Below are 72,089 nucleotides of genomic sequence, written 5' to 3'. Positions count from 1 at the left end.
ATGCATGCATCTGCCAAGCACTTGTTTGTATTGTTTTCAAAAAGTCTCCACTCCAAGATGGTGTTGGATTACTCCATGTGTTCCCAATGTACTCCTGCGCATCTCTTTCATTCTGAAATACACCATGATGCGCTCCTTCAGCTCCATGTGCCTTTTCGCTTTGGCCAAAAGGCTGCTGCGGTATTCTTTTACAACTCTGAGTGGTTTCCTGGTGACCAGCTGGGTATCCGTAGTGTGAGTCTTCTGTGGCTGGTTACAGGAGAGCACCCACCTTGCAGGTGTGGCCAGGGACCTGTAAGAAGGCCCAAGTCTCTCCATAATAGAAGGAGGACACCTGGGGAGCCCCTCTGGCACAGCCTTTACTCCAGGGCTATGCAGAGCACAGCTGATACCAAGCTCACTAACAGAGTGGCACCGTAAAGGCTGCAAGTTCTACCACCCAGGGGTGACTGACAGAAGGAATGCTAAAGGTGGGAAGAGAGGTGTGCCAACTGCAGACTCCAGCAGAGAGCATGTAGGCAAGAGCTGGAAAAAAAATCTCAACCTGGGCAAGGACCGTTTGGCTTTTCGTTGCTTAAGCCACGCTGCTGCCGGATGCTGTGTGTAAAGGGAATGGTCCCTTGTGAAAGTGGGGAAAGGCAGGAGAGGGGGCACAGGCAGAGCCCTGCTGCAGGCCCCCAGGAGAGAGAGCGGGGAGCCCTGGGACCGTCTGCGGGCATGAAGACAGCGTCGGGAAAGAGGGTCCGGCAGCATTTTCGATAAACAGAATGCGAAGAGCTCCGCAGCAGCTTCCTGCAGAAACCCGACACTCGCTGGGCTGCGAGGACCGCGGAGCTCTGGAGCCAAAACCTCAGCCTGGAAGTTTGGAAAGCAAGCTGTGTGACTGCATTTCCTGAGTCCCGCCCCAGTTCGGCTCACAATGTGGAACACATTAGCAGTAAAAAAAGCAAAAAAAGGCCCCTATTACACAGCCTTCTCTTTAAAGTTTCCGAGATTTGGGATTTTATGGCTCCACTGTAGAACCCTTCCGCGGAGTTTCTTCGGCGGCAGAGCTGCTGTCTTCAGACAGTGGACGGGCCAGAAAGAATGTCTCCATTCAGCTCCTTCAGAAAACTCCCCCGAAATCCCAGCGCCGCAGATCTGCCCCTTTCACGAGCCTATTCCCCAAAACACAAAGATATATATAATGCAAAAGTAAAAAAAAAAATCATGTGGGAGTTTTGAAATAGTTTGTCTATCTTTCTCGAGTAATTAGAAATACATTTGGAGTAGGTTGTCACCAGGCATGTAAACTGCTCACCCCTGCCTTATTAAAATAAGCCAACAAGATGAGAGGCCTGGACACTGAAATAAAGCGTTTACATGTAGTACCGAAGTGCAACAAAACTCTGAGCATGAAAGAGAGCAGACACAAACCCCTCGGAGTCTCGGCCCTGTGTTTCACGCTGCTTCTCATGCAGACAGTCAAGCAGGAAGCCGAGAGAACCACTGTTATACTGGGTTTGTTTTGTGTGTGTGTGGGGTATTTTAATGTGTCCCAAACAACAGCTAAATGGCTTCAAAAGAATTAGGTGGCAGGAAGTGCAGTGAGGAAGCACATCTGGGGTGCACAAGTTTTTAGTTTTTCTAATGCTACTCCAGTTCTTCAGGAAGGTGTCATATTTGGCTTCCACCACACAGCCTATAGGGAGAGGTTATTTCTCTATGAATGTAAGCTGGAACAGCAATAGAGAGCAAAAACAGTATACAGTACATACACACGGCCCTGTCATTTTCAAACGCAGACCCTCCGCTAACCCCAACCTACACAAAGCAAGGTCTTCAGTCCTACTCCTCTGAATCAGGCCATGTGTGGCAGACGCACCAGACACCAGACACTGCCAGGAAAACCAGAGCTGGAAAAGGATCGGCATTTACGTCATATCTCATTTTGGTGAATGCATCATCTGGGAAAGGCTGTTAGTAAGACAGACATTCAGGTAGGGCCGGCTTTTGTTTGTAGTGTGCATTCCTGTGGAACAGGCTCTCTAGTGCTCACTAATTAATGGCTCCACTCAGACAGCGATGGGCTTTGCAAACCACTCAAACTGTAGTTGTTATCTGAGCTCTCAAATCTAGCCTAAATCACCCATCTGGCTCCACTGGCCAATGTCAGAAATTCATCAAATGATTATATATATATGTCATATATACAGTATATGCCATATATATGAGCTCAGAACTTTAAAAATGTTTTTGATTATATAATGAAGGCATACAGTATAAATCAGATACTACCAAGCAATACCAGGCCCAGAACAGCAATGCTGTGTGAATGAATCTTGCATTGTGTATCCTACTCTAGTAAGAAGATACAAACCTATCACCCCAGCTGTGTCAGTTTATTGAAGGGCTAATGCTTAACACTGCATTCTTGTGCTTTAAACGGACAATGAGTGTTTCTTTTTATGCTCAGAAAGTAATGGGATCTGTTCTATTAGAATCACCTCCTACTGATGAATCCCAGTCCAGTGAGTTTCATTGGTCACCATTAAATCACCAATTTTTACAGATTCAGAACACTTTAATTGCACGGTAACCAAATTCATTTGTCAAATTAAGGAATTTAGAGATCAGGTGGAGTAGGTTTTTTGGTATCCTTTAGCCAACAAAGACCAGAGTTTGTTCAGTTAAAAAAACAAACCTCTTTAATTGACGAATAATCAAGAGTTTCCAATCGTTTGGAACAGGAGACTTTGTGTGACCTGTAACACTAACAGCAACCCTTAGGACAACCCAACATACTTTAACACAACTACAAGTGCCACTTGGAGCGCAATGCAGGGCCTTTAGAAACCACAACCAGAACCTAAAGTGCAACCATGTACTTAAAATGCAGCTGGTCACTGACAAACCTCACCCAAGACACTACTGCGAGCCTGATGAGGATGCAAGGACCCAAGGGCACGTAAGGAAATGAAACACCACCACAACAGGAAGTGCATCTTAACTCTAAGTGTGGGAGTCGGGAAGAAAAGAGGCTCAGCCATGATGCTAAAGCTGCGTCTCCGAGGTCCTTCCAGAAAAGGAAGAGCAACGTTCTTGGATCAACAAGCCGGTGAAAACCGCAGCAGGAAGACTTGGAGTGCAACCTGTCCTGTGATTTTAGGAGGCACAATAAATTGTGCGTCGGCTGGAGCTGCTGACGTACGGGAGCAACAGTAGGCCGTTATTTACTCGCTGACAGCTGGCTGGAACGCGGGCTTCTTCCCCGCTGGTCATACACACTGACAACGGATCTGGGCTCTCGGTCGCCGCCTCCACGCTCAAAGCAGACCGTGAGCACAGCTGACACAGATAAAGGAGATGTGGACGCTACGAACGTCTGTAATCACTGTTTAAATATCGTGCGCATGTAAAAAATGTCTTCTCTTAAAGCTGGCACCATGAGGTTAATTTTCCAGGTTAAATTATTTGTTATTAACCTAACCCATGAGATTTAAAACAGAACTTTAAAGGAGACGCAGCTAGTGTTTTTATCCCTGTACATCAACATAGATTGCTTTATACATTTTCAGAACAATTTACTGACATGAAGAATGTAATCTGGAGCATTAACCAAGAAGCTCCTGGGTTTGGAGAAGCTGGATGTATTGTACTGAACATTACATTTCTGATTAGATATGTTATATGTAACCACATTACATTTCAGAATCTGTGCATGAAAAACAATGCAGTGGTACTCACCAATGTTTCACAGGCAGATGTAACACAGTCAAGTCCTAGGGAAAAGAGGTTATAACTATTCAGCGATCACATATCATATTGCTTAGCAGCCATAACACCCTCTAACTCACAACTGACAACCCACTGAAACTAAGCAGGTGCGAGCCTGGTCAGTACCTGGATGGGAGACCTCCTTGGAAAGCTCAGGTTTCTGCTGGAAGAAATGGTAGTGGGGCCAGTAGAAGGCGCTCACCCTGCAGTCTGTGAGGGTCCCAATGCCCCAGTATAGTGACGGGGACACTATACTGTAAAAAGGCGCCGCCCTTTGGGTGAGACTTAAAACCGAGGTCCTGACTCTCTGTGGTCATTAAAAATTTCAGGGCGTTTCTCGAAAAGAGTAGGGGTGTAACCCTGGCGTCCTGGCCAAATTTCCCATTGGCCCTTACCGATCATGGCCTCCTAATAATCCCCATCTCTGAACTGGCTTCATCACTCTGCTCTCCACCCCACTGATAGCTGATGTGTGGTGAGTGTTCTGGCGCACTATGGCTGCCGTCGCATCATCCAGGTGGGGCTGCACACTGGTGGTGGTGGAGGGGAGTCCCCATTACCTGTAAAGCGCTTTGAGTGGAGTGTCCAGAAAAGTGCTATAAAAGTGTAAGCAATTATTATTATTATTACATATACCAGGAAAGAAAACAGGAAATCCCTGGTGATAACCGGGGAGAAAAGACAAGATTCAAGTTATCACTAATATTTAACAAGGCATGATGAAGACTGACCTCTCTGAGATTTGGAACAGATTATTTCCTTTTCAGTAATGTAGCACTGAGGGTTCATCTTTCCTGGGCTATCAATAAGGTCTGATGCAGACCACAGATCTGTCATGGTTTACGGATTAACCTAAAGAGGCTCCAATGTTCAGTGAATTTGTTTCTTTTCTGCCCAGGAGCATTTTAATGTACGGAGAGAAAGGCTATAAATACTGGCTGAACTGAGATACAAAGAGGCTGTGACAAATCTGTGGTTTGGGGCGTCTGTTTATAAATCACTGGATCAGTTCAGCTCACTGCAGGCACACAGATAAAGTTTTCACACAGTCACTGTGACTATCAGCCTTGTTCGAATTAGGATCTAGAACACCACAATCATTTCAGAATCGGGGTGGTTTTGAAACATCCGAATTTCAAAGCATGCCTTGGCTTAGTCCAAGAATGAAGAATGGAAAAAAGACAGTTTCCAAACAAACAAATGACTAATGGCATCCTGTGAAATGACAAACCTTATTACTCTCCTAGTGCAATGGAATCAGAAAATGTCCCAGCATTCAAAGGCTATCCATGTTCTTTTCAGGAATCAGGTGAAATGCTTTTGCCAACAATATATGAGGATGTAACTCTAATCTTTGTTTTGTGAATGGAGACCTGCTGTTGGCAGGGGTTAATTGAGAAAGGAATTCTTTCGTGTGTGTGTTTTTCAGATAAAAACTTGGAAGGATTTCAAACAAAAAAAAAACATAAAAGTATCTTGGCTTGACGTTGCTGAAAGAGAAGACTATATTCATCAAACATTAGTGTTGTAGAGTAATTACAGCTCACAATGACAAATGCTGAGCTTGAAATTTGGAATCAGATGAGGTTTAAATGATTACTTATTAGAGACACGCTATGTTTTAACACGTGTGAGAAGGAATAATTCATTTAAAATGATTGACAACAATCTGGACGTCTTTTTGCAAAGCAAAAGCTATTTGAATTATAAAAGCTGAAAGTTGTAGTTTGCAAACATATGCTTGGGTTATATTTTTGTATACACTGTATGCATTAATATGTATATGTACAGTGCATGCAAACACTATGAACCTGCCACCCTAACTTAAAAAATGAAGAGCCACGATAGTGTTATATGTAATTATGTCATATATATATATAAATCTGTTTAGTTTGCATAAAAAGAGAAATTTGTCATATTTGTATTTTTTTATTTGTATGAGAGTGACATTAAAGAGAAAAATATGTGGTATACTACAGCAGTTACTGCAGGAAACAATCACCCTGTGCTGTGGAAGGATGTCAGAGAGCTTCAGTATCTGGGAAGGAGAGGTTTCGGTGATTAAATTAAGCTCATTGTGCCTCAAGGGGTGTGCAGATCACTGCACAACTGTTCCCTAAATAAGGTAAGCATTTCTCTGGTAATTTGTTATAGAAACAGGTGGCTCTGTGATATGGTGCTCTGCTTTGGTGTCTCACAGCTCTTAGTCCTGGGTTTGATTCTGGTCTGAAGGTCCTTCTGTGTGGAGTTTGCACGTTCTCTCCATGTCCGAGTACGGGTTCAAAGACTGTGCTTTCTAGGTGAATTAGGGTCTCTAAAGTGTTCTTCATGTGCATGAGCACTGAGATGGACTGGTGCCCCATCCGGGGGTTAATCAGCCTTGTGCCCATTGTCTGCTGGGTTCAGCAAACCCCAAACCCATAACTTTACTGGTCAAACCAGTCTACTGAAAATGGATGCATGGGTGAACACTGGGTTACCTTCTCTTATGCGACTGACATGCCTCCATCGCACTCCGCACAAGGCTGATGGAAATGAAGAGGTTCTGTTTACACGAAAAGCCACAGCCTAATGTGAAAGTTACAGGCCAGTCAGCGTCGTGCACCACACACGTGGAAATTTCCCGCACACGGAAAGCAAACATTATCAACGTGTCATTAAAATCAGCGGCCACGTACCAGGGCACAAAGTATAAAGACCTGGTGGTGCGGACAGTAATCGGACGTAAAAAAAATACTCGAAATGAAAAAGTAAAGCGTAGTAAATGCGTAAAAAATGCATTAACGTGAGCACAGCAAAGGAATCTAGGTGAAGAAATCCGTCATGCCGCCTCCGCACGGGGCACTGCGCCTGAGCTGGCAGAGCTGGGCTCTGTCACTGCCGAGCCGCTCTGGTTCGGCGACGCCTGTCCGCGCTGAGCGCCGCCTCACACGGCTCGCGTGTTTACTCTGGGCGGATGTTTTTCTCTGGGGGCTCCGGGCCGCGTGGTTATCAGCTTGAGCTCCGCTTCCACAAACAGGAAGCCAGTCCCCCTGCAGCAGCGCTGAGCCCCCCTGCACTGGGCTGCGATGGATAGTTGGCCCTCATGACGTGAATCGAGTTGGCTTTTAGTCATTCTGATTTGATCTCAGACGAGATGAGATTGTCACACGTACTGCTCAGTCGGCCAGCTCTCACCTTTACTCTGAGAGGATTGAGATGAAGTCCTCAACGTTTCTGAATCAAATACATGGAATCTCGGATTGAATAACCATATTACACGGAAGTGTTACTTTACATCTAATATAGGACCTAAACCCCCATGAAGACCTACAGTATTAATCAGTGGCATGAGGCTTCTGTCCCTGCCTGTTCTGTCCTGGTAAAACTGACATGTCCATGAACTGCAGTCACAAGAAAGGAGTAAACAACACAAGCTTGAAGTGAATCACCCGTTCATTTGTGAAAACTGAAAATAAATAATGGCAACCTGGGAGGCACTTGGTGCTGCTAGAGTTTAGCTAGTTTTAAAGCTCTGCGCTATAATACAAAAAACTGCCTACAATATTTGGGAACTTTTTTAATTTTGCTCACTAGGATCATTGCTTATCATACACAGTAGAGGTGCATTTGAAATGAACTTCAAAAGTCAGCCATCCATAACCTTTTATTCAAAGATCAAGAAAAAATTCACAAGGCATAATACACCCTGGACAGGACAGGACTCCAGTCCAGCACAGGACACACTCACACCTCACCCAGAAACCCATTAGCCTACCAGTATATCTCTGGCCCGTGGCAGGACACTGGAGCACCTGGAGGAACCCAAGTGAACGCAGGATGAACATACAAAGTCCACACTGACAGCACCCCAGGTCTGGAATCAACCCCAGGGCCCCAGCACTGTGAGACAGCAATACTAACCACTGTGCTGCCATGCCAGCCATGTAATGTCATAACATCATCACTTTATTAGCCCTATACAATTTCTTGCATTAGGAATTTGTCTTTTCGCATACCCCCAGCTTGCTCTCCATGAGACACACAGACAGGGAGAGAAGCCTGGGGTCAGAGCGCAGGGTCAGCCATTTATACAGCACCCCAGGAGCAGTTGGGGTTAAGTGCCTTGCTCAGGGACCCAGCGGAGTAGGATTCCTTTGCCAGCTGCAGGATTTGAACCGGCAACCTTCCAGCCACAGGCGCAGATCCTTAGCCACAGAGCCTCAGCCCATATAATATATAATACATTCCAGGTTATAAAGGGTTTCTAAACGGATCTTGCAAACCCTAATCTAGTGTCACGCTCAGCATGAACAGTTTTGTGTAGGGAAGACCTCAACCCTCGAAAGGGCTGACTCCTAGGTGAGAAAACGTTTGGCATGGCAGCAATTTGTACAGGATGGGTTTTCTTTCCCATAGTTGTTTTGCTTGAACATGTTTTCACTGTGCCCCAGTGTAGTACAGCTGTTTGCGATGCTATGCCACAGTCCGCATACATGAAGAGAGTGCCACACAATGCTCAGGAGGGGTTTTATGTGCGTGCCCTGGCCACTCCCCAGCCAGCCAGCTGCGGAGGGGGAACAGACACGGCGAGGACCGGCCAGAGGGGAGGTCGTGCAATACCGTATGTGATCAATTAAGAGCAAAACTCTTGGTGTAAACATCACCCGACCACAGAGACTGACGGGGGGAGGAGCCGGAGAAAGAGCAGCAGAGACAGGGGGCAGGAGCACAGAGTGAGAGAGCGACCCATCATCCCTCCCAACAGAACACCTTCAGCTCATCAGAACGGCTTTTCAGAATGTTTATCGACAGCTGTTTATTTATTGGATAGAAATATCTGTTGAAGAAGAGCAGTGGGGCACTTTGTATCCAAGTGTTTAACGTCCTCAAAGACACTGACACAGTCGAGCCAGGGGGCCTCTTCTTCAACAAACCAGAGGACACAAGTGGAAACTTCGGCGAAGTGCATTGAAAAACTGAGATCAGGAGGCACCACGTCACCCAGAGGGATGTGGAGTTTGGAACAAGCTGCCTGGCCCCTGTTTCAAAGCCGATACCCTGGCTTCTTTCAGGAAATGTCTGGAGAAAATCCTCTGGTCAATAAGCTACCAACCACCAAATGGGCTAGATGAGCAGAATAGATCTTCTCGCCTGTAATCTGTTTGAAACTGTGGTTTTAAAAAAGGTGTAGAAAACACTTACTGATCATGTGCACTTTTTACTTTCTGAATCTGGGGTTTAGGTTTCTGGACACTAGCTATGTGTACCAAAGATGTAGACAAACAGGGCCTGATTTAACTTCATACCACCTAGCATCTTTGTAACCAACAAATGTGCTGTTTTAGGATACTATTGTGTATGTTCTTAATAAGGATTTTGTATTTGTGTGGATTACAGTACATAGTCTGATGTATTTTTGTATGCCAGCTATAGTTTCTTTATGGCTTATTTACAACAATAATAATCATCATACCATCATCATCCTTACACTTATATAGTGCTTTTTTGCTCACTCCACTCAAAGTGCTTTACAGGTAATGGGGACTCCCCTCCACCACCACCAATGTGCAGCCCCTCCTGGATGATGCAACGGCAGCCATAGTGCGCCAGTACACTCACCACACATCAGCTCTCAGTGGGGAGGAGAACAGAGTGATGAAGCCAGTTCATAGATGGGGATTATTTGGAGGCCATGATTGATAAAGGCCAGTGGGAAATTTGTCCAGGATGCCAGGGTAATATCCCTACTCTTTTTGAGAAATGCCCTGGGATTCTTAATGACCACAGAGAGTCAGGACCTTGGTTTTACGTCTCATCCAAAGGACGGTGCCTTTTTACAGTATAGTGTCCTCGTCACTATACTGGGGCATTAGGACCCACACAGATCGTGGGGTGAGCGCCCCCTACTGGCCCCAGTAATACCTCTTCCAGCAGCAATCTGAGCTTTCCCAGGTCTCCCATCCTAGTCAGGCTCACACTTGCTAATGATGCTGAGGCCTCCTGATCTAGGGCGGGTAGGTGGGAGATATCCACACAGGTACTGAGACTTGTGCATTTAGCATTTTACATACGGGTGACATCAAAGCATTTTGCAATCAGATAATCCGTTTATCCTCTATGGTGTCCTTATTCTCAATCCACAGCAGTGCACAACGCACAATCCCCCTTCAGCATCCCTGTTTCCCAGGGCTGCCGGTCTCCCTGCCTCGCACTCAGTTCTCTAGCCTGTCGGAGCCAGCCCCTGCCTACACGGGCAAGTAGACGGACTGGGGAGATCTGTAATTAAAAGCCCTCAGCCGAGGTGGCAGCACTCTCCCACCTTTAAAAGCGCATGCTCGTCAGAGGGGGGAGGGGGGAGGAGACGACAGGAAGCATTACCTACAATTTGCGTGTCATTTTTTTGCCTTAAACATGCTATTACTTCATGGCATTTGTATTCCCTCCAGATGTGCTTTATCTTTTCATCAGACTGAATAGTAGCCGGAGTCCTCAGCCAGCAGCTCTGGGCTGCAGTTTCACTCCTCCCCACAGCTGATCTCAGTCTCTGTCCACAGCGCTCCTGTCCTGCCCCCAGTCTTCATCACACCCCACAGACGCTCCCAGTCCCGCTAGAAACCGTCTCGCCAGGAGAGCTTCCTCTGGGCGGCCTACACCACTGAATCCTCCTCCTGTCTTTCAAGACTTCCACCTGGCTTGGCGTCCCACAGCAATAAAACGCTGGCATTATCTGAATAGCCAAGCTTTCTGCAACACTTTCTTAGGGGGTTAAGGTCATGATTAAGGTTACCATGCTTAGAGGTGGGATTGTGTGTAGCACAGTGCAGATAACTTTTAAATGTTTTGAAGAAGATGAACTAGAAGCCAAAGAAGCAAGAACGTGAGACTGCAAAGCCCAGTAAAATCTCCCTATGATTTGAAATGCCATCCCTCAAGAAATGAGACCAGCAGCCCCTGTTCTTACATCCTGTTAAAAATGTCCATTTGCATTCTTCTTCCAGAGCTGGCATGGATGTGCTCTCATTTGTGAAGCAGCCTGCGCAGGAACGTCATAAGAGAGAACGTGACAGTGGGTCGATTGATCCGAGGATCCAAGAGAACACGCTGCTGGTGCAATTACAACAGGAAAGATGGGAAGAAGTGGAGTGGATCACAAAGTTCGATTCTTCATACTTCTCAGCTTCTGTGCCATCTCCCATAGAGAGGAAAAAGCAAGGGGATTAGGGCCATCAATAGTCCATAATGCCTCAAGTCAATGATAATGATAACGGACACAGCGGAACTTCCATATTCCAGCACCCTTCAGTCACAGTCCCAATCCAGTCATTCCTTATAGGTCATCCTTTTTGTCACCTGTTATTTGAAGATCAGGCAAACTCGTTTAAACAATTGATCAATTCAGCAAGTAATGCTTCAGTAAAAGGAATGCTGGTCCTTGGGGGATGACGAATATTTCTGGTTTATGCTCCAAAATTCTCTCTAAATCACTCCACATCTCTAGATTACTTAATTGAACACAGTTCCCTCTTTTATTAATCACAGTTAAATTGATCAGGATTGGAGTCCCTCCTCTAGAACTCGTTAACATACCTGGAAGTTCTTCATGTGTCTGTACATTTACATGTGGACTTAGAATAGCATACCTCTGAGCCAGAGACAGTACGTGGCATAAGAACCTACAATAGTCTGGCTTGCAGAGGTCAGGGCACAGTGAAAGCGTGGCCAAGCGATACATTAAAGAGTCACCATTCACCACACGCACAAGGGCAATGTGGATTGATTTGATTTGGAACACAGGGTCCTCCAAAATCTTACAAAGGAAGCAAGTTTTAAAAAGAAGGGGGGTGGAGCGATATAAATACCACAGAGCCAGCTCGGAATGAACAAGACGGATTGCGCACACTCCCGAACCGCTGTTCCACAGAGATGCCAAGCCGGAGGGGCAGCCTTAGCGCCCCAGCCTCTGGAACACAGTGAGGCATTGGCAAGATGAGGACCATGATCTGACAGTTTCCATAATCCACCTCAGAAGAAATACACAAACACATGCTTTCACACAGTATAGGCAGCCCATGCATACAGTAAGTGTATTGCAATTAGGGACGATTATGTAATCCTTTAAACCGTTTATCAAGGGCAACTTCCAGAAGTGGTGTACTGGCTAGCAGAAAAGCAGAAGACTATACCAGTATAAAGACAACTGCAGCATTTTGTCACATATATGGATAAAGTCTTCTATATTAATTGTGTTATACGTTTATGTAAAATTACATTAATAATAATTATTAATTATTAACCCCCCCTCAAAGTGCTTTACAGGTAATGGGGACTCCCCACCAATGTGCAGCCCCACCTTCATGAGAAACACAATTAAGAAGAAATGTCAAAAGATGTTGCGCAGGTGTTAAAAAATGAGCAGCATCGTTCATCAAACTGGTCAGCTAGAAAGCAATTGTTTTCTCTCCGTAAAAAATTGAATGGAAGGAACGGCCTGCTAATTAATCCCTTTCCCACAGGCAAGACGTTGAAAACACTTGCATGTCCTTCGTCTTCCTCTGGAAGCAAACGTTTTACAAAAAGCGACGCGATCGTTTTCTCTTGAAAAATACAGGATGCTTTCCCAAAGATGCAATGTGTATTCAATAAACTCTAGTACGCCCCACTGAAGTCTAACTGGGCCCACGTACTCACTGTGGTTAGTTGTGTAATCAGTGCGCTATGCGTTTCAGTTTCACTGTACCCCATATAATCGTCTGCCAGCTCCTTTCAGTGGCGACTTGGGCGTTTTTCCCACAATACAGACAGAAAAAGCATTCGTTAAGAGCAGCATAATTTCCTCCAGTGGTGTCTTGCTGATCAGTGGAGTGCAAGAAGACTCGGCTGTTCAGCCGATGAAGGAGAAAGGAGCTCTGGGGATGTTCTTGCCCTGTGCTTGGGTGTCTTGGGCATCTGGGTGCGGGTAGCCTTTTCCCACCAAGCTACGTTTGCCATTTTTTTTTAAAGGACATAACAGCGTACTAAAAAAAAAGTCTTGAAAAATCTGCAATCTTGTTCTTTCATTAGGAAAAAAAAAACCTGATGCAATCTTCGAATAGTGCTCAGTAATAGCCTGTCCTTCTACAAGCTGAGCTTTAACTCACTTCATTGACTTGGTGTACCACGACCCTCCTCACCACTACCTTTCCAACCAGCCCCACCAATTAGGAAGGAAGCGGGTTTCTCCCACATCCTCTCTGGCTTAAGCTCAACTGCCTGCTCACAGGTTTTCGTGCTCGGGGTGTCTGTATGGACGATCAAGTAAGTGCATTGAAACTTGACAGGGGCGCCAGCAGTTTTGGCCACCCTTGGACGACTACAACATTACGCCCATTGTGCTGCAGGCCGAGTGGCCGGCGCTGCCAGGAAACCACAAACCATACATTAACGTCCGGCCAGCTTGCTGAAGAGCTTTTGTCAGAGATCTGGTAGCAAAATGGAGCTCATGCGCGACACAGCAGATAACTCCGGAGAAGCCATGCAGTTCCGTTAGCTCCTCCGACCTCTCACCAGCACCCCCATTCACTCCGAACCGCAGAGGGGCGCAGGGGGGCAAAAGGGAGAGAGGTGTGGGCGAGGGAGTTCAGGCACCAGGCAGAAGCAGCTGTCACCTGAGCAGAGTGCGCTGCCCTCCTGTAGCAGCTGCATGATCTTCACCCTGTGACCGACCGGTTACTGCGCTGCAACCACACGCCCAGCAGGGCTGAGGGAGAGCTTATACAAACGTAAAAAAAGGTTCCCAACTAGATGAGCCCACGTGACTCACTTCGTTCCTTTGGTTGTTAGGAGCTTGATGTCATTTCTTAAAGGATCCTGTAGAGTCAGCTTTAACAACGTGACCGAAACACGTCACCGTCCTTCAGTGTAGAGGAGGAAAGGCTTTTTTTGCAAACAAAATGTTTTTTCTCGCTCTGGTGCGAAATATTAAACTGTTTCGCCTGAAAAAAACATAATCCTGGATATTACCCAACCCATGTTTTGGTGAAAAAAATAATTTTGCTAGATTGAGATCCTTAAACCTTTTGAGGAGTAAATTTTGTGCTTTGGCCAGGGCAGCTTTTGAATGTCTTCCACAAAGATCTTTCTCTTCCTGCAGCTCAGAGACAGACATGAACAGCCTCCCCCCCCAACTTTTCCCAGCACCTATTCCTTGCAACCAGCTCCTACCAGCCTTCCCAGTACACAGTCTCAGCCCCTGTGCAGCACAGTGAAGAAAAGTGATCCTTCCCCATGTCCTCCCAGACTCCTCAGACTACGGTGGCCGAGTCTTTCAGTCTCACACCCAGGTCCGACACTATTCTCAACACGGCATGGTGACAAACGCTCCAACATGACACAAACACGGGCATTTCCAGTCCGCAGCTGCAGCAGGGCCGGGAGAAACCAGATCGGACAAGAAGATAAAAACCTTCACTCGTTTCCCACACTGAGGTTGAAAAGAAACTCCACCGTTTCTCCATACATGGAAAAAACGCAACCACCACTCTAAATTATTAACATGCAAGCATTTCAAACACATGGCCAATCTTTAAAGCAAACAAACATGACCTAGATTAATCAGTGGAAATTTCAAACGCACGGGTCTCGTGAAGTGCGCAGTCTCTTTGATACACTTGCCGATTGCCATATCTGATAAATTATTTTTTCAAAGTAGCCCTGCAGAAAGATCCTCATAGGACTGAAACGGTAACAGAATACTTGAGATGTCACTGCCACGCTGAACCTTTAACAGGCTAATGAATAATTTAAATTGTTTTTAAAGACATGGATTTTTAGGAGACAGCTGTATTGGGCAAAAAGAGAAACATCTTATTTAACTGAAAAGCCCTTTACTAAATGAAAGGACTGGGACTCAGTTAATGAAGAACTGACACAACCCCAGAAAACAGTTATTATGCAAATACTTTATTATGAATGTGTGAATGGGTGTTAGCTTTTTTGTCTGGGTATTAATAGTATACGAAAACTATACAACAAAACCAGGCTCACCCTATTTTTTGCTGTATAATTTTTCAATATGGTACTGAAAGAATTTATATATATATAAGCCAAAGTGCATTTTTCATTTTCTTAACTTGTCCATATACACATTGCACCATACATAAATAATTACGTTGTAAAAATGACTCCGTATTTACAAGTATAATATATATTTCATATAATATATAAAACTTTATATTAAATCTAGGTAGATGATATTTGGGATAGTTTTCTTTTGTGGGAAGTGTTCTGTCTGGGTGTCGGTGTGCCCCCTGCTGGGCGGGGGCGGGAGTGTTATCTGTGATTGTTCAGGAGGATCTCCAGCCAGCAGGGGCAGGATGTGATGAACTGTCTCGAGTAGCAGGGGCCCCAGCCCTTGGCGAAGCTGATCCGGACGCTGTTGGGGTCGTAGGGCCCGTCCGTGTAATCCGGGTCGGCGCCGTGCTGCAGCAGGCAAGACTTCTCGTAGTCGAAGACTTTGATGGAGTACCCCGGCATCACCTTGCGCACGATCAGCGTCCGGCAGTTGGGAATGTCCAGCGTGGGCGAGTTGACGAAGATGGGGTGCTCGCTGCGGTTGTAGGCCCAGACGCCGTCGGGCTCCTTGCTGAGCAGGATCCCGTAGCCGATTTTCCCACGAGTCCTTTGGACGGTGTGGCTGCGGTGCTCCAGGCTGAGCTGGCCCAGGCAAAAGCCGTTGCCTTGAGGTAGGTCGTAGAAGATGCTGACGGAGTGCTCGTACACTGTGTAGAGGCGGCCCACGCGCGTGCGGTGCTCCCAGTACGCCACGTTACACCAGTGGCTCTGCTTCGGAGCGTCGGGAGACAGGCTGGCATCTAAAGGCGGGGGGAGAGGAGACAGACAGACAGGATGCTTATTAACGGGAACCTGAAACAGAAACAAAAAGGCGAGGCTCGGGTTACGCTGTGCCGCGTGTAAACAGCCGAGCTAAAAGGAAGGATTAAGTTTAAGGGGATTAGCGTCAAGTTTATTGTTTGCAACAGATGTCTCTACTATAAATACAGAACCGTACTGAAATTAAAGCAATGTATAAATACACAGTTAGCCAGCGTGCGCGCACACAGATCCATTTTGCCGGGTATAAATATCAGGGCTGGTGTGATGGGGGTTGGGAGGGGGCATGGTCACGAAAGCAGTGGGTCCAGCCTGCTGCACATGGACATGTGCGGAACAAGCTCTTCGCTTGGGAGCTGTTTTTAGCAAATCTGAAATATGTGCAGAGCCACGCCACGCAGAAACTGAGTGGCCGAGATAACACTGGGGAGTGAGCTTATGGTAATATAGTGTAGCAGGCCAGTGTAGCAGGAGCGTGTACAAACGTTCAGTTGCAGAATGGCTGGTGAACTACGGCAAGCTCTTATTCACTGGCCAGGAATCCCTAAGGAATTCTGGATACCTGAAGCCCAGGCAGAGAGAGTGAAAAGAACACAACACAATCACTTGGTGACACCTAAAGTCAGACTCAAAAATATATCGCAATACGCAACTGAATAAACTAATTTACAGTCGGAAGACAGTACGTCTGCAATCCATTAACTGTGAGCACGCACACCTGCTGTGAACACCGACACTGATTTGGAAAAAATGAAGACGTTAGCGCGATTAGTGAAATCCAGGACTCCATGTCGGTCACGAGAACTCGAGATCCCTCCTGCCAGTTCGCCAGAGGTTCAGCGTGCTGCTCCAGACTGAGCGAGGAACAGCAACAAAACCTAGCCACCACGAAATCGCCATGGTAATGCAGGTTTCACGCATAAAAGGAGCGTTTCGATGAATTAGTATTCACTCAGCCCTGCTGCCTTGCAGGCTGAGATAAATCATGCTCCCTCAGACACACCTCTGTCTTCCCCGGACACACACACACTTCTGCCTGCCGGTCTCAGGGCCCATTACACAGGAGAGGGTGAGAGGGAAAGGGAGAAGGAGAATGAGCACTACAGGGTATGGGGGAGCCTCACAGTGTAGTTTTCACGCTACCGAGAGTCTGATCTCATCAATAGACGCCAATAAATGACTTCAAACACAAAAAGGACAGGGGGTCTGTAGTACCAGCATCAACGAACTAGGAAGTGCCAAGCAATGACATGGAAAACAGGAGGGCCAGTCCCAGCTTGGGTTCATCTGACCTGGTGCAGAAGAGGGCCAGGTTGTGACAAACGTCAACAGGAAGCCCTGCACTGTGTGGAAAACTCCATGTGGACTGGGCTCCCCTCCCACCTGCCCCCCAGCTCCCCCAGAGCTGGTCGCCCGGAGGCTGGAGTCCCTGGTTTAACGTCAGACCAGGGAAGCACCCAGACCCGAGCTCAGAGTGAACCAGCAGGGACAAGACCAGCACCTGGGCTTCATTAGTGACTCTGTGCACTGCGGACCCCCTCTCACGTCCACATTCCTTCCAAAACCCCAGAGCCTCTGCTGAAATGGGCTTTGTCGTATCTCCAAACAGATCTAAAAACAAATCTTGAGTGTCTGTGAAGTTCAAATTGAATCTTTATGGCTTTACGGGTCACATTAACCTCCTCTGTCTAGGTCACGTGTATATACAACACTCCTGCCCTGGGAACCTTCAGATGAAATTTAAATTAAAACAAAAGCGAGTCTCACATTTAACCTGGGAGAGAAACGACATCCTTCTCAAAAAAAAAAATCCGAAGAGCCTCGAGAGAAACTGAGAGGAAGACTATCATTAAAGACACTCCTGTCAAATTCTCACCCCCCCCCAGCCCAACCACCAACCTCTACCAATGACACCTCCACCCCCCCAGCCCCCTGCCCACATTCCAGACGGTCCGGGCCCTGGGTCTGGGGGTTCCGTGGCCCAGGCGGGGGGTGCCCCATCGGTCAGCACCGGCTCGGGGGACGGCATTCAGCTCCCTGACAACTCTGCACAGGCCCGCAACCCCCTGACCCCCAGCCTTCATGCTATCAGCTCTGATTAACTCGCACACAGAGTGATGCCATTATTTTGCTTCAGAGAGTCTATTGACACAGAGGATTTAAAACCCAGAGCCTGTGGCCCCATTCCTTTCATTTTCCTGCCTCTATGGGCTGTAATGACCTCCCTCTCCATTAACTACGCTCCTTTAAGGTGGAGCGCTACAGATGCCCCTTTTCAGATATCTCCATTTGCACTTCTGCCACCTCCTTCTCTTCCCTCGCTTCAAGAAACTGGCCAAAAGCCACGCGCAAAACACGCAGGACGGCCTTCGCGGCTTTGTGCTGGAGCGCAACGTGTTTGCTGCCCGTTTTCTCCAAAAAGTTCAACGAGCTACACATCTAGCACGAGGCAGCGCGGGCCAGGACAGGCGAAATGGAAAGAGGTGTTTTTTCTCCACTTGAGCGCAGCGCGAGAAGATTAGCTGGAGCTGATCTTGGAGAGCAGAGCGGTTCTTGCACCGAGACAAAAAGCCTCGAGAGATCGTTCTGTCAGTGTTCTGTCCTAAGAGAAAGGCTCTTATTAGCTAAGGGTTTGGAAAGGCTCTGGTCCTTCATGACAGAGCCTCACAGTCAGTTTTATTACAACACCCATTAAGCCCGTCAGAGAACTGCAGGAAAAAAGAACAGAAACTGGAAAAAAAGCTCCCCCATCATTTGAGGCCCATGTGGGGCATTAGCAAATTCCAACTCGACGACTCCTTTCAGACTTAACCAAAAAATTGTAACCCGGTCCAAAACCAGAAAGCCTCTTTCTCTTGCGAGAGCTGAAAAGTTTGACTTGGATGCATTTAGAGCTCACTGTTGCCTACAAAGACAAAAGAGTGGTCTGCATTTTTGTTCGCTCGGCATTTTTCTTTTCTGCTTCATTCGCAAGGAGGCCCCGTCATATTAAAATGAGCACAATCAATGCACAAGAAAAGTACAGCCTATAGTGTATTCCCACCTGTGTCTGTGCTTGTTGCTGTGCTACATACCAGTCACTACTGCAGCAAGTCCACATAAATAACAAAGGATAAATCTATAAAATCCCTTGGTTTCAGTCATTTCACAGTTTCATGCCCTAACTATAAATGTCCTGCAGGAATGCGAGTCGATTGTTCATTTAAACGAAGGCGTCTGTCCTTGCCTGCGTTCACTGCACAGACCTCCTCCTCCTCCTCCTCCTCCTCCTGAAGACAAACAAGCCCTCGCAGGGCTGGTGGTGGAACAAGTCAGGAATTTCTATTCTTTTCAATGGGGTTTCAAGAGCAGTGTGAGGAGCAAAGGTTAATAATATGTTTAATGTTTGGCTTGAAAGAAGACAAAGCAGTTAAAACGCAGGCGGCCGGGCTGCTGTGTGTTTCTGCTAGCGTCATCAGAAAAGCCAGCAGTGCCGAGTGTGAGTGAAGGGCAGAATTCACTGGGGCAGGAGAACGCACTGGGAACACCTTAACAGAACACAGTGACGGCTTCACCCCTCCCCCCCAAGACCTTCATTTGTTTATATAATTTCCAGGGAGACTCAGGCCTCTACACAGGTCCTCCTGTCCTGCCCTCTCCCTGCTCTCTTCCCCCTAACAGATGCACGCGCCACTGCTACCCCAATGGCACTGCAGCTCCTCCTGTAGCACTGCCTACCACAGGCCGGAGAGTTCCCTAGTAAAACTGTACGGCAGCACTGGAGTCAACCAATTCAACTCCTAATGTACCCTAAAATAAGTACAACCAAAACTCTACCGCACACCCCACACAGTGGCAGTGTAAATACCCCTGCGTGTGGCTGCAGGGCTCCTAGCTGCGAGGTACAGACTACATTGGGTGGGTATGACAAAAATCAACGCACAATTTTAAACCAATTCTTAAAAAAAATACTTTTTGGCCAGAGCCTCAGGTACTGTGACTGTGAAACTGGTCTTGAAAAGACACGTCACCAGAAAAACTTTTTTCAGATTCTGCTTTCCTAAAACTTCCTCAGGGGACCTGGGTTTCTTATTCTGGACTTGCGAGGATCCGTAAGTTACTAGTATACTACTACTACAACTACTAATAATAATAAGCTTTATTTTTATGTAGCTCCTTTAAAAGTGGCTTCTCAAAGCACTTTATAGAGCAACAGAAAATACACACTGAGAGGAGACACAGCTAAGGGACACAGAGAACCAGTTAAATAAAAGCACTTCTGAAGAAAAGGGTTTCCAGTATAGATGTGAAAGAGCTCAGTGCTCTGATATCCTTAGGGATAGAGTTCCAGAGCTCTGGGGCGAAGCAAAATTCTTTTCATTTGGACCACAGAAGCCCAAAATAAAATGGAAATAACAGCACTACACTACTGGTTTAAGGCAGTTATGTTTGCATGTTTTGCACCACCATGTCGCATAACCCTCACTGTAAATCCAGGTGTTACTGCAGATCAGTTTAAACGTCGCTACGCTTAACTCCCTGAACACTACACCTCAGAGTGTGTCATGTCAGTCACTCTTGCACACCGCAGCACAGATACTCTTAAGACACCCAGTGGCGTTGCACTGAAAGGGTTAATCAGCCAGCCCATCAATCAGTATGATTGCTGTTGTATCCAATAGATCAGCAGGTTCTGTCCCAGTGGGAGACCATCCTGGAGGCACAGGGAGCCCCTTTCTCAACAAGCCATTCCTGGGTGCAGGCTTCTGTTTCAGCTGATCGCGAAATGCACCACACGCTATATTAACTCGAATGTTTACACGGACAACGAAAGCCATTGGAGGGGTTCATCTGGGATCAAATCACTACTGCAAGCTAGATGGACCCCTTGTTTTCAGCCTTCCCTCTGTCCTCACATGAGCTAAAACCCTAAACTGGCAGGCAGGAGCTTCACTGTAAATTAGCCCTGGCTTTTCCTCAGACGAGAGATGGCCGAGCAAGAGTGTTGATTTTGTACCCTATGGGCCATATTCCTGACTTACCGCTGCAGCGGTTTTATTCCTAATGAGAAAAGTCACACTGTGAAGATGGAATAGTGTCACATAAATCTGTCAGGTGGCTAATTCCCCAGCGTCCCTGTGGGGGAGTTTAAGGTTAAGGGTTTCTTGCTCATTAGGAGTTTGTCTTTTCTTCGGGAAAGGAAAATGTGCACACCACAGTGTTCTGGAGGGGAATTGTGCAGAGGTTTCTAAAGGGAATTGTCCCGGGGGGGGGAAAGACACTCCACATAATCCTACACATAAGATTACGATTTTTTGATGGCAGCCAGGGGTGAAATATATCTTTTGCTGAAGGACCCTCCCAGGTCCCAGCCAGAGAAACGCTGTTCTGACGAGGCTGGGAGGGGGAAGAGGTGGGGGTCTTGAGTCTGTGTGCAAGATGGGCTGCAGGCTGAGCTCTTCAAGCTCTCTCACAGGGCGGAGGAGCTGGTAGCAATTACCCAGCTCTGTATCCGTTTAACCCAGCCACCTTTTAACAGGCCAGTTTACCCATTAGATAAGTAGCTATTGTTATTATATTTTCAAAATCATCTCCACTTTTCAGCATTTGTTTCTCCCGAGTCAAAACCGCCCCATCATCCCACCCTGTGCAACGGTTTCTAGACAGCATCCTTAACATTTGCCAGTTATTCCACAACACTTCTGCACTGCTGGCAAATAGTACCATCCTTCTGCTGCACGATCACCCACTTCACTCTCTATACTCATCTGCTAAAATCATACTCCAAGAACACCTAATTAAAGCTCTTTAGGAACGTCCATTCATCTTCTAACTGCTTTATCCAATAGAGGGTCAGAGCCAGAACCTATCCCTGCAAAGGGTGCAAGGCAGGAGCTCCCAGAGGACACCCACACGAACACTGGGAGAACATACAAGCTCCACACAGACAGCACCCCAAGGATTGAACACCAGGGCCCTTTTGTTGCAAGACAGCAATCCTAAACGCTGCCCCACCATGCTGCCCCACTTCATGAACACACGTATAATAATCCCTTGAATTTTTATAGCGCCTTTCATCCCAAAGAGCTTTTCAAACGGGAGGGGGCCTGCTTCATCCTCGAATGAAGTAGCAGCCCCACCCATGTGATGGGCTCAGCCCTTCTGCACAGCGAGAAGTGGAGGAGCGAGCTGACCAGCGTGTTCACATGTCAAAATATCCAATAGCGGCGCCGTTTGACTTCTGTGTTGGTTTAACTCGGCCTCCACTCGCACTGACTCAAAAACAAAAACAGAAGCTAAGCAGTCCAGGGTTTCATGACCGCGCAACACGAGCGCACTCAACCTGACACCACAACCATGTGTTCCTGGCGTTTCTTCCCGTTTGAGGCTCTGAACCTTGTCACCGCCTTGTGCCTCAGAACCCGGAGGCTGTATTTCAGGGCCAACAGGAGCAAGCGAACTGTAGCCTCGCCTTTTGGAATGATGAAAACAGCAGTATTTGCGATGGCTGCCAAGGAATGGGCCTGTGCTCCTCCAGAGAAAGTTGTGTGCAGCGAGAGAAGTCCTTCACACTCTCCCTGCACCCATAAACCCGTCCCAGTTTCACTCGCCACTGAGCCCAAGACAGCTGTGGGTGGAGAATCAATCAGCCAGCAGAGAGCAGGGGGCTTAGCGAGTCAAACAGAAGCCCGCAGGAAGAACAGCACCACACACCCGCCACTGCGGGCGAAATCTTATCAAGTTCTCCTCTTTCCGTTTCATTTCAGAGAAACCAGCTTTCAAAACCAAACGCACTTACCCCCCCCCCCCCCCCACCACCCTCCATCTCCTCCAACTCAATGAGAAAAGCGAAACTAATCCACAGGACAGCCCGTTCAGAACACAGACCTCAAGCCCCCTTGGCAGATGCAGACCTTTTAGGGGGCTTTTTGCCACCAAACCTTCCATTTCCATCCATATTCTAAACCATTTCGCGGCAGCAGGCATTTTTTGGACACATCTGAAGAAAATGCAATTCCCCAACTGCAAAATCGGCCAACCAGAAAAAAACAAGTTGCATCTCTTTTCCACCTCCCCTTTGCCAGCATCTCACCATGATGCTCCTAACGGACTGAGAGGTTTTTAACCTCTTTTTTTTTTTTTTTTTAAGTCTCCTCTTCCAGGAACTGGATCCAGGGCAGAGGCAGGAAACACCAACCACCAAAAAAACAAAACACAGATCCGACCAGCAAAGGCCCTGATTTGGTACAGAATACTACCACAAGTCACCACAAGAATCTGCTCTCCAGTCCATGACTCCACTGACAAGAGTGACAGGACAAATACTGGACCAGTCACGGTGTACTGGGCAGAACAGAGCACGGTGCCACTGACGTGCTATAACACAAGCGCGTCAGGTTCCAGTCCAAATCCACCCCTATCTCACACTGCATCTCCTCGCACAGCAGGGGAAACACAAGACAGTTCCACTATTTCCTTGCTTGAGTTGAATGACGCATTACTTGAGCCGCTGAAGTCCTCGTTTCTGTACTGAACGGGAACCGAAACCAAGAGGACAACTGGAATTTTCCAAGCCATTCGTCGTATCGGTCCTAAAACCAAAACATTAAACTGAACAAAACGCCAGTACCAAGTGAGCACAAAAAAACCCACAACTCGGAGCAAGGGGCAGAGAGGTGTCCGTCAGGGGAGAGAGCCTGATTTTGACGAGAGCTCTGTGGCACAGTGAACCTCTCTGGAGGAAGAGGTTCCTCTCTGTAGAAGAGGAGCTGGGGTAATTAGACCTAAGCGTACAAAAGGGGCTTGGAAGTTTCAATGGCAATCCCACGTTATTATCCGGTAATGCCTTTTAAAAGCGGAGCGGAGCGGAGCGAAAAGAAAGACTGAGGCCCAGAGGCATATTACAGTGGTGTGGCCTCTTGGAGAAGGGAGGGAGGGGGGGCAGCCTTGGAGAAGGGTTTCCTTTCTGCCTGCTGGCCCGCACGCAGCCTCCCTCCCTCCCCGCTCCGCTGTCCCCCTGGGGCAATACAAAGTGTCTGGAAAGGGCTGAAGGTGGATTCATTTTCAGTGCTTCTTCATCTCCCCCTGTATTCAAACAAATGCTGAAAAGATGAACTCATTCTGCAAAGCCTGGCGCGGAGCCAGCCCTGTAGCCTGCCCCTCATGCACAGGAAAGGAGGGCAGGGGAGAGGGGAGAGGGGAGAGCGGAGGGGAGAGGAGGGGGGAGATAGTCTCTCATCTTCTGCCAAGGATTAGATTCCCCTCCAGCTAATAGACTCTACCACTGACCTGACAAGGAGGGGGGGAGATCGCCAATTCTGACTTCGCTGCAGCAAACTTTTGCAGTAAATATAAAAGTGGAAGAAAAAAAAAACTGCCTTCTGCTTTGTTTTCTGAGCTCGGAGGATTTTTTCGAGGGTTTACAAAGGTAGCCGACCAAAAAAAACATACTTACAACCCCCCCCCCCCCATACACACACACACCTCCCCCTCCAATCACCCCACCCCTCCTCGCGCCCAGCCCTTTTCCTGTCTCGGTGTGGGACAGGCTACAGTTCGAGACAACTATCATTACGGGGCAGCTACAACTTTATAACAGCCACAGTTAGGCTGGCGTCTGGACTATCTCTGCCATCAAAGACCGTTTTATCAGCCAGACGTACACACTGGGGCTCCGGACCGTTTAGACACGAGCTTGCGCCCTGGGAGTTGCAGCTTCCTCCCGTGTAAACCGCCGCAACACAGGGCTGTCGGAGGAGTTTAAAGGAGAAGGCAGAAGAAAGGATACAGACAAGAGCAGGCTGTTGAGCCCGTTTAGTAACTACTATCAAAATGAGCCAAGGATCTCAGCTCTTTCTTGAAAGAAGCCAGGGTACTGGCTTCAATGACATGGCTGGGTAGCTTGTTTCACACTCCCACCAGTCTTTGCGTAAAGAAGGGCTTCCCAGTCTTGGTTTTAAGTGCACTTCCACATGACTTCCACTTGTGCCCTCTGGTGCGTGTTTCAGGATGTATTCGGAAGAAATCCACTGGGAGAGCTCTGTCAGCGCCTTTGAGGATTTTGTATATGTGTGTCTGGTGCCCTCTTAGTCTTCTCAGTTCCAAATCTAAAAAGATTCAGCTTTTTCAGCCTGTCAGGACACGACATGGGGACTAGGTTTGGGCTAAAGAGAACCATTAGTGTTACTATGGTTACACAGGGAACTCTTTCTCTGTCATATTCCGTCCCTCATCCTCAGGTTTATACCCAAAGGAAGGAAATACATATAAGTAGGCAGACAGAGACACAGATCACAAAACTGGACTAATGAGGGTGAAAAAAACAGGAAGTTCAGCCTAGACTGAAAGAAGAAAAACAAAACTACCAATTAAGACCCGCCTGGCACAAGCGCCAGCCTATAGAAGTGATTCTGGAGGAAGAGAATGTGAAGTGTGTGTCTTCCAAGAGTTTGCATCTCTTCGAACCCGTGATCGTCTGTCCCTCGTTGCTGAGACACCAGCTGCCTCAGGAAGAAGGAAATATCCTTGCAGTAGAGAGAGCCCCCCCCCCCACCCAACTGATCAATAAGTGAATTTCTTATCTATGCAATTGCATCACCCAGCCAGACTCCTGCGGACAAACTCCAGGACTGAAGCACATGGAAGAGGTCAAAGGTCAAGCCACTGAAACCAGCGGTAACACAATCCTGCACTAAAGTAAGGGACTGCACGTTTTCAAGACTATATGGACACAGACACACTCAGACCATAAGAAGGGTTACAGGCTAGAGGAGACCACCAGGCCCAGCTTGCCCAGCCCAACGCGTACTCTGCCCTGACTGCTCCGGGCTTCAGCGATGTCCCCACGGGCAGGCATGCTGCTCCCAAGGCGCCAGTCCAGCGAGAGTGGACGAGAGAGACGGAGAGAATGTTTGCTGTGACTGAAGCGCCAGTCCAGGTGGCGGGAAGTGTCCGAGTCAGAGAAAGTGCGCAGGAGCAGGAAGCTGCGCACAGACCCCCCACATCGCTCAGTTGTACATTTGCCTGTTGGCCTCAGCAGGTCCCCCCCTTGAGTCCCTTCCCCCCTGCTCCCCTGCTCCCCCACTCCTCTCTCCCCTGCTCCACAACTCCCCCTCTCCCCTGCTCCCCTCTCCCTGCTTCCCGCTTACCGCTCTGGAACAGCCACTCTGCTGTGGCGTAGATCCAGCTCGGCTCGCTAATTAATCTGGGAGACGCATGCTGCATTCCTGGCTCTCCCAGCCACTTCCTACTTTGGCCAGGGTAGGGGTGGTGGCCAAACCTCACTCTCAATCATTTTCTCCCCCATTCTCCGTTGCGCACTATGCCTCCCTCCATCGCCACCTTGTTTCCCACCTCACTTGCCTAAAGCAAGGCGCTCTCTGCCATGCCGTGAGCCTCAAGGCGATGGGCCTGTCGTCCACAGACACACCTTTGCCTCAACTACCAAGGAGCTACAACCACCGGCAAAACTTCGCACGAAGGCCCAGGTGCTTTCAATCACACCAGTCGGGGTCGCCTTCAAGTCAAGGACAGAAGCAGTTCCTAGACTGAGTTCTCCACACCAGACAAGGGGCATGTCTTTGGGCAAGCCAGGTTCACCATTAGGCTAGCTCTTTCATTTGCCCATTAATCTCGCTGCATTTATCTACGGGTAATCCGGCGGGTCTGCTCTGGTTATGCCATCTTTCTCATGGGCAGAATGAGCATGCTGTTAAATAGAGTGCAGATCTGCCGCTATGCAGAAGAGTGAGTTACAGTACGACCTGGATCTGCTTGGCAATACAACAGCTGGTACAGTCTGGCTTTGGGTCCGATGGCCACTGTGGCTGTTTAAATGAGTTCCTATAATTCAAGTGGATTGTTTCAGTTTGCGAGTCTCACTCCGAGTTTCACTGTTAAAGTTTACAACACAAAGCAGGACTTTGGTTTTTTGATATTGTTTGATATTGGTTTTTCCCTGTACTTTCAGTACACATTAGCACCGTTCTTGCAAAGCAATAAGTTTATGTTATCGCATGCCCCCAGCTCTTGTATGACTAAGAATTCCCAAAAAGTGAAAGTCCGTGTTATTGAAATTCTCTCACAAACGCAGGTCAACTCATTACGAAGAAAAAGCACACTGCTTATTTTCAAACGTCACAGAGGCGCTCAAACGTCTTCATTAAAAATGCAAAAGCAATAAAAACGGAAAGATCCTCCAATTTAAATAATTTTCAAAAAATCACTCCCCTGTCAACATCTGCAAAGAATCTTTAAGTTAAGCGAAATGGCAGGATTTCATTAAGCAAATTGCAAGTTGGCAAAAACTCTGAAGGAAAGAGAAAGCCACAGCCAGTCCTATAATTTGAACCTTATTTTAAATGCGACAGGCTGACTACATGGACTGCATTGCAAAACGCAGGAGAGAAAAAAAACACAAATAAATAAAATCTACAAGCTGTCCCTTCTTTCTGCAGACCACAAAGTTTTTAGCAATTACAATTGAGCTCTGAGGCTTCCCATCACCGTACAGAGATTATAAAAAGGAAAGGGCTCTCAGAGCTACATCACAACCTCCCCATTGTCGCCTGTAATTAAATTTACAGAAACTGCCAAAGTTCTGGAAAGTGTGGTGGATATTTGGAATCCGTTCCTATCCAGTTGTTTTTTTTTCTGCAGCCCCGAACATTCCACATTCTATCATTCTGAAGATTTGTCTGCCTCCGGTCTCAAAGATCGTCATTCTGAATACCGACCGGTATCCGAGAAAGCAGCTCATAGCGTTGGGGATGATTAATCGTTGTCACTCCTCTGAACAGAAATCCTGTCCTGGACCACACCGGACTGGCATGAGTACCAGTGCCTACAGCCCAGAGCGACGAGCACAGAGCGCTGTTCTCATCAGCCCTTCTTCCTCTAAACATCTGGAAAGCCATTGACAGCTCGGGGAAAACAATGGGGGGTTATTACTACTCAGCAAAAAAATCCTCAGCTGGAAAGGGGAACTCGCAGGCCCTGTTCTGCTTCTGTTAAAGACGTCGACATTTGACAAGGATGCGAAGACACGCATGGAAATTTCTTTAGAGCGTATCCTGCGCCAGTCTCAAGAAGGACCTGTTTTTATACAAAGAGACTCGAGTGTGAGAGAGGAGCGTGCTAGGAAAACACTGCCAAGCCAGGCAGTGGAGAGCGATTATGCCGGAGTCTGGCAAAATTTAGCTTAACCTCTGCGCTAAAAGCACTGTCCTTGTATATGGGGAAAACGACCAGCTCTGCCAGGCTTGTTCCTGTCATGAAACTTTTCTCCTAGAAGAAGAAGAAGCCTCTTATCCACAGCAGGCAAGTGCCGTTAAGCCTCTGACCCAAGTGTGAGTGAGGTCCTGTGCATCCCTGTGTCACAGCAGAGTTTATCTGCATTGCTCTCCAATGTTGTACCAAAGTAACTGCCTGCAAGCCAGCAGCAGTCAGTCCACAGGGCCTCAGAAACCCATGACACTTTGAAACCATGACAGAGTGTAACCAGCCTCAGTGTACCATGGGATAGGATGTGCATGTCCAGACTCTGGGAAATTCAGCTTTAGTGTGGGCAAACCCCTGTGGGTGGCCCAGGAGGATGGGTCTGTTGCACTCAGTGGCCATGCTCGAGTCTCCTCTGGAGCGGGCAAACGCCCTGAACCCGAGACCACAGGCCTGTATGAGCTACACCTGCCCAGCACCCTGAGCACGGTTCAGAACTGCTTCGCTACGGAGACACTGCAAAACAAAATACGGGCACAATAGCAACTTTTTCTTTCTCTAGTGAATAAGTTGCTTAACTTCTTCCCTACCCCAGAACTTGTCCCCCTACATCTTCAGATGGAAAAAAGACTCTTTTTCCACATTTATGTGTCACCTAGATTTGCAGTTAAATCTTTTACAATCGTTTCCAGAATATCGGAAAGCAATCGTGAGCCCCTTCTCTTTGGAAATCAGTTAAAGGATTAGCAATAATTACAATGAAAAGCGTAAACCCAGACGCAAACTTATTTGCGTCTCAACACATTTCTGTTATGTGTTAAAAGTACATAAAAATTAAAGTCTTAAAACAAAAAAAAAAACATACAGGAATAGCACAGCACCCAGATTGCATTACCAAGTTTGCGTTGTGCATTTTTGCCATGCATTTACACTTAGAAGCTGAAACACTGTATTGTTCCTGTCTGCCTTTAGATGAAGCGCATTAAAACACTAAACTAACAGTTGGGCATTCCATACATTTTTAATGGCGTTCCTCTCTCTTTATTTGTTGCTGTAACCCCTTGCCCTCAGCAGCATGAATGGTGCTATTTGAGGTAACAGGGTGTGAAGTTTGGAAGGAGCGAGGAGACAGCAGGTCACTGGCTGAAAGCTCTCCTGCTGGGACTCCTGTTGCGTAGCAGTCCGAGTCACTCCAGGTTTTACCAAGCCCCTGTATGCAAGCCAGCCCCAGGCGCTGGACACTGTTAAGCTAGTTACTGTATTCGCAAACTGCCATAGCTAGGCATATGAAGTTTAAAGGCCGCTAAAGCTTTTGCTTTTCTGCTCTGCTGGTACAGCTTGCACAACACGTTGCAGCTCCACACAGACGAAATGATCAAGATGCTATGTGTGGTGGGGGATTCCACAGACACTCCACCATTCTCTTCTCCCCAGCTCCAGGCTCCAGAGACTGTGTGGACAAGATCAACCACCAGAGGTGATGTTTCACTGTCAGTGATCCTGGTCAACGTGGTCAGGTTTGTCACCACGATTTACTGCAGCAGATGCCCCCCCCCCGGCGCCTCATTTCACTCAGCCAGGAGTGAGCAGGTAGAGCAGTGAGCAAACAAGACCCCCCTTCGAATTGTAATGCCTTTGGAAACAAGCTCAAGGCAGTCTGTGAAAATGCAAATACTGAAAACGGCTGTCGTGCCAAGCAACGTGCCCGAATTCAACCCATCCCGGCAATACTGTTTTGTCTTTGCTTAATACGGAGGACGGAGAAAGGCCGGATCGGGAACAGCAGTGCGGAAGGCTCCGTCTGCACGCCCCACACGTTCGGGCAGGAGTGGCGTGCCGTGGTGCACGCACGTCCCTGCTGGCATATCAGCGTGACGAGGGAGCTGACCGCTGAGGAGCGTTTCGTCCTAAACCAACGTAAACGGGGCTCCCCCAGGCTGCATTGAATAAACAGGGCAAAACACACGTGGGTGCTTAGCGATTGTACTTGAGCAAAACTAACATCAGGGGCATTGGACAGGGCTGAGATAGGGCTAGGAAGTGGCTGGTGAGCTGAGCTACTGTCAACAACCAGGGGGCATGAGATAAGGTTGCCACGGTGCGACAAAGAAAGCGACAAAAGTGTGAAAAGGTGCAACTTTATTTGCTCAATTGTGTTGTGTTTCTTTTTTCTTCTTCCAAAAGATAAGACGTTAGCAGCTGAAGCCTTTGTTCAGGGAAAGTTCAAGTAGCGGCAAAAGCCCAGATTGAGCAATTTATTTCTGATTCTCAGATTCCCATGGCAGGCATCACTCGGGGAAAAGCCAGTGAATTTTCTCAGCCAGGTGGAAAGAACAAAAACGGGGCCTCAAGCACGTTCCGAATGCAATTCCACCTCCAAGAAACTCCACCGGGACCAATTCCGTCGAGGCGAAACTGGCTGGACCTGCTGCTATACATCAGTAACACATCAAGCGAACGCACGTCTTGCCATCACCTCTGGAGATTATGCCAGCAAATTCCAAAATTTTTCCAAAATATCCGAGGATTGCATGTGCATCACCATTCACCGGAGAAGTAGAGGTCTGCCTTATATGCAGACATTACTCCCAGAGTGAGGGCTGTAAGCGTGCGCCATCATCGGGGGCTGCAAACGTGCTGGGCTGGCATCACCGAAAACCAGTGTGAATCCCTTCGAACGGGATACTACCCCCCCTGTGCACAAGTCCCAAGAGAGGATGGCACCAGGTGGCACCACCACTCAATGCAGAAACAGTAGCCTGCAACCGTGATATCCTTGGAATATTCAACTGACCTGCAGTGAGCCCCCAGACTGCAACCTCACATCTCAGAGGTTGATCTGGCTCTGTGGCTAAGGATCTGCTCCTGTGGCTGGAAGGTTGCCGGTTCAAATCCCACGGCCGGCAGAGGCATCCTCCTCCAATAAAGTGATCTTATCTTATCTCTTATCTCCCTGGATCTTCTTCCCTCCAGAGAAGTCAAATCACCAAGAAAAAAAGCCCAGCGGGTTTCTCCCATGGATTTAGACAGGGAAACCCAAAGCTCTTCTCTACCATACCTTCTTTAAGCCACACACGCTTTTGCAATGTAGGAAACGAGTCAAGTTTTAACTCTATGCTCCCGCAGAACATCCACAAACCGGCAAAAGAACAATTTTTGGACTGAAGGTAAGTGTGAGGCTGCAGGAGGAGTGGGAGCTTCTTAAATGAGCAGGTTATGTGTTACCTTCCGACAAGAGCCTTCATTACTGAACACGACAAAACCATCTGTACCAGAACAGATTGTTGCAGTTTGTGACAAACATCATGTCAGTCATCGAGCCGGTCAAGCGCTGCAGTCCGTGAGCGAGTCGGCCACTGAAACATTCACTGCATGAATAAAACTTTGTATTCTGCCCTGGAAATTCTATATTGCCCAGTGCTGTCCTCAAGCTTTCAAATCGGGCGGGTCTGGGATGTGGGCATGACTTGTTGTTTGTAACAAAAATAATAATTAATAAACACTTTACTCAATAAGACTTAAAACAGGTCAGGCCATTGCAGGCTGTGGAATGAAACACTGGCGTTCTCTTCAACATTCCACAACCCCCACCCCCCCTCTCCAGCATCAAAGGGCCATTCACAGCCTCAGAGTTACTGCAACTTCAGAGCTGCAGCCAGGCAGGTTTAAAACAGGATGTTTGGTTGAGGCCTCTTTCCCCTCAAATAAACAATCCGCAACCTTATTCTAAGGTGGAGAAGCAGTGAGGTGGAAGTACTCGAGTCACATTATTTCCATATCCCGTATCCTGACGGAGCGAGCTCCCAACGGGAATGTGGTTGGACGGCGCTGGGCTGTGGAAGCTGACAGCCTGCCAGCCCCCTGGAACTGAGACACTGGGACACAGGAGGGGTCTATCCAGGCTGGAGCCTGGTGATCTCCGAGAGGCGCTCTGCCATCGTGTCAGAAGGACAGCAGGGGGTTAGAATGACTCTGGCCGAGATGATTAATGCTTAGAAACTGCAGAAAGACCGGAACAATTTGCTTGTATTAATCGGAACAGTGAGAAACGACAGAAACCAATTTACCCGGCAAATGAAGAAGGCAAATATCCGCACACTCATATCCCCGTTTTCACATCTGGTTACGCTGCAATGCAGGGTTTCGTATTTATTAAAATGTAATCTTCACTTGAGGGCCTCGACATCGTGGCACCTAACTGATTGGCAGTCCTCTTTCAATATACAAAGTGCCCCGATACGATTAATAAATGGCTGTTTGCACTGCTCTGCTGCACAAAACACATTCCGAAAGAAAGTGGGCAGAGAGCTGCGCGTGCACACCATTCAGAATACAGGCAATCGCCTGGACAAAGCCCGAAATCAGAATAAATGAGGCACCTGAGACCTAAGTAATGATATTTGTATTTTTGTGGGAGGCAGGATAGCCAACACCTTTAAAGGTGAGCTTGAGCCTTAGCCAGGCCTTGAATGTCAATCCTGCCCACCTTCCCTGAACGCAGTCTCACAGGCCACTCCAAGAGCAAGGAGCAGGATCTGTCCTGATCCGTGCACAATAATTCAGAACTAAAACAGGGCACTGAGTGAAGAACAAACAAGGGTCTGACTTCGCTTTGACAAGCCTAAAAATATCCCTGCTGCTGGAGCTCACCGCGCCGGTGTCTGGGGTGCACCCACGCCGAAGAGGCCTGGCACCACGATGGCATCACCGCGCGCAGGAGCGCGTTCTCTCTCTCTCTCCGGAGCCCGTCCCTGTCGGAGCTGTGGTCTTACACGCCGTTTGGCAACCCGGATTTGTTTTTCCCCCTTCCAGCTCTCCTCCTTCCACACGGCGGGGATGCGGGAGAAGAAATCCCCGGCTTCCGCCCTCCACGGGTTTTAAGAGCACGGCAGATGGAATTCAGTCTTGGAAACGGGAACGTGGCATCCCAGCAGGCCTGGGGTGAGTCCCCATAGTTCTTCTCTCTCACTGATCGGCGTGTAAAAACGCTGAGGCTTCATCTAAGATCTAACTTGACTCGGGGAAAAACAGAGTCTGTCTACTGAAGGAATCGGATACCACAGTTTCTTTCAATTTCTCTCTCCCACCACAATACAGGGAAAGTCGGAGAAAGAACTTTGGCACTTTTGTTTTCTGTTGACAATTAAGTTGATTAAGAGTGTACAACTACTGATTCCTTTGTTTACAAGCCAAATGGAAAGAATGCATTTCTGTACAAATTAGATTTATACCAGGCAAAAATACAGGTTATTATCGGGCAGCAAATGGAAACCAGACCTCTGAGCTCTTTCCCGGATGTTCTGTGTGATAATGTGAGGAAAGAAGGCCTCCGTGTCCCACAAGCTTCCTTGAGTGAAGGAGATGGAGAGAGTATTGTGATGGAAAACCAGAAACGCAGGATTTTCATCTGACTTGAAAGACAAAGAGAACGGCTGACCGAGAGACAGAGTTCATATGCCTATAAGGCATGTTCCACCATGACATTTTGCAGTTCTGTCCCAGAATTCCCACACTGCCACAGTTATGCCAGCGGTTCACCTGTAACCCCAAGCCACACCCCACACACCCCAAAGGGGAGACAGACAAGTTTTTCTGAACACTGGAACCAGCAGTCCCCCCTTAGTACAGCAGCAACACAAATGCAAGTACAATCCGAGGTACAGCCACGACAATGGTGTCTGGCAGCCTGGCGTGGTGCAACCGCATGGCCTGATGCAGATGCTTGTGCTGAAGGCTTTTATCTGTACCATGAGCAGCGATATCGTTTTGGGAAAATGTCAGCTCTCCACTTATTTGGGGCACGCTCAACCTGTACCAGCAATACCTCAACATATCCATCTAAAGAGAAAAAAGCCATTTTGAGGAAGCAAGGCCACAGCCTAAGGGACAGAAGCTGAACTTTGCAGGATGACAAATACCCACCTCAGAGTTGCTCCCTGCGAAAACCCTGCAGGCAACAACCCTCTCCCCCTCCCTGCGTGTTACACTGATAACACTGCTCGCTGCCACCTGGCACACGGTGCCGAAAATGACCTCCCAGCCCTCCTGCAGTAGGCAGGCGCTGACCCCTGCTCTCTGGGCGACACGCGTCTTCCCTTCTCTGCTTCTTTTACTCCACAAATCTCTCCTGGCAAGTGTCTCAGGACACAGTAGTCAAACGTTCTGAAGCCCTGCAGGGCACAGCCAGCACACTGCCTCCGCCGTTCACCTGCGGGCTGGAGAGCACGCGCCTGGCGGGAAGAGCTGAGCCAGGTGGAGGAAGGTGGCTCCGTTCTCTTTTGGTAAAAAGAAACCCCTCCGTCCCCTGGCAGAATGCACAGCTATCTGTCCAAGTGCTTGGAGGGCAGAGCAACAGGGAAATAATCCATTCGGGTAGGGAGCTGCGTCAGCACACGTAGGCTGCGAAGGAACGGGAAGAGAAAGGTTCATTCCACGCTGAAAGGGAAAGAAAAGAAACGTTTCGGCGGTGGGGCCCTCTTCGGGGTGTGATTAAGAAGACTGAAGAAGGCCCCGCAGCCGAAATGTTGCGTTGCGTTTCGTTTCTTTTACTTTCAGCGTAGAGTAAACCTTTACCCGTCCCTGTGAAAAATAAATATTGATCGATCAACTGATTCCGAAACTGGCTCTCTAAGAAGGGGTCCAAAGAGCAGAGAAACGAGCGCAAGCAGGGGGGTCAGACGCTGTAATAGACGCCCTAACAGTAGAACACAGCGCTCTGCCCCCTTCCCTGATCCAAGACAGCCAGGCACCGAGAAGCACCATTTCAACACCGCTTCCCTCGATGTCTCGAAGACAGAAATCTAGTAGAAAGGATATTATCTGCCTCTACACCCCTTGGGAATTGGAAAGAGCATTTTTTCCCTCAGGTTTTTAGATATGTGGTCAGGCTGAGCAGACCGTTTCCACGAAATCTCGGAAGACCAACTTTTGACACGAGCCCTGGAAAACTTTAAGAAGTCTTGAGGTACAGTCTCGAGGCACGCAGCGCGATTTAGAAAAACTGTCAGCAAAGATGCCCTTCACTCGGAATTCTTTTGGTTAAAATCACGGCGCTTAATTAAGCCTTTCGTGAAAGGGGGATTTTTTCCGGTTGAGAATTTAATGTTTAAAAATAAGAAGTCGAAAACCAGGGCTTCTGAAACTGTGGTCTTTGTACAGCTGGCACACAAAAGGGCAAGTGTCTCGCTCACTGCCCTCCGTCTGTCCCCACGGCTGATCTTATCTCCCAGACTCTCCGGGGCTGGAATTCCGGCAGGGCGGAGCGGCACCAGCTCTTTCCCATGAATGGGAATGACCTTCTGAGCAAACCACAAAGTGACATGTTCTTAATGCTGTGCACAGCCATGCAGCGACAGGCTCCTCCGGGCTTGAGAGCAGCCTGAGAGGACTAATATCGCTCGCCCTGTTCTGAGGGGCAGAGACGTACCGCAAGTAAACTACAGGAGAGAGAGAGAAGAGGGAAGAGAGGGGAGGCCATGTGGAAGTGGACAGAGACAGAGCAGGGAGGGAGACGATTAGCAGAAAGCATCATAAGGGCAAGCCTGTGCTGACTTCATGTTACCCCCACAAACAAAAATAAACCTTTCCTCGCACTCACCTCAGGCCAAACATGCCTTCATTGAATAAAACGACTCAAACAGCCCCAACAGATCTGCCTCACCAGACTCCTAGCCTCAACGCTGCTAGGAACAGTTACAGGAAGCAACAAGATTCACTCCTGCCATCGCCAGCACATCATTAACACCGGTCACGACCAGCTATAGCATGCTTATAACAGAACTAGCCTGCATAAAACACGTAGGCATGGTGTCACATGAAGAACTGTACGTACATAATACCAAGCACAGAAAGGGCACTGGCATTTGATTCTACCCATCTGGCAGCACCCCCCCCCCCAGAGACGGTGCCAAGCAGAGGCCATGCTGGTGGCCATGAAGGGTGCCGAAGGTACCATTGACAATTATCTGTCCTGGCTCTCAATCACTGCCAGTAATCAATTGCCAGCATTCTTCGTGATTTAGGCCTGTCAGTGTATTGCTAGCAACACTGCTTGCCAATTCGAGACCTAGCTTTTGCAGATTTTTCCCCATCTGGCTTTCCACTGGAAACAGATACGAGCACTTCAACCGACCTTCGCCATTCGCATGCAAGGAACGGCGACAGTCTCAGCGATGTCACGGATGTCTGACGGGACGAACCGTGCAATGGCAGGAGAGCGAAAAAGAGCCTATGCGTAGCAGCGAGACGGGGGTTAGCCTAGTTAGCGGGTTTCAGGACATCCGAACCTCAATGCTGAGCGAGGAGCAGAGCAGAAGCAGGGAGTAAATAGGCTACACAACAAGACACACCAGAAAGACATGAATAATCACAGGGAACTAGGAACAGGAGAGAAGTAGAGCGCCCTCTAGGTGTACTGGGCGCGACAAGCGACTTGTGGGCAGGACGGCAGAAATCAATGGCACAGGTCAACTCAGCTTATTTTTATATGGCGCCTTTCACAACAAGGTTGCCCCAAGGCACTTAAACCCATCCTGGGACCTGCCCCGGCCTGGAGACCAAGTGGGTCCACGCGGCTCTCAATGGCCGTACAGGGAGCAATGAGATTCACTTCTGAGGGCCAACACAGTGCCAGACAGACTGACCTGCCTGCCGGGCCAGGAAGTGAGGAAACAGGGCGCAGCAAGCAGGGTGCCAAGGTGGCCTGCCACCACACTACACAAAACGGCCCGGCTGTATGAATTCTGCCTTCCTGTTGCACTTGTGTGCTCCGTGCACCCTGAGCAAGACTGACAGACCTCAGCTGTGTGGGGTACACAGAGAGAACGTCACATTTCAGAGCTGGAGGGGAAAATCCCTCGTCAGAAATAACCATTGAACTATGTGTGGAGACATTCATGTCAGTACTAATTCATATGCAAGGGGTCTCTCTCCTACACACAACATTTATGGTAACTGAGAGGAGCGGTCTAAAGTACAATGGCCAGTCGTAAATGAGCACTGCAGGAAGATGCACTGTGTGCGCGTTTCTAGGTGCTCTCTGGAAATGGACTTATGTTTCATGACAACATTACAAAACGCATTTCAAAGCTGCACTACTTGCCACCCTAAACCACTGAGCCCTTTCTTAAAGGATCCCCCCAGGTCAGTTTGCGAGCTCGCTCCAGGCTCCCACAACCCTCGGGGTAAAGGAGTCTCCCGGTTTTGGTTTTGAATGGCGGAATTGCCCAGTGCCTTTCTGGGTTTCAAACACCTGAATCAATTCCCAGCGGCATCTATTCTTGGGGGCTGTAGCCTTACCTGTCCCAAAAGACTGTTTCGCTTTAGAGGGACTTTTCTAAGGCTCCAGGCTGTCATTCAGTTTCAGGCCGAGCAGCATTCCCTTCAGAGCAGGGATCAGTCTTGTTGTGTTCCTTTTCTCTAGAGCAGGGGTTCCCAACCTTTTCTCTCAGCTGAACCCCTTCAACCTAAATTATCTGCCTCAAGCACCCCCTTGAGATTTTAACTAAATCAAACTTTTCAATAAACATAGATCAATGCTACAGCAAAAATCCCTTAACATGCTTCTTTTCACTTTGTAAAATATGAATAGTACTACTGTTGTTTTTCTTATTCTTACATTGTTATTCATTAATAGGACTATTTAATTTGACTGATGTTTCCATCACAATCTCATGGACTCCCTGCAGTACCGTCATGAACCCCTGCTCTAGATTAACTTGTTTTTCTCACGCTAACCAAAACTGAATACCATATTCTCACAAAGCGACATCTAACTAACACATTGTCGAATCTTAGGATTTCCTGTGACATCAATTCTACACTCTTGAGAATACATTAAAAACATTTACTATGGAGGCCTTTCCTATTGTTTATGTTGCATTATGTTGCATGACTCGAACAGAGTTCATATACAGCTCACATCACGCTACTAAAACGGAAAATGCCAATTTAGGAAATTGAATAATTGGATCTATATTATTAAAACACTCACAATTTATGCACTTAAGAGTTAAAAAATTCTTGGGCCAATCTGGACAGTTTTGGGAGTGCTCAGCAACAAAGATGTGTGTGTTGTACCTCAAGATAACACTGGAGTTTGAGGTCCCCACCTGCAGCAGAACCCTCCTCCTAACCCTGAACAGTTTTTCAAAAAGCACAGCTTTTAAAGGATTAACCAGTCCCAGGGAGGAGGCAGAGGGAGGGGGCTGATAGCACAGACAGTTCCTCTTAATTTATCCTCTCTTTTCAACTGATTAACCTGCCCGGGGGAAAGGATTCTACCTCCAGGTCTTTCTGGGACTTGAGTTTGATCTAAATGAGAGACCGAGGAGAATTTTATTATCCGGGTCACCAGCAAACCAAGTGGCTGCATGATAATCCAGGTCTGTGCCTTCCAACTGTGGACAGTAACCAGCTCAGCGTTACTCACAGTGCTGAGCCACAGGTAACCAACTGCATTGCTTCCCCCCCCCTTCATCTTTATTCAGACTTGACTATATTGACTGTCTCTGCAGCAAAACGTGGTGGAAATGACAAATCACCACATCTATTAATTCAGTCACACTTTATTTTGGTTTCTCTTACAACTCTTAAGAACCTATTAACCTATTAACTCTCTAATGAGCCTATTAACTTGCTCTAAATGGTAACATAAACATTTATAAAAGCCCTTTGCTATACTTAATCCAATAAGTGGTCATTTACTCTTTACAAACTGTATCTATGAGCCATCCTCCCTGTTATTAGGAAGAGGAATTCCAAGGGTCTGGTTTAGCTGGAGCAAGTGTTAAGACATAAGAACAGATAGTTACTCTGCACAGCCTCTGACTGCATGCCTGCTTCCAATGGGCAGGATCACGTTATCACCATGCTATAGAAATATTGCTGCTCTGGAATCAGTCCAGGGAAAGGCAACTAGATACATTCCAGGGCCGAAGGGAATGTCCTACACTGGCAGGCTGAAGGAACAGACATTTTTTAGTCTTGAACAGAGAGGACTACAAGGGGACCCGATACAAGAATTCAAAATCCTCACAGGCAGTGACAATTCTCCAGAATGAACAGTGAAACACGAACCAGAGGACACAAGTGGAAACTACACGGAGAACTTCTGAAGAGGCACGCCAAGGGTGGCGGGAGTATGGAACAAACAACCCGACCATTTTGTTGAAGCTGATTCCATGGCTTCTTTCAGGAAGTGGCTGGATCAGAGCTTTGGATCGCTCAACTACTAACTGCAAACGCGTCCCTCCAGGCCAAACACCTTCCTCTAAACTGTGACCTCTCTTATGTTCTTAGACCACCTCACCTCTAACCTCAGAACGCAGGGGGAGATAATTGTCCTCCGAGAGCTGGGGCAAGCGGCCTGTACTCCATTCACTTCGCAGAAGACCTGTTTGGCAACGTCTCACTCATGGCCATGAAGGTGGCACACCTACAGACCGTGGGACCTCAGCTGACGAGGAATTATCACCCCTACTCCTGAACCAGCGGCTGACTGGGGCCCTGCGGGGACCTCTGGACATCCTGTACACTGTTAGAAAATCATGAAGAAGCGATGAAATAAATGCAGACCAGTAGTTCCCATCCCTGAGTCTGGAGGAACACTCTTCTGGTTTATTGATTTCAGTTTTCTATTTAGGGCGCACTTGCCGATTTACTTTCAGCTCTAAAAAGGTCAGATGGCATTGACCTCTACCAATTTGCTTTGTTTTAGAACTGCCTTCTTTCAGGTGTGCTGCCTGGCATGAAACCAATTAGATCTCTGCAGAAGGAAAAAAAAACGCTCATTACAAGAAAACCTGAAAGTGTCCCTCCCACCAGCATCTGTTCATCAACTGATCAGCTAGTAAGAGCTTTTTAGGCAGAAATAATGGACAGGAAGTGAAGGAGAGGCTACATGTTCTCTCTGCTGAACTTATTAGAAACAGCACTAAAACATGTTAAACAAAAATGGCTGAACACCACTGGCACAGACCAGGAATGTCACATCCTGGTCCTGGAGGCCTGGCGTGACTTTAGGTTTTCAAGTGATCTTTTAGGCAGACACACCTGCAGAGCTGGGAGAAGCTGTTCATTTACTCCAGTTAACACGGTAACCAGCTGGTTTATCACGGTATGAGATGAGTTGGAATGAAAACCTGCAGAGACTCTAACCTTCACTAAGACTGGACAGTTTTCGTTCCCGGGAAGCACAGTCCAGCTAGAGCGGTTCATGCGCCCTCTCCCAAAGCGCTGCTCTTCGGCTCGGAGATGATTCTTTCTGGGTCTTGAAAGTAAAAGGGAGGGCGGAATCTTCTTCCAGTAACTTTTACTTACAGTTTCTGTCTGCCTACATACTACCAAAAAACAGAAACCGACTTTCACCATTTTCCAAAACAGTGATGCTCTCTCCAAAACTGCCTCTCTCTGGTAGACTCTGGCTGCTCACCATGAGACCTTGACCTCCCTGGAGTTTTAATAGCCTTAAATCCATGTTTGTCTATTCATCCAAACATAACAAAGAGCAACATGGTCTGCCTGAAACAGCCCAGGACCTGGGTGGTGCACTAGGACAGCTGCGCCAGCAACCACTTGTCTTAACAAACTGCAAATCGGGGGCTCTCTGGGGTTTGCCTTCTTTCTAAGGCAATGCTGAAACCCTGTGCCTTATATCACTGTGGTCTCCTGGTACTCTGTAAGACTTTCGGAAGGGGTTTTCATCAGATGCTTAGTCACCACCTTACGTTATCCACCTGCAAGACTCGTGACATTTTGCAACCTCATTGAGCTGCTCCTGTCTTATTAAGGGAAACAAATGGGCTTAGGTGTGTGGAGATGAAATCGTGATAATCGGTGTCACACATGTCAACATGCGGGCAGTGCCCTTGCTTCCAGGCAGTAGCGATCCACATGTTGGGATACACAGCCTCCGTGTACTTTACACTTTCAAACCAACCAGCAATAACCAGAAAGGAAAGGGTGACTGTTTTCATATTTGACTGACAGACTGGTAATAAACTTTCAATAACCAAAAAAACAAAGCCATTTTAAATTCTTGGCAGCTTCAGAGAGCAGTGGCCCTCAGTGCCTCCATGAGCTCCCTCCACAACGTCAACCTTAAGAGTCGTTTTTTTTTTTTCTCGTGGAAAAGTCTTAAGAAAAAAAGAAAACCCAGAAAGCTCGGTCTGGGCAGCAGCCCTTGTCTGGAGCCCTCTGCACCTCTAGGGGGAGCTCTGCCTCACTGCCAGTATGTCTGAAGGGTCCCAGACAAAGAAGTCCCATCTTCAGCCTGTACAAAAATAGCCACTTTTCTCTCTCTGTGTCAGCATAGGCGTTGCACCAAACAATGCTAATCTTGCACAGTCAGTATCCTACACACACACAGCGTGTTACTAATGGTAACCAAGATCTGGCAACAAACAGTTGACCTCACTGCCTTCCGAAGCAGGTTTGTATGAAACATAGTCACCGATAGCAGGTGGAGATAATGGGTAAAGTGTGCAAGTCACTCTGAATCATAGGCACAGTGTCTTTCAGACAGATATGAGGCACATGGAATTCTCTAATAAAAGGAAAAGCCACGCGAGATTTTTAAAATAAAATATTTTCTTGTCTTTAAGCAGTGAAGGAATCAGAGATATGTTTGTTCAATCATAACAGCGCATATTAACTCAAAGCATAAAACACACAGCAAATGAAAATATTAAGTATGAAAATGTTAAGTACATCATACTTCACTTGAGAAAATATTAGGAAAAAAACAGTAAGCTAAAACCCATACATTTGCTATTAGAATAGTAGAGAGTTAGTAACCAATTTTTACAGGCCACAATATTTAAATGTGCATATTAACAATAACCACATGGAAACAAAACTCTCCCTGCAAAGGTGTAAAAAGGTACACTACACCACCAGACTCCAACTGCAATCAAACAACCAATTCCAGGGCAACCACGGCAACCAGCAGCTGAAAACTCCCAACAGCACCATGCCCTGCTGACTCCAGATCTTTTAATCCAAGTTCTCATCCAGTAATGCCATGTGGACCCAGCCCACCTGCAGTTGGCAGGCCCATACACCGGTGGCCTGCATGCAGAAAGGGACGGCAGCCCAACAACACTGTGGCGCATCACAGGGCCGCGAGCAGACGAGGCCCGTCACTCGTACTCACCTGAGAAGTCACCTGGGCTGACGTTGGGGGAACTTGTGGCCTCCGTTTCAGTGTAAGACAATGTTGAATCCGACAGATCTGCAGGAGGCAAGGAAGAGAAACTGTAGGAGTTGGAGGCACACGCACCAACAAGGGTAAACCAATTCCACACAAAACAGAACTTCAACAGGAGGAACAGGACCTTGCTTTACATCAGAGTCATGTTTCCTCACAGAGCCGTTAAACGGGAATAAACACGTCTCTTGAGCAAATCTGTTTGACATGATGTTTGATGTTAATGATTACCATACAAAGCAAAAGCCGAGGGTAAAGCGTGTGTAAGGCCGACGATAAAATACAACGCAAACCGCACCATCTATCACATACGAACCAAGTGCTTGAACTGGAAGGCAATGAAATCGGCCCACTAATAAGCAGAGAGCAAATCACTGCTGGTGATTCCCGGCTATGGGCTCTTCGGGTTTCACTTTAACAGAGGGCACTTTATTCGAAGACTCCCAGCTGAAGCTCTGGATCGGGACTGCAGGCCGGGACCGAGGCATTCCTACAGTCAAGGGTTTGGGGAATTCAGGAGGGGGACCCCCTTCACCCAGACCACAGGGAGCACAGGCTGAGCTGAGCAGGCTGAAACTTGGGGTTTATTGGCTAAAGTTTCCCGTAACCGTTCCTGGTTATTGTACTTGATTTCCACCATTAAAAACCCTCATGCAGTTTTATTCCTGCCCGCTTTCTCCCGCTCCTCCGCGCTCAAAACTGGGGCAGACGTTCGGCATTAAGCAGGCATGCAGCCATTGTTTGGCCCTGCCTGGCTGCAGCCTCTTCCTCTCTGACTTCCTGCTGGGTTCGAGGCTTTTTAATTAAAAAAAAAAAGTCATTGAAAAAAAGGGGGAAGACACCAGGATGTTTCCTAGGTCTATTCAAAATCTGATTGTACCAGTTGAGCCCTTCTCTCCACTAGTCTTAAGCCGTTGGTGACATGAGAGGTTCTTTGAAACCTGCTGGCTGGTGGCCTCTGAGGAACAGGATGTAGGAGCCCTGCAGTTAGATAATACAACTCGGCTTTTAATTCCTCCCTCGGACCCTACAGAGCCTGGAGGTGTGCCCACTTCATCTTCCACACATCCAACTCGACCCATGTCCCCCCCCCCTCAGATACATGCCCTTTCACCTCAGCCGTGCAATCCGACTCCCTAAATTCCTGCGCTTTTCATTTTAAAAAAAATTATCTCACTTTTCAACTTCCAGGGAAATAGCACAAAAAAAAACACTTTTATAACCAGAAGCGGGCAGGTTTTCAGGGAAGGCGGCGGCGGCGGCACACGGTCGCGTGAGGTCAGAATTGCAGGGGTGTGTTAAATCAGACTGCAGTGTGTGTGTGGGGAGGGCTCTGGGCCCCGGACTTACCCAGTGGCTTGAGCTCTTCAGTGGGAGAAAGTCGTGAGTAAGGAGGGGGAGGCGACTCTGCAACACAGAACACGCGCATTAAAACGCCGTCCAGATCGAATCGCACACAGGATGACTGTCAGCGCTTCGTGCTCTAGCGCAATATTTGTCTACAGCTCCTCTCACAAAACACAGGTATTCCAAAAAAAATAAAAAAAATAAAGCCCCATTGGTGTACTGCCCTGCCTCTTGCCAGACTCGCAATTTCATTTTTTTTACTTATTTTTTTGCTTTTGGACTTTCAGGAAATCAGGAGGAACAGATCTGCTCCGGAGGAGAAGGATTTTGAAAAGCTCTCTGCTTGGCGAGGCGGGATTCTCGCAGTCTTGCATCTGATTACGGGGGGTTGCTTTCCGCCGCTGCGTGGCGGCGACTTCACTAGAGCTGCGGTATGAAGGAAAACAGAAAGCAGATGAAAACAAATCCTGTCCAACACATCTCCATGCCCTCCCCCGGGCTGGCCGGCACGCACACGCCGTCATGGGGCGCTCGTTTGCAGAGCCTGCGAGATGCGATAAGAAACTCAGGTTGTGACTTGTCTCCCGGATTACGAGCGTGTAAATTCTATTCCCCCTTCTCCGTTGGTACTGACCACATTCATCAGACATGTGTCGCCAGAGGAATTCAGGAAACTTGGACGGCAGGACAGAAAAAAAAAACCCAAGGGAAATATCTCCTGCGCCCTTAACCTTTGACCCACCAGTAACAATGTTGCCTTTTAGCCTGTGGAGTGCTGCTCAGTGTCTCAGTGTGCTCTTGGGAAGGAGAATAATTTAATGGAATTAATTGATCACATCCTGGGTACACATGCCACGATAAACCATTCAATGTTCCAGCACAATCTTGTTACTCTGTACAGCGTTTGTTACTGTATTGTGCATTACGAGGTCTTCATATTGAAGTAATTTAGTTCAATTCACCAATCTAGACCTACACCAAGATGTGTACACCAAACAGACCAGGGGTGTCGAGTTGGCCTGTGACGTTTCTACAACACTGGCATAAATATCAGTGTTCTGCACGATTGTCTGCGTCACATCCGACTCAATGTGCAACATCACGATACTGCACACAGTATCGTCTGCGACACATCCCGAAAATGAGGAAGAGCGTTATTTTCTCTTACTGTGTCCTAGGTGTAATGAAGACAAACCATTTTTAAAAACTTAACCCAGGAGCACTAAGGGAGAAAATGCGGAAATGCCTGTCCCTACGGCTCAGCACTGGAAATTGCCAGAAGTTACATTAGGCAAGCCTCCCTACAGGAATGCCTAAAGTTTTGGAAAAAGTGGATTTTGGATAAATAAAATCACGGATGACATAACACGTTGTTTGAAAGCAGCGCTGTGCTTGGCAATGAATTCTTCTACCTTGCCTTGGCAGTTTTTGGCCAATGACTCACTAACCCCAGATGCAGGTCTCACACGAGGAACAGACAGAATAGCAGAACATGCAGGCAAGCAACTCAGGGCACGGAGCCCCATTAAGAGAAACCCGGAGCCCTTCAATAGCAGTGTTGCCTGTTATCATCTTATTTTATTTAGTTTATTTTCATTATTAAGACAATTTTACAGGCAGTGTGGCAGTGAGCAGTGCAGCCTGCAGCCTCACAGTTCTTGGGTCCTGGACTGCACATTGTGCCTTCAGTGTGGAGTTTGCATGGTGTTCCCCTGCATGCACCAGCATGCTCCCACATTCCCTAAACTATCCCCGTGTGCATGTGTGTCCTGTGATGAACCAGCATCCTGCTCAGGCTAAAAGCCTACAAAGTGCCTTGTGTTTTTGGGGAGGACACAGTGCTCCCGTTTGCTGTGATCCTTACCAGGTAGTACAGACGGGTGGATGAAAACCTCTAGAGACTGGATACTGATGCAACTAAAATACACTTAGTTCAGGTGGGTAGCTGCGTCAGCATGCGTAGGCTGCAAAGGAACAAGTAATAGGTTTATTCCATGCTGAAAAAAAGAAGAAAGAGAACACAACGTTTCGGCCGTGGAGCCTTCTTCAGGTGTCAGGTGACACCTGAAGAAGGCTCCACGGCCGAAACGTTGTGTTCTCTTTCTTCTTTTTTTCAGCATGGAATAAACCTATTACTTGTTCCTTAAAATACACTTAGTTGTGACAGAAACAATTCACACATCAAGTTACTCACTGGATATTACATTTTTAAAAAGTCATTTTGTGGGCCCACTAAAGTGTGTGAAGCTCCTAGTATAGTTGTCCTACCCCCCCAATAAGAGGTTTTGAGATGCACCTCCTTAGCCTCTTCACAGCATCATCAGAAGAACAGTGTTACTGGCAGCCTAGCAGTGTGCACTGCTTAAGTATCATACCCTGTTTGAAAATACAGAGCATTCATCTGTGTCTCTGTGCTGTCAGTGCCCATTCAGATCGAGTTAATCTAATGCTCCCTTGTTAATCTTTTTACAAGAAAATGGCAAGGTTTACTTTCGAAGAATATACTGTGTATTTAAATGGAATGTATGCAAACACAAACTTTTCAGAAACCAATGGAAAAACATCAGGCACTCCCCTTGTCTAAGTCAGCTTTAAAGACTCATGATCACCCGAATTAATGTATCATGTAGCCAGTTAATGAAACAACGCCCAGATCATGTAGTTAATGGTACTGAACAGCTTTACTGGTTTATTATCCCGGCAATCTCCCAACAGAACAGTTGAGTGTGAGATTGTCTTTCGTGTGTTTAACACCCGCCCCCCAAACAACTACATCATTAAGTGAAACAAAAGTTTTTGAATGAATGATGAAAGACCCAGAGAGGGCTGTACACTAACAAAGTCAGTTTCTATTCCGATGGTCCTATTTTCTACGGAAAAATTCTATTTGAAAAGTTCTATTGAGCTACAGAATAATTACTAGCTTTCACTTAGAGGTGGAATAGCTTTTTTTTTCCCCCTCTTAAACCAAAACTTCTTTTAAAAAAAAAAGCAGAACTCTGGCATGGAGTCTAAAATACTACGCTGTCCGATGTCTTAAGCAGTTCTTGAAACTCTGTTGCCTGGTTTAAAAAAAAAAGACAAAATCCAACAACATATTGTTTTACGCTCATTTAACACTCCAGAGAAGACGACGGTATTCTGTTCTCGAGAGAAGTTCAAGTTTACAAGAGTAAACCGGGAGAGACGGAAACAAACAGAGAAAGAGGGAGGGGGGGGGGGGAACTTTGGATAAACGCCATCACTTCGCCAAAGGAAAGAAGTTAAAAAACGCATTAAGAGCGGCGGGTTCTTTAAGAGCTGCGGATCCCAGCTCAGTCCCTGAGATACTGAGCTCGTCAGTCTGGCGCCAGCAGTATGCAAACTGTATATTACCGCCACTCCTTCACCTAAATAGCACGAGGGGACCTCCTTAGGAAAGAGAGCTTTTAAAGCGCAACTTGAAACTGATCTCATTTCAAAGGGATAATGCCTAGCCAAATAAAAGAAGGGAAAAAAAACTTTTTGTCTATTTAAATCCTAGCTCTCTTCGCCTAACCAAACCTATGTTTTTTTTTTCAGACGATCGCTTAACTTTCATTTACTCGTCTGGATGGCGATCATCGTCAAAAACAAAAGCACAAACTTACACATTGCCTGTTTAAGAATAACTTTTAAACAAGGGGATACTTTTGAGACTAGTTTTAGAGTTTTCGGTTCCAACTTGGCCAGTGTAGGTATTTAGAAAGAGAGCGTTGTTGTGTAGAAAAGGAAATCTTTTTTTTTTTTAAATGGGAAGAATTTGGAATCGGAACTGGCCGTCATTTGAACCTAATAGCGCAGCGCATTTTTACACTGCAGTAAACAGGTTATATAGATCCTTCTGAATGCGTATTGCCCTCCAATGATTAACTTTTTTCTGTCACGGCCAAACACAGGATCAAGTGCAGAATGTGCTTTCTTTACACGCTTCGGGTTTAGAAGAGAAGGAGATCGAAGAAACATCGGGAAAAACCAAACTAAAAAGTGAGTTTAAAATGGCACAGTAAGCCACGATTGTAAGGAAGCTGTAACTAAAAGAACAGCAATTACGGGAGGTTTAGTATGGACATTGCACCAGCGACATCAGAAGAAATACCATCTTCTTCACGACACGCATGAGCGCGTGTGCGCTATGCGCGCTGCGAGCTGGAGCCCTAGTTTGGGGGTGTGCTACCCCCTTTTCCCCTGAAACACGTGCGAAAACTCACCCAGCACTCCGCCTGAACTCTGCGATTCGCAGCCCCCCTCCCTAGCCCCTCGAAAAAATTAGGTACTTAAACAACTGGATCTGCGGATTCCTTTCAAAACGTGACCGTAAGGCTGGCCACGGACGCTTCAGAAGACACGCTCTCATTTCATTACATTTTAATTTAGCCCTGTGGAAGGGCTCGTCTCAAAGGGCATCTTTCACCCCTTCTGTAAAAATAAATCAATCAACATCCGTATTAATTTATATTACAGCCCATCATTTCAAGACGTTTTCAAAGGAAACAACCCGGTGCAGAAACAGTAATAGACTTCGCTTCATGATTTCAGAACTTAAGAATGTGAATTTATTCCCCTGCACAAATACACGGTGCTTCACACACACACACACACCTTTAGTTCATCGCCTCCGTTTGTAGTCGAGGTGTTTTAAAACAACAACTCGGTTTCGTCTTTATGCGAGAACACGTTAGGAGTGTGTGAACTACAGCAGGGCTGACCGACCATTTCACCAAGCGGTCGTAAAGTCTCATCGGAATTTGAAGTTTTTGCTGAGGGGGGAGGGTATCGATCCTGTTGGGGGTTTTTTTTTAAAAAAAAGCAATTTATACGGGACGAGAGATTTTTTTAAAAAAAGAGAAATGATTGCGTTTTAGAGACTTGGGCTAATGATAAAAAGCACGAGCCCTTTCCTATTTCCTTTAAAGCATATTCTCTTTTTGCAAAACGTGGACGCCTCCTTTTGTGCAGCCAAAAATGAGATCTTGAACCATTCAGACCGGTACATACTTTCTACAACAGCCAAAAAAAAAAAAAAAAGAACTTCATATCTGCTACACTTGATTGGAATATCCTGAATCTCTTTACATTATGGCTTTGATGTGCAAGTCAAGGTCCACTAGTTTTTCAGAACGCGGATGTTGCCGAGAGATCAAGCTCGACAGTCAAGAGCTGTACCCTTCACACGCGATTCCACACATGTTAACGGAGGTCAGGTCGGCCAGCTTCAACCAGGGCACCTCACGCCCCCAAGACACAGGGGAGTGAGATATTCATAAGGCATTTTCCGCCTCTCTTTATTCGGTAGAACCTTATTGGAGAAATGGAACAAAGGGGAAGATTGTCTGAAGGAGAAGATTGTCTCCTTGTCTCCCCAGAGTCTGAAATTAGTTTTTGTTTTGCAAGACTGGGGTGTCATTTGGAAATTCCTCTGCGTTGGTGTACGTATTAGGAAGACATCAAATGAGAATGTAAAACTGGAGGTAAATGTTTTGCCAGTATTACCTGTGGTGTGGCAGGTCGGCTGTATACCTTTACCTCAAGAGACACACAGAGAGGGGTCGATCGGGCGAAGCGCTCGTGTATTACAGTTAAGTATTTCCATGACAGATGTGGCGTCACTGAAGGATGTGATGATGCAGACACCCATCACGTATTTCTACCAATAATTGTTCCTTTTTATACTCTGGCCCTGGACACAAGGAACTAAACACGGGAAGTTTCATTGAATTTCCATTGTTTAATAAAATGCTCATCGCGTTTGACCCCCCAGAAGAAGAAAAAATAATATGCTGCTAAAAAGTTTATTTAGCTCCTGTCTAAAAGTGAACAAAAGCACGGCAGTTCATTCACTTCTCCATATTCCCCGATGTTCAAGTTCAAATCATTCTGCAGGGCTCCTTTCCCGAGATCGAAATGTTGTTATTAGCAATGTTTCCAATGGAAAAGATGAAAACTGTTCAAGTGCACACTCCCACTTTCTCATTCCATACATAAGGTTTCTGATGTGTCTTTAAAACCCGCAAACGTTAATTCACAGTATGCCTCGCTTTCAAAATTGTTCTAAATACCAATGTATTTTTAAAATGAATGTAGTTCTTCAACTTTTTTCAGCTTAAATAGCTTCTCGCGATTTTCTATTATGCTATTGGGTTATTTTTACAATATAATCACCAAACCCGCAATAAGTTTTTTTTTACTTAAGCACTATAGAGCGAGTTGAAGATTTTAACTGCACCCGCCGAACCCCACCCTATAAATTGTTCACCGGAGTCTTTTGTTTGCGTGCTTGGTCATTAAGTCACCTCTGGAAAGACTTCAATCGCACCCGGGTAGTTGTTAAATTAAATTAACCTATTTGGAGTTCTTTGGGTAGCCAGTTTCCTAATCCGGGGGCAAATGACAGTGCAGTCGTCTGGACTCAATTTTCTCTTCACCTAAAAGTTACGGATGTGGTACAGATAGCGTTATTCTCGGGTTATAAGGTATGCATTTGTCCGATTTCCGAGTAAATATACTCCCAGACGTCCTACATCAAACAAGTCATTTTACAACGCGAGGGCCCGTTGTAGTAAGGGGATGTTTATCCTTCTCGCACGGAAAGCCCTGACTGGAAGAGCGACATTAATAATTTTCGAAACCTAGTTTCTACGGGACCGAGGAAATGTACTTCAAATTGCAATTGGACAGAAATTTCACCTCCTTTGCCACATTACATTCTCTCTGTTGGATTTCCATCTTTAAATGTGACGAAAACGAAAAACAATTTCAATTTATGCCCGGAAAAAAAACAGATTAAAGTCATCCTAGCTACTCCTTCTCAGTAGATTTAAATATCCCAGGACAACCGCATTCCTTCAGCCATCCTGCGTGGAAGAATAGCGCACCTGAGCTAATGAACATGTATCCTTCTTACATTCCTGTTTTACCAGGTATCCACAGCATTCCGGCTCAGGTACTTTGTTCTAAGGCACAACAGCAGCATCCCATCAAAGATACAGCCCGCTATCCTCCGGTCCAAAGCCGAGCTCCCTGATCACTTCTTCTCCCGGCGTCTACTGACATGACAGTGCGAGACAGGTTCCGAAACGGACTGCTATTCCGTCAAGTTCAAAACAACCCATAATATTAACGCACATTTAATCTGGGAGCTCAAAACTTCCACTATAAACTTAAACTGCAAGAAGGCAGCGCAGAAATCAAATAGGAAAAAAAAACCCCACTGAAGAATACTGATACAATATCGCAGACCTTACATCGACAGACAAGTGGGCATCCTTACCAGTCCACTTAAAATACACAACCCCTTCAAAGCCGCCCCTCCCAAAATAAAAAAACTCACAAACTCACTCCATAGAGGTTAGACAACTGCAGCCAAGTTGCGCATGAAACAGAACTAACCACAAACAGGCACGGTCCACTCCGGATTTCTGCAGGGAGCTCTCGCGGCTCCCGGCGTGGGACTGTAACCGAGAGCGAAGCCTGCCTGGCGAGAGAAGCACACGGCTCCCGTTCTCTTACCTGGCCCACAGAGCCGGCTGTAGTGATAGGGGTTGCAGCACACGGACGGGCTGTCCGGGACCCCGAAGCTCTGGCATTCGCAGAGCGGTTTGAGCTGGGCCGTGTGCTGCAGGTCGGACCAGCGGTACAGCTTGCAGAGCAGGAGCTGAGGGGGTGCCGCCTGCCCTCCCAGCCGCAGCTCCGCGCGGGACACCATCACGCAATCACTGGGCACCCCCCCTCTGGACTCCACCGCTTCCAGCAGGGCATCCAGCGGCTTCTCCTTCAGCCGTTTTAGAAGCGAATAGGTGGCCGCCTTGAGTTCCTGCTCGGCGTGTTTCGACTCCTGGCTCCCCAAAAGACCGGCGTCCCGCGGAGGCAGCGGGAGCTGGCAGGAGCCGGGCTCTTTATCCCGAGCCGAGTCTGGGCTCCTGGCTCCGGAGTGGTCCCGGTCTTTAAACAAACAGCACGTCACTGTCCTGCATTCACTCTCCTGCGCAGACCTGGCGCTTTCCTGATCCCGGACGGGCAGAGCTGCACCCCCATCTTGGTCCAAGGCGCCCCCAGAGCTGCCGCTGCCCTCCGCGGGGTCGGCGGGAGACGCTCTGCCTGGGTTTCCCACGGGCGACCCCGCTCGGGTCATCGGGCTGCGCTCCGTTTTGGGGCTCTTCTCTGGGCTTCTACCGCACAGACCGTCCCGACCCCCCTCGCTGTTTCGGCAACATCCATCTCCCCCTTCCTTATCTGGAATCAACAAACGGCTTCTCCAGAGTCGCCGCACAAGCCCTGAGCGTTTGGACCTGAACATACGACAATTTATAAATCTTAGTTTTCGTTTTTTTTTTATTATTCTCGTTCAGACCAAATGAGATTCCAATCTGATTTAAGGTCGTCGCCAAACATTCATCTTTCGCAAACGCCGTGCAATGAATGCACAGCTTAATGCAGTATATTTGCAACAAAATTGCAACATTAGATTAGGGGGCTACAATAACGTTTCTTGCAACAACAAAAAAATATTGCAAAGCGGTTATCAGAATGCACTGTAACATTTAATTCGAAATGCATTCACTTGCTAAGAATCCTTCTCACACGGAAACAGAATCATCCTTAGCTGAAAGTGACTTCAATGCTTTAGCAAGGATTCTCAAGTGATGCTGTATTATTATTTTGTGCTCATGACCGTGGACAAAAAACAAAATGTACCCGAGAGTAGTAACCACCAGTGCGAGGACTGCGGCAGAACCCGAGAAACATGCGTTCCCCGCTCGCTCTGTTTTTTTTTTTGGACTTTGAAACACCTTCAGATCTTTCCTTTCAAAGCCGCTCTCGGCACATGAATGGAGCTGCTCCGTTGGCTAGATTAATCCCAAGAAAATCCTGTCAGAATTCACAATCCCGGTGGGTTGTTTTTTTTTTTTTCCAGGAGACTAAAACACTGGCAATCCAGACAGGAGCCTCGCAGGTCTGAAGCTCGGTGTAGAAACAATCCCTGCGCTCTAAACGCGTCCTCGGCTCCGTGTTCAGATCTGGTCAAACTGCACCCTAGAATTCTTTCTTCCTCGGTTTCTCTCTCCCTCTCTCTCTTTTCTTGTTCTGAAACACACATACACACACACACGGGGCCCCCGAGGAAAGGGATAGAGCCATTGGCTGCCTCCCGTCATGTGCTAGTCTAGACACTTTGGCGGCTGCGAGCTGCACTGATTGTTGCGCAAACAAGGTTTCAGGTTTCTTAACTCTTAAAGGCGTAACGTCCACGTTTTTATTTACAGGACGGCCTCTAATCTTTTAATGTGGTTGTGCAGCTCGGGGTTCTACACCAGCAGTCGTGATTTCAAGCAGCAGCGACTTTAAGAGGACATGTATGAAAGCATCTTTATTAGCCAACGACTTAGTACCATTATTGCCAAGTACTATTGGAGTTTTAGCATGTTGCAACTAACCTTTAGGTTCCGTGTCAAGGTAGGGCAGTCGTGAGGAGTTGCAGGACTTAGCCTCGCGTTGTGCTTATCAGTGAGTGGCCCCAGGAGAAGCTCCGCTCGCTCTCTGGAATGGAATCACGATGGAATGTTCCAAGGGCCGATAGAAGCTCGGGTCTGTACGTTCTGTGCGGAAATTCTGGGACTCGCCTTCACTGAGTTACTCACTTCGGCTATACCGTATGATGCTGTTGCTATACAGCTTCCTTATCCACCTGCCAAGATGCTCAGAAAATCCACAGTTGCAAAAAAAAAAAACATTTTAGTCTACAGGGTATACATGTGGTCATCTACTCTTAGGCCTTCCTGACACGATGTTCCCCTTTTTAACGCAGTTATAAAGTATATATATTTAGAGGTTTAATAAGGTACTTTAATGTGCCAAAGTCACCTGGTATTCCATGAATACAGCCCATTTTCGGGTCATTCACCTGTAGAAGTCATTGATAATAAACCTTTCAGCTTTATTTCACTCTCTTAATGGAGTGTTGGTTTCAAATTGTGAGGTTGCAATACCTGTGCAGGAGGAAATACTTGCTCCTGCAACTTATCTCAGCTCGTAAATTGCGCTGAATTGAAACGCAGCCACCATATGCTGTGTAGGAAGTACTCGATCAGGTCTTAATCTTCAATTTATTGTTTTATTGCCGCGTGTTATCATTATAATATTGTTGATAATAATATATTAGAATTGGCATCTTGGCACCGTAAGAGTTAACCTGCTTCCAGCGGAGTCAGTCCGGCGCGGCCACGCCCCCTGATGCATTAACTTGCTCTGAGTAGCAAAAGTTCAGGAACAGAGGCATCCTATTGGTTCCCTGTCCTTTAGAGTCCTGCCCACCGTGTTTGCTGATTGGTCCAAAAAGGAAAATAGACGCGCCCACTCCAGGCCAGTGATTGACAGTGAATGAAAGAAATTCCCTACTTTTGCCCGGCAAGTTGTCAACAATCAGTGCTCTGTACTGCGCTTGTCAACGTGTTTTCGCTACAGGGACAAATTCAAACCCTGGGGCTGGGAATATAACAGCGTAATGATGGGGAGTATTTAAAATGTATTTTTGACACATTTAAGCACGTTACCACTGTTCTGTTACAGCAGAGTACTATAATTCCAGACTTGCTTCGTTAGGCTCCAAGTTTAGCGGAAGGAGGTGTTGCGCAGTGATCAGGTAGTGCACGTAAGAGATAGTCATAAATCATTTAATTTTGTCTGAATGTGTCCTGCAGTTGCTGAGTTATGTTAAGAGGCGCAGGACAGATTTTGCTTGGCTCTCAACCCATTGGAACCCAAAGCGCATTACCTACTGCACAGGAGGAGACCCGCTGAAGCGCAGTTGACGTGCGATAGGTATTCTGCACTAGCAGATCAGGTTGAGGAGCGAGAACGTGCTTCACTAACTGAATGAAGGAGAAACTTTAGGAAGGGCAGGTTGTGCACACACACAGTGGAATTTACCCCAGAAACTACCCCCCTACTCTTTTGAACGGTACCATCGTTCATGACCAAATAGTAAGGCTTAATGTCTCACCCGGTGGGCGACACCTGCTACAGCACAGTGACCCCTGTCGTCTTACTGGAGCTTGGTTGGGTCATTCTGGTCCAGTCGGAAGACGCCCCCTCCTGGTCCACCAACACTAATCACCGCGGCAAACTGAAATTTGGATTTCCTTTTAGGCCTGCCACCGTGGTCTCGACTACAGCCTGCTCCCTTCTTGTCCTGCTCCGAATGTATGTAGCTTTTGAAAACAATCGGAGCTAGAAGAATCGAAGCAAACAACTTCCGCTTGGCTTCTGAGATCCGACAAGATCAGGAAAAGACAGACATCTCGCTGTCTTTCGAGATGGGGGTGTCTAATTTCTGAAGCGGAAAATCTAAGGAGGGAGAGAATGAGGCACATTTTCAGTCTGATTGCTGTTGATCACTAGAGGCTATGAATTTCAGTTCTCTTGTGGCTTGATTGTGACGTGAAAGCAAACTTAAGAGAGTTTAGGGTGGAGGAGCTACAGTGTATTTAGGCTGTTGATCCAATCTAAGCTGGTTAGTTAACACAATGGTCTAAACATACGATTAGCTGGATAATGTAACCCTGCTTTTTAGGCATTTAAACATTTCAACTGTACCTTTACCTCCATCAAGTAGATAATTTTATCATTTATAATTTTTCTGAATTATTACAAATGGTGTTACCTTTTTACCCTTACTTCCATAAAAAAAACTGCAAACAAAATGTTGCTTTTAAACAATCAAAGCTTGTTGTTTTACAATACAGTTAAATAATGTGATTGAGGTGAAAGCAAAGGTAAAAACATATTTGCATGAAAGCTGTCTGTAACAGAATGTGAAAGCTGAAGTAAAAAATGAGCTCTGAAGTCCGACCACAAATGAGAAAACCCTGCTAGCTTGGGAGACTAGATTGTAGCCCCCCTGGCTGAGTACAGAGAATGAGTCCAGGGGCTCTCAGAAACTCAGGCTAGCACAGACTGCAAGACTATGCAAGAGCTGATCTCAGGGCTGTGCTTTCTTTTAATCCTCTGCCTGGGTAACAGCTGTAGTAGATGCCAGAGGCAGATTAGCACTTCTGCGGCGTGGAACAATTACTGGAATTACACAAAAAACAATTAACCTTCAGCGCATCTGAGCACGAGGGAACTTTCTCTCTCCCACTCTCCAGACCAGTGGAGCTCCTGGAGTCGAAGGAGAGTGTGCCAGTCAGCGCAGGGGAATCGGATTTCTCCCTTGAGGGTCACAAGGTCACAGAAGCTGGACACAGAGTCTTCTTGCTTCCACTGTATAACCGGCACCTGTTCCAAATCCGTTTTCTTTTGTAACTCTATCACACGTCAGACAGGGAAAAGAAAACTGTTATTGCAGAGCTACACTTCATGTTAAATTATGCTCACGCCCTTTTCGGGGAAGTGTTGCGTAGATGTTGAATATTGTAAAGATCCTTTGTAAGACTTTGTGACAAACTCTCTAATATATCTCCTTTGCTCGAGTTCAGTCATTTTCACTTTTACTTCAATAAATAACTGAACCAGTCCTATATCTGAAGACTGCTTATTTCATGGCAGAAAATTTAGTGGACAAGAAAAAGGTTTTGGAAGACTGAGGCTTTTTAAGGTTGTATTTAAAATGAAATCTTTATATGGAAAAGCCAGGAAACAGCATGAAAGTCTTGATAAGGGGCTAGGTGAGTGTACAGAAAGAATAAAACAGTCCGGAGTAGTCTTGTGACTGCATAGCTAAGGGACCTTCCTGCTATTTTTCCAAGGTAAAAGCCAGTAAAACAGGGGCATGTTTATTTCTTGAACTCTGCTGTTTCTTGTCATTGCACCAAGAGAAAGAAAACACTGCTGACCTGCGACTGCTTGAAAAGGAAAACACAGTGGTATTTAAAACAATGCACAGTGGCATTGTGAAAAATATCCCAGAGTGGTTAGAAGCATGCGTGTTTTGGCTTTGCTTACCAATCGTGGGGTGTGCAGCATGGTCCTCATTGATTGATCAGGTATCCTGGCAGAAAGGGATCCAGCATTAACAGAGCCGTGCTGATGGCCTGGGAACTGCTGAGGGCAGCCTGGACACTGATGGAACCCCACCCAACTATGGCTGATCTTCAGGGCTGTTATTTTCATTAGAAAAGAGGGGAAGTGTGTTTGGTTTTGAAACTTTGCCCCAGTTGTCAGTACTCTTGAACTAGGCACCTGCACACATTTGTTCTTGCTTTTCATTATACATAGTGTAGGTTTATGACATATTCTATAAATTGTGGTGTCTTTCAGGAAATTAACAACAATAACGTTGTGTGTTATAGTTGGTGTACGTTATTCTATGGTTGAAAAATGAGACAAATGTGCGACGTTGAGACTGCACTGCTCTGTAAAATGTGTGTGTCTTATAACAGCTGCATTGCTCTGTCAAGTGTGTGTACTTTATTACAGAAGCGTTGTTCTGTAACGTGTATGTGCATGCTTTATTACAGTTGCATTGCTCAGTAAAGTGTGTGTGTGCTTAATTATAGCTGCATTGCTCTGTCAAGTGTGTATGAGCTTTATTACAGCTGCATTGCTCAGTAAAGTATGTGTGAGCTTTATTACAGCTGCACTGTTCAGTAAAGTGTGTGTGTGCTTTATTACAGCTGCATTGCTCTGTAAAGTATGTGTGTGTTTAATTACAGCTGCATTGCTCAGTAAGGTTTGTGTGTGCTTAATTACAGCTACATTGCTCAGTAAGGTATGTGTGTGCTTAATTATGGCTGCATTGCTCTGTATAGTGTGTGCTTTATTACGTCTGATATAATATCTGGGAAGCACAAAACGGAACACAGCTATACCGATGATAATATGTATGTAATTTTGGGTAATGGTAGTTATTAGAGGATTTTTAGCAATTAACTTGACTGTGGTGTACAGTTTCACTGTACTTCGTGTCTACAGCCTTGGAATGCTGAAAGTTGTTTTTCTAAGAATTTCTTTTTTTAACACTGATGTTGCCAATAAATGACAAAACCTTGTGTTTTTTATTCCCTTGTTTTGGCTGAAATGAGAAAATAGATGTTCAAAGAGTCATGCCAAGAGCTTATCACATTTTACAGTCTGAACAGGACAGCCAGAGTCTTGGCATACCAGGACACATTTTACTGAAAGGGTGACTGAGAAACAAAAAATGGACCTAAAAGACCTCAAATTCGCTTTTGATTTCTAAAAAGTGCATTAAAACACTTTTTAACCTTGAGAAAAATCAAAAACTAATAGTGACGTGAACAGATTTCACTACAAAACTACTCATCTTTGTTTCTAATTTATTCTGTCATGATTAAATAAATAGAGAAGGGATATTTTTAGTCGAGTGGAAAATTAGGACCTAAAACAATGACAATGGCTCCATCATCAAACTGTGCAATTGCCATTTAGTTTGATTGCAGCAACGAACCAGTGGAAAATAAGACTGGTAATTCGTTTACTAAGAAAATGAACTGTCAGTGTGAATAAAGTTGACTGCAACTGATCCTAGCGGTCGATCACAGCACCTTGCCAGAGTAGAGTGCAAAAACTTATTTGTGCTCAGTCCTCCAGGGGTGAAACTGAAGATCTAAAAAATTAACGGTATTTTAATTCAGATTTCAAACCTGAAGCACACTGGGACCAGTGCAAAGAAACCACTGTAGCTCCAAGAGGTTGAAAGTTTAGTTCTTTTCATTACATCTTACATACTTTTGGCCCAAAATGAGACAGAGCCAAACTCACAGCTTTTAAATTATCCTTCATGTGGGTTTCGAGTCAGCAAGACAGGAAGGCATAATCCCAAAGTTATGTATTTCTGGTAAGAATCTTCTTCTTTCCATACTGCTTATTTTAATCACAATACAATACTCATTGTTGCAGATACAAACACAATATACATTCCATCATGCCTGACATGGCTGTCCTGGAGACTGAGGAATTTCACATTAGGTGAGCTGGTTTATTACAGCCTGCTTTCCGTAAGAGAGCGAAATGGATCGAGATGAAGAGCCCTAAGAAGCAGGGCTGGAAATGGTCTTGACAGTGGTGAAATATTCGCAGGGTAGGAGGCAGCAGTTCAGCTTGAGGAAATAGCGAGGGAGTCTGGAATGGGCTCTTCTGCCTGGATCGTAATAAGAAACACACACAGGCACGGAGCCCTGGAATCAGCACACACTGGGCGGGTTTGCAGGGAAACAAATTACATGGGTGGATCACCCGAGTGAAGGTTTCACCATGGTAGAAAACTGTTCAGCACAGTTTTCTAACTTGCTGTGCAAAGCCTTCCTGCATGGTTACCTATAACATTACCATGCTTTTGCTATGGGATCCCTGTAAATCCCTGTAAAAACTTACTACAGCCAATCATGATGCTATCATGCTCTAGTATAGTAAAGAATAAGAAAAAAGCATTATAAACTATCAACAAACTGCAGGATATGCCTTGCATAACATGTATACTCACACAAACAAGGACTCAGATCGTGGCATCCAAAGTTCTCTTTTAATTCTTCCATTTAATGTCTCAGCAGTAATGCAATATGTATTAAACTAATGCAGCGAAGCTGCAGGGAGAGGGCAGTCCACGTCATGAGAGAGAATATCAAGGAAGAAAGACAATTAAATCCTTAATTACAGGCAATTTGATTAATTGGGCTGCGCTGGAGCCGGGTTGTCCAGGACGTCCTAGCCTTCAGGCACCACTGTGTCATCCCTCCTTGTATCAGCAGGAATAATCAATGCCCCAAGCTCGCCCTGTCAGGAATGAGACTGTGTGATTGCATTCCTGCTGATCTGTACCATTTTCATCCACATCAGAGCCATCGAGTGCCCAGTTCTCCTCACTGACGTTGAAAGCCCCACCAATCCCAGTGCTGCTGACCCCCACCCCTCGCCCAGCAACCATGCCCTCACCCAACTTTGCAACTATTTCCACTGGCAAAAGAGAGAGAGACCTGCTTCATGCAGAGCAGTCTGCATGGGGAAAGCCATGCTGAGATCCATCCATCCATCTTCTAACTGCTTCTTCCAATTCAGGGTTAGGAGAGGAGCAGGAGCCCACCACAGCAAGCAACAGGCACAAGGCAGAATACACCCTGGACGGGACGCCAGTCCATCACAGGGCAGACACACAGACATGCACACACTCACACCAGGGCAAATTTTCCCGGAAGCAGTTAGTCTACCAGTATGCCATTGCACTGTGGGAGGAAACCGGAGCACCTGGAGGAAAACCACGCAAGCATGGAAAGGACATGCAAACTCCACACAGATGCCACCCCAGGTCTGGAACTGAACCCAGGAAAGGAGCGCAGCGAGGCAGCAATGCTCACCAGTGCGGCACCGGGCCGACCCAATGCTGAGGCCATCCAGATGAAAATCGAACACACACTAGTTACTGACTGAGTGAAGTGAAATGATAGGGGATACAGGAAATTATGGCATTCTTGGGGACACATAATCCAGGGACTATGTGTCACTAAGAATGCTATAATCAGTGCACAAGCAATCCCCCAGCTACCCCAATTCAGGCACTAATCTACACAGTGCCAAATTATGTGCCTCTTTGGCACTGTTGGCAATTTTGTGTGCAACAATACAGCCCAGTGCAACAATACAGTCAGCTTTCATTTCCCATAGCTGGATCTAGAGCCAAAGGGATTCCAATATTTTGCAACCCTCAATGAGAGAACCCACAGAAAACAATCTAAATAAGTTGGTAACAAGCAGCAGAGAGGAAACTGGCAGAAACAAATGGAACTGAATAGCTAAATATGTTTTCTATGGATCTGCAATCCTAGAGCAGTCATTGGCTTGTTCTTTTCTCCCAAATCAGGGCCTGTTTAGTATGAACTACAGTAAAAAGGGCAAAGCAAAACCACTTTCTCTCTACCATTTTCTTCTGCTCTTTTATTAAACATTAACAGGAAGTGCCTTAAGAAATGACTTCAGTGCACTACACCGTGCATTTAGAAATCATACCACTGGAGATCAATATTGTGCTTGCCTGACCTTTCCTCCTCAAAAGCCTGCAGTTTTTCCTGATCAGCAGAGACACCGGGAACCATGTCAACCATCACAGGGATCCCAGGCCCAGCTGGACCACACCCCACATGAAGAATAATATTTTCCCACCTTTTTATCAGCATTTGTTCAGTGGGGTCATGGAGACAGTCTGTCTTTGGGATCCAGATAACAAACAAAAACTTATAATTGCGCTCCAGCAGAATGTCTGCCAGTTTGATTGAAATGAGTAAACAAATGCATTCTTTATTATTCATCTGAGAAACATGTCTTCAAGCAAGGTGTAACAAGTGCAGAATGCAGACAGAGCTCCCCACTGTTACTCCTGTTTTAATTGTCCTCCTGTCACGCCTTCCTCACATTATGTTTAGCACAAATGCCTTGCATTAATGACTTAATACAGTGCCTTTGCAGAAGTATTCAGACCCTTGCACAGTTTCCACACGCTGTTGCTTTAAGTTTGCAGTCCTGACACTTTGAAGCAGCAATTAATATTTGTTATACATGCAACCTACGTGGCTCATTCAAAGAAAAAAAAGTAAATAGATCATTATTAAGAAAGAAAAATCTAAAAGAATTCATAAGTATACAAATTCTTTGCTGTGACAAATCTAAAGTAATTTAGGTGCACAAAATTATCTTAACGAGGCACAGAATTAGCTGAGTGGCCTCTGTGTGCAATAATAGTGGTTATCATTATTTTAACACCCATCTCTGTGAGGTGCCTTGGTCAGGTATGCTTGTTTGAATTGAAAACAGAGACTCAACAATGAAGAGCAGAAGCACAGATCAGGAAAAGGGAACAAAAATATTGAGGTCTCCGAATATTCCAGTGAGCACATTCTACTCAATCATCAAGAAATTGAAGGGGAATCATACCACCCAGACACTGCCAAATTCGGGCAATCCCTGTAAACTGAGCATCTGGGCAAGGAGGAAACCAGTGAGGTATGTCACTGAGAGCCCAACAACAAAACACCTGTGTGATCCTACGGAAATGTGGCAAGATGCGTTGTGGTCAGGTGAGAACATGCTGGTCTAAATGGAATACATGCCAAGCATTATAGTGGACGTAGACCCAACACAGCACAACCCCTAGTCAAGCATAGTGGTGGCAGCATCATACTGGGGGAATACTCCTCAGCAGGGACTTGAAAGCTTCTTAGAATAGAAGGAAAATGGTTCAAGAAAAGAACAGGAGGAAAAAGGGATGGAGGTACAGTAAGTACGGGCTAACGCTAGAGGAAAACCTGCTTCAGCCTGCTAAAGACTTAGAACTGGGGCACAAATTCAACTCCCAGCATCACAATGATCCACCCGGCACCTAGGAGCTGCTAAAGACTGGGAAAGTGAACAACACTTGCTGCTAGATTTGCTGCCGAAGGTGCTTCGACCAAATATTGAGTTCACAGGTCTGAATATTTATGCAGTGAAGGGATTCCATTTGTTTCTTTTTAGTTCTGACTGACATCTACTGTAACTTATTTCACCTCTAGAAGTATTTGATTTGAGCCCCCAGGTTTTGAATGAATCATAAAGTCTAATAAAACGCGCATGCACTACACCACTGGAAGGGTCTGCATGCTTTGCAAGGCAGGGCAATCTCAAATTCTTCCCTTGCAGCACCTGGAGTGGGGAGCAGGAGAGACTCAGACTGGGCTTCTCAGCCCCGCCAGCGGCTCCCCCTGCGGGGCTTCATGCCATCTTTAGGAGCAGTACTCAATCACTGCTAACAGATGTCTGGGTCTAAAGACAGCTTGTCTGCCCAAGCCCTGTGACGCAGATACCCAACCTATTACTGCAAGATTCTCCATGACGGCTACTGCTTGTCACAGCTTCTCTGCTGACTATTCCAATCCAGCATGAGGGCCTCCCCTGGGGCCTGGCACAGTTTCATAACTCACTTGTTGAAAGACACACAGAATTAAAGACATTTCAAGTCATTGAGGAATGCGCGTGTTGAAGTCCAAGGGCTCAGGCCTATTTTTATTTTGTTTTCCTCGCTTGTCGTCTTCTTTTGCTCTCCTGTTTGATATAGCTGACGGGCAAATCAAAGCGGACTTTTTTTTAAAAGACAAAAACAATCGCAGCAAACACAAGCCAGACATGTCATAAGGTTCGTCCTACAGAAGACGTACAGTTCTCATGTCTGCTGACATGGGCCAACCAGCATCTAAATATATTTTCACGGCACCCCCCGCACACATCTGACAAGACAGATCAGAGCCCGCAGTCTCTGTAGCCTCTGTGCAGAGCAGCTAGTCCTCACTGAGTACACAGAGCAGGGGAGTGGGCAGCGAAGGTGGAAATGACACAGTGGGCCAGTCTGTGCAGGGCTGTGGTGAGCACAGACACTCACAGTGTGAACTGCTGCAGTTTTAAATGTTTCTGAGCTCCAGTAAATCTAACCTGCTTAAGACCACTATGAAAACGACAGCCAAACATGACCTCAGTTCCACACAGACATTTTATATTACAGTTTCGGCTTTATTTTCCTCTTATGGAGAGCATAGCCACATCTACCTCATAGCCCCCACAGTAACTAGATTAGATGTTGCTTTAAACACAAACAGTGTCTGCAGGCACCAGAGGAGAGCTGTACTGTACATGGTCGTCGTAGTGAACCGGAAGCTTTCCTTTGTTTTTTGATATTGAAAAAGCAAAAATGAACTAGATTCCTGTTTAAGTGGTAAGGTAGGTATTGCAGATACATCTTAACTCTGTTGCACAAAAGATACCGTTAGGCTTGAGGGTAAAACAACTTCTTTACCTGGTAGATTTGAAAGTCAAATTCTCCAGATGCTAAATGTACAGTTCTTTGGAAGTGTAAAGCTACAGCCCACTTAGAGGTCTGAATAATTTCACACGAGGTCTTTTGCTTGAAGCAAATGATTAACCTGGTTAGCTTCACAAAAAGTGGGGAATGCAATCTGACAGGGAGCAACAAAGATTTTTCTGTGTGCTTATACACTGGGAGGCCCGTGTGTTATGTCTGCTGGACCAGAGGTTTAATGAGTAAATAAATGACAAAGACTCACAGGTGAGTAGGATTGCGAGTTCTTCCTCTCAAACGCAGAGGGAGAGAGAGACTCGCGCGCGCGCGCGCAACACACACACACACACACACACAGATTTCATTATAGTGCTGAGCTGGAAGTTTGAGAAGAAAAAAAAAACCCCCGAGCTAGGATAACTGGTTGAGCATCTGGCCTGCATTACTGCTGAGAGCCCTGCTGCGTGTTTGTGGCTTTGTGCTCCAGAGGGACCAGGGCAGCTGCCACTCAGGCCTCTACGCATGCCGCCCCACCCTTTACAGCCCTGCCAGCCGTGGGAGCCAGGAGCTGCTGGCACCCGCCAGGCTCCACGCTCCACTCCGCTCTGCCCTCACAACACTGTGCCACACTGGGTGTGCGTGGCGCTTCTGTCTCTTGCCCATCTCCTCTGTGCTGCTGTCCGCTTTGCTTTCGGCACGCTTGCCTACTTTTAAGCATGCTTTCCATGCACATAGTGTACAGTAGACTCTGTCTCTGACTGGGATAAAGTCAAAAAAATGATACAGATAGACTATATTCTCTATTGCTACTGTATTATCTATTAATACAGAAGGTAATCAAATGTACAGCATCGTAAGGCACCCCCATAAAAATGTGGGCTTTGTATTTGCGAACCAAGATGACAAATTGTGTCGTCTCCATCAGCTTAGAATTGCCAGATAGTTATGAAAAAATCCTTCTTTGTTTCTTGTGTTATAAAGATCTGGTAAATATGAGAAGTTCTACTCTGAGTTCTGTTTAACAGCATCCCCAGTCAGCATGCAAGACTTCCTGGCATATCCCATTCATCTCAAACCCACAGACACTGTGACAGACAGCCCATAAACTGAAAAAACTATTCAAGTTAGGATGTGTAGCACACAGTTAATTACAAAACAACTTGTTTAAACCTTAATGGTCCCATCTGTAAGAATTTCTAAATACTTCACCAGTAGATAACTGCCACAACAACTATTGTATTAGATACAATGTCCCCATTTTCTTGCACAAAAACCAGACAATGCTGTTTTTTACATACGCCTTTTTCATTGTAAAAGAAACCTTAATGAATGCATTGTTTTACTGTGGATAAAATGGGCTTAAATTGGTCATAACACATCATAGCTGTCTAGCCTAGACGAGTGTTTCTTTAATCATAATCAATCATGAGGCTGCCATGCACTGCAATCTAACGATCACATATCTCAACCTTCGGACAGGATATGTGAGAGCGGATCTGTATCATGCTAAACATATTTGCAACACTAAAGCCTGTGAAAGAAACTTCCATTGGAAATCATCTGTGCCGTGTGGTTTGCAGCACAGTCTCGGACACACTCCCATCCTTTCCTTTCCTCCCCTCCTCCCCAAGTTATTCCTGTCCCCAACATGCGCTTCCCGTGCCTGCTGTTGCTATAGGATGCTCATTAGTGACTGTGCTTAGTTTATCTGGCGCTGAAGTCCTGATAAACTGGCCTGGCGTCGGACAGGCAATTGCAATGACTCCCGCTTAAAATGTTGGGCGATAGTGTATCAGCAGGCGTCCAGGGCTGGGAGACAGGGAGGGAATGGGTGGTGTGGGTGTGTGTGTGGAGGCGAGGGTGGGGGGGGGGTGGTAGATATCAGTACCAAACTACACAGCTCCCAGAAACCTCCGAGTCCAGCTGCAGGACTCAAGCAGACCGCTGCAGGCTGAGGCACGAGAGGCCCACTGAAACCCCCGACAGGAATAATGTGTCATCGGCACCATTCCTCTTCTGGACTTTGACAGAAATATGGCAGGCGGGTCTGCCACACTGGCGGCAGACACTCAGTGAACTCTCTCCGGCCATCGCCGGGCTAGACTTGGAGCCCCCTCTGAATGACACAGCACAGAGGCCCGGGAGATAACGGCAGCCCGCCTGGCGTGTTGTTTTTCCTAATCTGAAGTAAGGGAACCAGCTCAATTAGTGTCTCCCAAGCAGAGCAGCGTCTCCCTACAGAGTTATCTGTGTATTTTTTTTTCAGTCGTTGATGTACAATGTCCTCATTTAGATAATGATTAGAGGCTGCTGTTTAACCACACAGCAAAAACACAACTGCAGGAAGAGCAGAAGCCTACACATCTTAACCCATTCTGCTCAACAGAGACATAGCCACGTCCACTTCAAATGCAGTGAGCAAGCATTTGGCAGAACTGTGCAGGGCCATCCTTTACCTGTACAGTTCCGATCTGATCTAATTTTTGATTACGTTTTCATCTTTATTCATATCCACCCTGCATAATTCACCGACGCATCCTTGTTCATCTAAAAAAAAGGCCAGAGCACGTTTTCAGTGCTATTTATTTTTAAAGAAGTTTAATTTTTTAAAATGAAACCAGGCATTGGTGAGAAGGGATTAAGGCTGCATGGACGATATCAGATGTATCTTACAGTGGAGGGAATGCTAATCGTGATGTGGCTTTATGTTTGTTGAGGATCTAATGTAGGTGCAGCAACATTTTCCCCATAAAGTGTCTTAGTCAGCTCTGTCCACCCAAATGAACATCGGTCTGGATCTCCCTGCTGCGGGCAGGTTAGCCTAATGACCTTTCCAGCACTGCCAAAAACTACTTGCAGGCCATTGGAGCAGTTTTGCTCTTCCGACATAGCCCTTCTCGGGATTACGCACGGACAGGAAATTAGTCAGACCCTTGGAATCATATCCACGCTGTCAGGGACGACCGGACGTCGGTGGATTGGGATTCTATGCGAGGCTCTTCAGATTAGGGAGGTCAGGAGTAGAGACGGGATGCGAAGCTGTGGTCGAGTACTAGCGCTGGGGTCAAAATCCGGGAAGGCGTCGAGGGTTCGTCGGTACCAAATCGGGAGGCGAAGACGTTGTCGAAGGGAAGCGTTGAGTCGAAACGGCGGGAGTCAATTACTAGTTTAGCGGGTAGGGAACGTACGAGTACGGAGCTCAGGGAGGAGACCTCAATCGCCAGCAAGGAAAGGAAGACTAGTGAGGGTTTAAATAGTGCTGAGAAGATTGGTGCGTGAACGTTTAGGGAGAGAAGAGCTCGTGGGAATGTGGGAGCGCTTACATGCGCGAGTGCGATTCGTGACACACGCAAACAGCCAACTACCGTCTCCCGAAAGATCGCAACACGGACGCTACAGTGCAACATTCCCGTCTGCGGCCGTGCAAAATAAATCCATAAAAGAAATAAGGCAGGAAAGAGGAAGGCTTGAAAACCCGATCGATAGGGTTTCGGATGATGCTGGAGCACATGCTGATCGAGAAGATCGAGAATATATGAAATCTAGGGTGTACTGTAGTATGTGCATGGCACTGTGATGAGGAATCCCTACCGCTACACTTTAACCTTTAACCACAGTACCATGCCATGCACAAAATACACAGCCAGTGGCTTTTTAAAAACCAAATAAGCCCATATGTCGAGGCTGGCACACAATCTCCTCAGCTTTACTGTCAGAGCTCTTACTTGTCTCTCCTCGATGCAATACTGCTTTTCCCTTCCCATTGTCGGCAACTGCACTTTAACAACTCCCCCGGACATCCAAAACAGCTAAGCAAGGAGAAGAAGAGATCCATCTATCCATCTTCCAGCTGCTTTATCCGGTACAGGGTTCAAGGGGGAGCCGGAGCCTATCCTGGCAAGCAACGGGCTCAAGGCAGGACACACCCTGGACAGGACGCCAGTCCATCACAGGAGACATGCAGACACAGACATGCGCACCTTGACAGCTCCAGTCCAGTTTTCCATTAACCTACCAGTATTTCGTTGTACGACTGTGGGAAGAAACGGGAGCACCAGGAGGACACCCAGACGAACACGGGCAGAACATGCAACACAGACAGCATCTCAGGTCTTGGAGCAGAACCCCGGGGGCCCCAGCGCTGCAAGGCGGGGATGCACCACCGCGCCTCCCAAAAGAAGTAACTTTCCACAGAAAAGTTGGACTAGTCCAAAAGGTCAGCTTTGGAATCTGGGCTCCGTGGTTTCTTCCTGAAAGGGAAGCGAAAGCGGCCATAGCTGAGCCTCCTGTCCCACCCCATCAGCTGACCTGTGTCAGATGCACAGATACTTAATTCATGTCCGGGAGTGAAGGATCCACACCCTGCTCGCACCACCGTCAGGGGTCACTCCATTGTTTCTTCTCGACTCCTCGTGGCCCCAAGCTTTCATCTTAATGGGCTCCATTTCACTTTGCTCTTATTTATTTTTATTATTTTCTTTTCTGCCGCCCCACGACGGTATTCTCTTCGGGAGGAGAACAATGCTGGAGCTCGGGATTGTTTATCAAGCCCTGCTCCATGTAAAACATTGGTAATTAAGGATTTCTGTGTTTCCAGGAAATGAAAAATTAATCTTTGTTTCCCGCCGCAATGTTCTTTGTCTGACTGTGAACAGGGGGAGAAAGTGTGGGAAATGTGCTGGTACCCAAGTCGCCCTCTGACACCCTCGGGGGCACACGTTTTGCAATTATTAAAAATATTTATAGACAAAACCAAGTATGCTGGGTTAAAAGGTACAGCCGTATGCTACCATTTGATTGATTGATTGATTGATTGATTGATTGATTAACTGATTGGTTGGTTGGGGGGCTGTTGGGTTGGTTTAGTTGTTTGTGGCATTCAGATATGAAGAGCAGAATAACCCAAACCACATCACCCTGACCGGTCAACCAGCTCCCTTCTCCAGGGTGACTTTCATGGGTGGCAAAACTGCAGGAAAGGTGAGAGCAGCAATAGCACAATAATTCTGTAAATGCACAGCAGAAATGGAGCGTAAAATTAATACAAATGCAATCAATGCAGTGCATAAAATGAGCAGCAAAAAAGAATTAAAACTTTTAATTCGGGCAAAGAAAATCAAGCAGTTGGACAGAGAGGAGAATTTCATCATCTGTGCTTCATTTTTCATATTCTATTAAGTCTGTGAAAGTCAGGAGGGCACTGCTGGTTAGGTCTGTTGGTCCATTACTAATGTGATGGACCCATTTTCAATTGACTGCCAATATACTATAGCCTTTTTATATTTTTGGGGGGCAAATATTCCTGGGAATGAGCTGAAATATGTGTTTCATTCTTTTTCAAAATTAAATACATAGAAGAAAGAATTTGTCAATCAATCAATAAAATGATCAATCTTAAGTCCATAGTGTAATCAGTAGATGGCGTAATGGAGCGCCATGCAGGAGCAGAGCTCTGGTCCCTTGTCTTGGGAGTGGAACACCAGATCATCAATACTGGAGATAAGGAAGTAAATCTCCACGATTCTATACCATTACGTCCCAAAGGCAGGACAAACCGATTCAAATCAATTTGTTCGTCTCCATTTTTACAGCTCGAGCAGCCAGTGAAAAATGGATCCCCTCAGGCAAGACAGAATGACTATACAGGAGGGGTGTTATAAATGGAAGGGCAGCCATATTGTCCATTTATATCCTATCCTTTAACCTGTATAGCTTGATGTGGGTGTGCAGGCCCAGTTCCACAGCGCACACACACAGAAACACTGCAGTCATACTGGTGCACCGAAGCTCAAAAGCCCCAACGTGATGCACAGAATAAGTGCATCAGAACGGGGCAAAAGGCAAACAACTGAATGTGCTCAACGGTTTTCCTTTTTTTTCAATGACCACAAATTCAAACACCGTGCAGAAACTGATCTGAACTCCCCCATCCATTAATTCATACTTTTTTTTTTAAGCGCTATATGAATCAAACTTCCCCCCTTTGTATTATGTGGCGAGAGACCCATTGTAGCAGGTCGCTGGTGATACACTTGTCCCAGCGCAGGGCTGGTGCCGCTGAACTGCAGTGGGCTGAGAGCTGCGCTTTTCTAATTTTGATTTACTTGATCTCATATCTTGAAGGAAACCCAAGAATGCCTGCCAGTCTGGCGCTGCCGGCCTCCCAACATGACCTCAGTAAACAGCCCTGCTCACAATGGGCAGCGCACGGCGACCCCACCTCCCCTCTGCTGTGTGAGTAACGCAGGGCCTGAGGGAGAAACATCCTGGAGCAGTGCGGAGAACACAGTGGCCATTTCACATCAGCACGGTCATCACTGAGTCACCTCTGAGCTTCTCCACTGCCTGCTCTCCTCTTTCTCCTGCTTCTTTCTGCTTGCTCTCTGTCACTCTCTCTCGCTCCATGCCCCCCACCCCCGTCGTGGTAGAATACTGACCATCACTGTTACGGCCTTGTGCACCTCCGCAGAATTTGCACTTAATTTTCTGGAAGTCACTCCTTGTGCTTGCACCCTTGTGGAGTTTTGTGTAAGACTCCAAAGGGTGCAATTCTATCAAGACACCGTATGGTGCTAAAGAGAAAGAGATCAAATTAAATAAAGGAGATTAAACCGGAATTGAATTAGCTGTATGTGGCAACCTGATGTTTTGCAAAGCAGCTGGAAAGTATTGGAAATTTGAAAGAGTGGCGCAGTTTTGGCACTACAGAAACGGCAAACGTGGTTTTGCCAGGTCACATGGTTTTCTTTGCTAATAAGAAAACAGCTCAATGAAGTTGTACTGGGCCACACAGTACTGTACAGTACCTTCCAGATGATAATTTAAGAGCGCATACAAGCAGCTTAAACATAGCGTTTTGATTCTGTGAAATTGTTTTTCCCTTTCGTCAAGCAAAAATGCGGTAACCTTGGCAGAAACTACAATATCAAACTCTCTGGGAGGCATCTTACCAAATTCCCTTGCTCCAAAAAAAAAATGACACAAACAAAAAGAATAAAAACAATGCAAACTTTCATTTTGTTTCAAATGAGTTATTGTTTAAAGAAACCACAGACAAATATGTGAAGGCTCTCTGCTTCATGTAACCATAATTAGCCGTTTTTACCATTGTATCAGCTGGGCTATGTCTGCATTATTGAGAAAACATCCCAGGATTAATTGGTTCCTCTCTTTCTATATATATATAGAAGTGCTTCTTCCCTTTGGAAGCATGGCTGCAGGGCTCGGATTGACAAAACCAAAGGAATTCCACTCTGAGGGAAGCTGCTGGCTGCCAAGCAGGAGTTTAGGCAAGACGAGCCACATTTATGGCACAGGAGTAAAAACAGCCAGAGACCTCAAGGAGCTGATGGTGCAGCTTTAGAAGCGACGCGTGACAGAGACACATACGTGGCGAAAAGATGGAGCCTTCTACCGGCCCAAAAATGGAGTTGCTGGTCTTAGATCATCCTTCTGCTGTTCTGCCTGTCACTTCTGGGTGCGCTCATTGTCAGAGGACTTTGGGATGCTTTTATTTGCCATGGTTAAGTGTGTGCTCCAGGGGGAGAAAGAAACAGATTCTTAAAGTCGGATAAAGTAAAATGAGGGGGAAGAAGATCAGTGATGCACAATGGTTCCTCACTGAGTGCATCGTTTATTGGCTTCCCTAGAACTATTCCTGAATTTCTGAGACATCCTCTTGAGAATTATTTTTACTAATTTATTTCTCTGCCACAGGGGGCGGGTAAATAATATTAATTCAATCAAATATGAATATCCTACCAGAGCAATCCAAGTGATGTTCCTTGCTCAAGGGGACAACAACAGTATCTCATCTGGGATCTGAACTCACAACCTCCTAGTTCCAAGTCCAGAGCCCTGTCCACTGCACACCAGCAACCAGGTGCTCATCAGAAAGGATGGAGGGATGGTTTTCCCGCAGTGGGAGTTTTGGTATATGGGGCTTACCTGTGGTACTCATAAGAGAGAATGGATTGCCCCACTGAACAGAAACCCCCCCAGGCCTTAGAAACTCAAAATATCGCCCGAGGTTAAATGAATGAAAACAGTTAGTCATCTAGACAGCAGAGACCAGAAGAATACTCCTATAGACTCCAAACGTAGCGTATGCACAGGTCCTGTCGGGGACTTGGCTTCGCTCCTCGATGAGCTATCCCACCATTTGTCACGAAGGGTATTTACCGCAGTCTTGTCACAGCACAGAGCGACGGGCTGAGTCCCTGCCCTTTCACTGTGCCGTCTCGACCAGAGCCAGCCCCGGGACCTCTCCTCTCCTTCGTTTGTTTACTTTCTAAATAAGTCTCTGTTTAGACTTACATCAGTCGGGAGAGAATATCTAAGAAAACGAGGAAGGAAATTTGTCGAAAACAAAGGAAAAAGGAAAGAAACCCTCAGTGACAGAGGCTGCCCCTCGCTGTTCCTGATTACAACAGAGACGCTGTGCGCTTGGCGCCATCAGGATTGGCCAAAGGCAGCCGGAGAAACACTGACTTGTTCTGGAAAAAGATTAGTGACTTTCAAAAATATCAGGCGGCCAGGGAGTCAGACAGCCTTCAAGTGTTTATTGTACTGTAGATTGTTGTTTTTGATTATGTTTTTTTTTTAAAAAAGAAGGAGAAAAAAAAAACACTTTCTTCTCATATGCAAATATCAGAACGTCTCTGTGTTCAGGCAACAAGCTCGTTTGTGGGTTCAGGAAAGTGTCGTGACTGTGCCCATGCTGTCTGGCACACTCTTCACAACAACGTGTCCACAAAACTTCCCCCCTTTACTGTACAGTAACATTTCTATTGGGATTGACTCTTTAGATTTATTTAACATGAAGGAAAACAATAGAGCTTCCCTTTCCAGCTTCCGACTGATGTAGAGTCCGTTATTCCTCATGCTATATGGTTGCGCAGCAGGTAAAATGAGTTTATTGTTTTACACCTTGACAATTCAACCCCC

At 46.6% G+C, this 72,089-nt stretch overlaps 1 protein-coding gene across 2 annotated transcripts; it reads right to left on the bottom strand.

Annotated features, from left to right (window-relative positions):
• Positions 1–14,656: 14,656 nt before the first annotated feature.
• On the bottom strand, positions 14,657–54,565 carry smad6b (SMAD family member 6b). 2 transcript variants are annotated; one of them, XM_088922510.1, is made up of 5 exons: positions 52,807–54,565; positions 50,882–51,660; positions 43,358–43,414; positions 41,954–42,031; positions 14,657–15,587 (listed from the first exon to the last, which is right to left on the bottom strand). In XM_088922510.1, the coding sequence occupies exons 2-5, from the start codon at positions 51,501–51,503 to the stop codon at positions 15,046–15,048; spliced, it is 1,299 nt and encodes a 432-aa protein (XP_088778636.1). In that variant the 5' UTR covers positions 51,504–51,660; positions 52,807–54,565; the 3' UTR covers positions 14,657–15,045. The 2 variants fall into 2 exon arrangements, with proteins under 2 accessions (XP_088778636.1, XP_088778635.1); XM_088922509.1 differs by lacking the exon at positions 52,807–54,565 and having other exon boundaries at positions 50,882–52,450.
• Between the last annotated feature and the right edge of the window lie 17,524 nt (positions 54,566–72,089).

Source organism: Atractosteus spatula, chromosome 7, assembly GCF_055471065.1.
Source record: "Atractosteus spatula isolate fAtrSpa1 chromosome 7, fAtrSpa1.hap1, whole genome shotgun sequence".
Classification (NCBI taxonomy): Eukaryota; Metazoa; Chordata; class Actinopteri; order Semionotiformes; family Lepisosteidae; genus Atractosteus; species Atractosteus spatula.
Note: the sequence above shows the minus strand (reverse complement) of the source record. Positions and strands in the feature narration are given on the sequence as shown.

Bases quoted from the DNA above. Each gene is read 5' to 3' on its own strand.
- smad6b (XM_088922509.1), bottom strand. From the start codon at position 51,668: ATGTTCAGGTCCAAACGCTCAGGGCTTGTGCGGCGACTCTGGAGAAGC. The intron at 43,415-50,881 runs GTAAGAGAACGG...TCTGTGTTGCAG, and splicing joins CAGCCGGCTCTGTGGGCCAG to AGTCGCCTCCCCCTCCTTAC. The intron at 15,588-41,953 runs GTGAGTACGAGT...CCCCGCCTTTAG, and splicing joins CAGCCCAGGTGACTTCTCAG to ATGCCAGCCTGTCTCCCGAC.